Source organism: Silene latifolia, chromosome Y (genome assembly GCF_048544455.1).
Source record: "Silene latifolia isolate original U9 population chromosome Y, ASM4854445v1, whole genome shotgun sequence".
Taxonomy (NCBI): Eukaryota; Viridiplantae; Streptophyta; class Magnoliopsida; order Caryophyllales; family Caryophyllaceae; genus Silene; species Silene latifolia.
Genome location: NC_133538.1, coordinates 268782762 through 268854850, shown reverse-complemented (window position 1 = coordinate 268854850; position 72089 = coordinate 268782762). Strand labels below are relative to the sequence as shown.

Genomic DNA, 72089 nt, shown 5'->3' with positions numbered 1-72089 from the left:
AAAAAGCTCAAACATCTCAACACAACTCCAGTCACCATCGCCAATCTCCCACATCACTGACTACATACTAAAGTGTGTAGTCCTGCAAGAGTACCTATCGCAATAGTTACTTCTCGCCGCCAGTGGGGGACCGCAACCGTTCTCACCTAAGCCCCACTCATCTCTATTGAGCGATAAACCCATGTTCATTAATGTACACATCCCTCCTGTGGTGGGTTCCACAGAAGGCAAATCAACGGCTTGAAGCCACTCCAGCAAGTGACTCCACTCAGCCAGGGACGCACCCCGAAGATCACAGACAGTTATACAGTAATCACAATACTTCTATCAACAACCACCAAATCAGAAACCAACATGTTAATTACTCAACGACAAGAATACTAACAACACCAATATCAATCATCCATGTAATTATTACCGAGTAGGCAAACCCTACCGGGAAAGCAAACACCACAATAGAAGATCAAGCAGCTAACTCAGAATCTCTCCTCAACGAATCCTCCTCCTATACATACATGCATACATAAAATCATATAAACCACCAAAACCCCTAAATTACCCAATTAGGGTTTAACCAACCTTAACAAAACGATATAAAAATTATATGTAAAGCGTACCCTCGACGCAAGGATCACAAAGGTATAAAGAACGACAAAAACCGACACTCCTAGCTCCGACATTTGCTAATAATGCGATGAGATGAAGCAACGCGACTTAGATCTTTTCCTTTTTATGATTTTAGGTTTGCAAAAGTGTTTTAGGAAAAAGATGACGAAACATTATATATTAATCCGCATTATTAACAAACCAGTCGCAAATCACCCGTTAACCGACTTACTCGATTGAGTAAGTCACTTACTCGATCGAGTGACCCTTACTCGATCGAGTGCCAAGCTTACTCGATCGAGTACCCATCAGGCAGACTACTGTTTTGCGTAAAACCATACTTACTCGACAGAGTATGCCCCACTCGATAGAGTACCCTAAGACTCATAAAACCGTAGTATTACAGTCTTCCCTCCTTAAAAAGAACTTCGTCCCCGAAGTTCAAACCACAACACAACAAAAACACACTAACACCAACCCGACACAACAACATAAACAAAACTCGACACAAAACTCCAAAACACACCTCCAAAACAAAACTCAACCCGACTCGAAACAACCACTAACTATACCAAAACTAACATAAACATGCAAAAACACTATGCGACCATCTCCTACCCCCCCTAAAAGAAACAAGGTTACGTCCCCGTAACCACAAATACCTGATCAAACAGAGACGGGTACCACTCCCTCATAGCCTCTTCCGCTTCAAACGTATCCTCCTCAACCTCATGGTTAGACCAAAGAACCTTAAGCAACACTGTCTCACCATGTCTAGTTTTCCTAACCTTTCGATCAAGAATCTGTTTAGGCACCTCAAGATAAGACAAGGACTCATCCAACTCGACGTTCTCTATCTCTAACACATGTGATGGATCACTAACATACTTCCGCAGCTGAGATACATGAAACACATTATGCACTCTATCCAAGGTAGACGGTAAAGCTAACCGATAAGCAACCTCACCCACACGATCCAAGATCTCATATGGACCTATGAACTTTTGGCTCAGCTTACCTTTCTTACCAAATCTCATGACCCCATGCATAGGAGACACTTTCAAGAGAACCTTGTCCCCGACCTGAAACTCTAAGTCCCGACGATATAGATCTGCATAACTCTTTTGTCGATCCTGGGCCGCTTTCATTCTTTGCCTAATCAGCTTAACCTGTTCAACCATCTCCTGTACCATCTGTGGTCCCAAAACAACTGCCTCAGCACTAGCATCCCAACATATCAGACACCTACATCTCCTCCCATATAAAGCCTCAAATGGTGCCATGCTAATACTGGTGTGATAGTTGTTGTTGTAAGCAAACTCAATCAAATCCAACCTCTGCTCCCAGCTACCATGAAAATCCATAACACAAGCTCGTAACATATTCTCTAAAATCTTGATGGTCATCTCTGTCTGGCCATCTGTCGGGGGATGAAATGCAGTACTCATCTTTAAGGTAGTCCCCATCAACTCCTGCAACTCTTTCCAAAACCGTGATATGAACCTCGCATCTCTATCGGACACTATATCCTTAGGCACCGCATGCAAACGAACCACATGCTTCCTATAAGCCAAAGCCAACTGCATCTTGGTCCAATTATCTTTCATCGGCATAAAGTGAGCTGATTTCGTCAATCGGTCTACTATAACCCATATCATGTTATTACCCTGCTGACTTCCCGGCAACCCAACTATAAAATCCATAGAAATGGACTCCCACTTCCACTCAGGTACCTCAAGAGATTGAATCTTACCTTGTGGTCGTTGCTGCTCCCCTTTATCTCTGACAAGTTAAACAACGAGCCACGAACTCAGCTGTTTTTTTCTTCATCCCCGACCACCAGAAAGTTTTCTTCAGATCTTTGTATAGCTTCTCACCGCCTGGATGTACCGAGTATGGTGTGCAATGAGCCTCTGTCATGATTATCTTTTTCAATTCCTCATCACCAGGAACACATCATATCCCATCAAATCTCATACTACCATCTGTATGAATAGAGAATCTAAACACTGTCCCTTTCTCTACTCCAGCTCTGTACTCCTCAATCTTAGGATCCAAAGCTTGTTTTCTGCGAATCTCATCATAAAGGTCCGACTCCACTGTCAAATCACCTCTATCATCCCCTCTCTGGATCATATGTATCCCCATCTTCCCCAACTCATCTCTTAGTCTCATCAAGGACATAACTGTATATAAAGAATGCACACTCTTCCTACTCAAGGCATCTGCAAACACATTAGCTTTCCCTTCATGGTAGATGATATCCATGTCATAATCACCAATCAGCTCCATCCACCTCCTCTATCTCATGTTCAACTCCTTTTGAGTGAAGATGTACTTGAGACTCTTGTGATCTGAAAACACCTTAAAGGTCGCCCCATAAAGATAGTGCCTCCAAATCTTGAGAGCAAACACAACTGCACCCAACTCCAGATCATGTGTAGGGTAGTTCTCCTCATAAGGCTTCAATTGCCTAGAAGCATAGGCAATAACTTTCCCATTCTGCATCAACACACAACCCAACCCATTCTTTGAAGCATATATATATACTTCAAAGTTCTCACTCCCCTCAGGTAATGCTAAGATTGGAGCTGTGGTCAAATGCTCCTTTAATGTTTGGAATGCCGTCTCACAACTTTCACCCCAACGAAACCTGTTCTCTTTCCTCATCAAAGCTGTCATAGGTCTAGCTATCTTGGAAAAATCTTTCACGAACCGCCGATAGTACCCTGTTAAACACAAGAAACTTCTGATCTCTGGCACATTCTTTGGTGCTTCCCACTTGGTAACAACCTCAATCTTTGCAGCATCCACAGCTACCCCTTTCTTTGAAATCACATGCCCCAGAAAGGCAACCTCCTCCAACCAGAACTCACACTTAGACAACTTTGCATACAGCTGATGTTCTCGCAAATTCTGCAACACTATCCTCAAATGTTCTTCATGCTCCTCTTTAGTCTTAGAAAAGACTAAGATATCATCAATAAAGACCACCACAAACCGATCCAAGAACTGACTGAAGACCTGGTTCATCAAATCCATAAACACTGCAGGTGCATTAGATAACCCAAACGGCATCACCACATACTCATAATGACCATACCTCGATGTAAAAGCTGTCTTTGGTGTGTCCTCTTCTCTAATTTTAACCTGATGGTAACCCGACCTGAAATCAACCTTAGAAAAGACTGCTGCACCGCTCAACTGATCAAACAAATCATCTATCCTTAGCAAAGGATACTTTTCTTTACTGTCACTCTGTTTAGCTACCTATAGTCGATGCACAACATCAAGCTCCCATCTTTCTTCTTTACAAACAACACTGGTGCTCCCCACGGTGATACACTAGGTCTAATGTATCCCTTCTCAATCAGATCATCCAGCTCCTTCCTTAGCTCCTCCAGCTCTTTAGGACACATACGGTACGGTGCCTTAGAGATTAGCCCCGTTCCCGGTTTCAGTTCAACACTGAAATCTATCTCCCTCTTCGGTGGCAACCCCGGAATGTCCTCTGGAAAAACATCTGGAAACTCTCCCACCACTGGTATCTGCTCAACTGACGGACTCTTCACTCTATGATCTCTCACATGGCATAAGATAAACGGGCACCCCTTCCTCAGATAGGACTTCAAGGTCACTGCTGCAATCAACTTAACTTTGGGTTTGACAACAAACCCTCGATAAGACACACTAATCCCCTTAGGACCTCTCAAAGAAACCATCTTTTGATGGCAATCTATCTTAGCCTTGTACTTTCCCAACCAATCCATACCCACAATCATCTCAAAACCTTCCAAAGGAAAATTTAACAAGTCTACAGGTAGATCAACTAGCCCAACTATCATAGACACACCTCTATACATCCGCCCACAAGATACAGACTCACCCGAAGGTATAAAAACTTCATCTCTCATAGACTCATACTCACTCAAACCCAACCGTTTAGCATGACTCGATGATACAAACGACTGTGATGCTCCCAAATTAAACAAAATAAAAGTAAAAACTCCATTAATAAGAAAAGTGCCGGCGATAACATGAGCATCATCCTCATCTGCTTTCTTCTCCATGATAAACAGCTTGCCACTGGTCTTCTGCCCACCTCCCTGGACAGTACTAGCTGAGGTAGACGGCATAGCAGCCGACCCCTGGTTGTTATTTTTGGTCATCGCTGGTCTCTGGTATGAATTATCGATATTACGGTTAGCCCCACCGTTGTTGTTACTCTGACCTCCCATGTTGTTCCACGACCCAGCCGGCCTGTTACTAGCATAACTCTGCGAAGGACCCTGAGAGAAACTCCCCTGTGACGTTCTCTAGAAAGCCCCACTCACAGCACTGGTGCACTCATGCCTCTTGTAGCCCACACCGCCACAGTTAAAACAGGTCATACCCCAACTGCTACTACCACTCCCACGACCACGCCCAAAGGAAGCCCCAGCTTTGAATCCTGAACCCGATGAATAAGCCCTTTCCTGGTTATGGCCACCCTTCTTGTAACTCGGCTGGCCACCTCCCTCACTCTCAGAGGCTCTCTCCCGATTCTCCGTGACCATCTCAACTATCCTCTCAGCCCACCCAGCACGCTCATAAACCTCTTTCACATCAGTAAGAGCTCCCACCGGTAACTTCTGCATAATCTTGGGGGTTAACCCCTTCTCAAACCTCAATCCCAAGTTCTCTTGGTTCAGCCCCATGTCCTCAGCATACCTAGATTTCTCATTAAACTTATGGTAGTACTTAGCAACGGTCATCTTAGAGGTCATCTTAAAATCATCGAACTCCTCCCTCAGCTTACTACGCACATGTTCTGGCACAAACTCACGCCTCATCGCTATCTTGAACTCATCCCAAGGTATCGCCTGTAACCCGTGCTTCATATACAACTCCCGAGCACTCACTTTAACCTTATCCCACCACTCACCGGCTCCTTCCCTCAAGTAGAACGCAGCTTGTTCCACTCTCAACTCCTCCAGGCAATGGACTAAGTCGAGAATATTCTCCATCTCTCTATGCCAATTATCCAACATAATTGGTGCCCCCGTCCCCTTGTACTCCTTAGAAGTGAACCTCGCTATGTGAATACTGATCTTGGAGGGATCAACCTCTCTATTCTTTCCCACTCTTTTCAAGGCCTCAGTGAGAGCATCTTGGTGCTCCAATATCTTTACTATATCATTAACGGTCAGACTCTCAGCTCTAGCATAATAAGCGTTCCTCTTTAGCGGTATCTTGTAACTATATAAGAGAAAGGTAGATATAAACACACACCCCACATCTCAAAACACGCATATGACTTGTACAAAACCCACTTGATCGAGCCCCTTAACCCACTCGATCTAGTTGAGGTCACTCGATCGAGTGCCTCGACTCCAGAACTTGACCAGAAAGTTGCTAAAAACATACTCGATCGAGCTGCCTACCCACTCGATCGAGCTGACCTCACTCGATCGAGTGCCACCACCTACTCGATCGAGCGCCCAAAAACTTGCTTCTGCCCAGAAAACGTAAAAATACCTACCCGATCGAGTCAAACCCACTCGATCGAGCCTCTCACCTACTCAATCGAGTGCCCCTCACTCGATCGAGTCATGCAGACTCGTATACACTACCCGCATGTTCATCCCACATTCCCAACTTCTATACTATTAGCAAAACAACAACAACCACTCATGTACTTACGCATCAATATATATTCGCAAAATACTTATAAATCTAATATACCACACTTCACATCAAACATTATACTTTGATGCTTTATAATAAACCAACATACAATCCACATAACCATCATCCTCTATCTCACATTTCCCATCTTCCACATACATACACCCACCAATTCACACCACATATTACTATATAGATATGCAAACACAAGAATAGCACATAACGATCCCGACACGTACCCCAAGTGACCGGTTCAAAATTGTAGGGCGAGTTCGTGACTTTAGGACGTCTCCCAAGCCTTTGCATTAGCTCCTACAACTTCTACCCCTGGTTCATTTTAATTTGACTCCCTATGTTCATTAGGTTCATTGGTTACAGGTTTCAGGATCGTCGCTCTGATACCACTTTGTGACACCCCCATACTCCAAGTGCCTTACCAGGACCACTTAAAGTATGAGAACGTCACCATCTCGGTTACCCGAGGCAATGATAATCAAATGACAATGAAGAAACATATTTAAATAACAATACGGTTTAAAGTGATTACATGTTCAAATGCCCAAAACCGATAAAATACGATACAATGTTCTCAAATGCCAAAAGTGTCAAACAACTAAGATAAAACAGCGGAAGACTCTAAGACTGCCTCGTGGTGACTCATCCTAGCTAACCTAAGCGTATCTTCTCATACCTGCTCAACAACTGCTCACCATCCCCGAATGGATCACCACAGTTTTTAAAACAAATAACGGGGTTAGTACTAATTACACAATCAAGCCACAATGAAACAATTATACAAACAGCTCAAATATCTCAACACAACTCCAGTCACCATCTCCAATATCCACATCACTGACTACACACTAAAGTGTGTAGTCTTGCCAGAGTACCTATTGCAACAGTTACTCCTCGCCGCCAGTGGGGGACCGCAGCCGTTCCCACCTAAGCCCCGCTCATCTCCATTGAGCGATAAACCCATGTTCATTAATGTGCACATCCCTCCTGTGGCGAGTTCCACAGAAGGCGAATCAAGGGCATAAAGACACTCCCGCAAGTGATTCCACTCAGCCAGGGACGCACCCCGAAGATCACAGACAATTATACAGTAAACACAATACTTCTATCAACAACCACCAAATCAGAAACCAACATGATAATTACTCAACGATAAGAATACTAACAACACCAATATCAATCATCCATCTAATTAATACCGCGTAGGTAAAACCTACCTGGAAAGCAAACACCACAATAGACGATCAAACAACTAACTCAGAATCTCTCCTTAACGAATCCTCCTCCTATACATACATACATACAAACATACATACATACATACATACATACATACAATCATATAAACCACCAAAACCCCTAAATTACCCATTTAGGGTTTAACAAACCTTAACAAAATGATATAAAAATTATATGTAAAGCTTACCCTCAACGCAAGGATCACAAAGGTATAAAGATCAACGAAAAACGACACTCCTAGCTCTGGGATTTGCTAAATAATGCGATGAGATGAAGCGACGTAACTTAGATCTTCTCCTTTTTGTGATTTTAGGTTTGCAAAAGTGTTTTAGGAAAAAGATGACGAAACATTATATATTAATCCGCATTATTAACAAACCCGTCGCAAATCACCCGTTAACCGACTTACTCGATCGAGTGACCCTTACTCGATCGAGTGCCAAGATTACTCGATCGAGTACCCATCAGGAAGACTACTATTTTGCGTAAAACCATACTTACTCAACAGAGTAAGCCCCACTCGATAGAGTACCCTAAGACTCATAAAACCGTAGTATTACATTAGAATCCAAAGCAAACTGTCCCATGGATCGACCTCGACTTAACCACTAACTATTTGTTTGTTGAGAATATAAATCTGTTTGATGGAGTGAACAACGACTCGCTATCACCATCAGAACAGTTTCACGATAAAATTCATTTTACCAACAAATGTGGAGTACTTTACAAAGCTCCATTATTAGCTTTGCAAAACCACAGCTCGGAATATTATCCGATCCCTGAAACTCCTTCTAACATTTAAAGGCTATAAAAGTTTTAATGAGAGTCTATATGAAATCAGAAACATCTCTGCTTGTCTTTTCTTTTGCCTCGTATCTCTATAACACAAAGTTTACTGCATACTGAAATGAATGATATGTCTTGGCTTTTTTAATAATTGAACTTTTCAACAAGCAAATAATTGTACATTTGTACTAATATATTGCTCGTGCTGATTGAAGTTTGTTTCGGTAATATAGTTATAACACATTGCAAAAGTGTTTCGGCATGGGTTATATATTTTTCAAAGCATTTAAACTGCTCCCCTCGAAACAAGCTGTAATAAATCATAAAATTAACTCCACATTATACCCATTATCCAATATATCAAAGACTCTTGTCCATAATCTGCGTGGTCAGCCAAACCCGAATTCAGGGAATAATAGGGTCATGATTTAGCGGTGGTGGACTAGTAGGGGTGTTGGTGGTTGAAGGAATAGGCAAATAGCAAGCGCCAACAGAAAGGTAGGATTTTGAATTGATCGACCATCCAATTTATTGATGGCATAAACAGTTTCCATCTGAAACTCCACAGAGCGCGTATTATAGCGACTAGCTTTTACATAACCAAGATAGCATCTCGACCATTTGGCAGATTCGTGTCTGATCAAAGTGCCCAGCGTCAGAGGTAGTATCTCGGACCACCACAACAGCACCAACATTTGACTCACCTACAAAATCATAAATCTCCAAACACCACCAATGTTATCCAACTCGGAATCGCAAGCCGAGTCTAGAAGCCACAAAGACGAAATGTTGGCCATTTTGTCACTTTCACGTTGTTTACGTCTCTGGCCACTTCTTCGACTAACACCGACATACATCTGACACCAATCACTATTGCCTTTCAATTAACAATCATCCAAAACTTCAAATGAGAAATCCTAATTACCGATTTGCGCCTATCAATCGAATTCATCAACATTTATGATATCAAATCCTAATCGATTGATGAGAACTGATGTTTCATCCTTCACATACCTTTATCGCCCTCCTTTTCTACCATTAAATCGATCAGCCTGCCTCGACAAAACCACCAACTTCTTCAACTTTGACAATCGATCAGAAGAAGAAAAGAAAGACCGTCGGCGTCAGAGTTTCGTCTACGTGATCGGCGTCAGAATCCTGTCAAGTAGGTCACTGTCGGAGGGTGGTGGTCTGGGTAGGTGGAAGGAAGGTAGTGGGTGGTGGAAGAGGGCGGTCGCGTGATAATGGAGTAATAATGTCATCGGGGTTAATTTGTAAAAGTAAGAAAGCTTTTAATGTCAGGGGGCGGTCGCGTGTTTTATGCATTTAAGGTAGTTCGTAAGGTTCGTACCGTACTTTAGTACGCACCTGACCCCACCCCTATATATATATATATATATATATATATATATATATATATATATATATATATATATATATATATATATATTGTTTTACAATTAGTTTAATTATTTATAAAATTAGTTTAGTTCGTAATTGTAATTATTATATTTGCTAGGTGACGGTTTCGTTGAAAGATTCTTCAATTGGATTGCTTTGCTTTAATTTTAGTATTTGCTTATCGGGTAGGTTATCTACTCTGCTAGACCGTCTTAATGTGTTGCGTTTATGTTGTGAGTTTTATATGGTGGTTGAGAAATAGCATCTGACTGTATTGTCGTGTGATTTTGTTGATGTGGGGATTTGATCATAATTCACGGGTTGAAAATCGTTTGGAGTCGTCACCAAATTTAAGGAAATTTGGAACCATTTTTGAAAACGAGATTTGAGTTCGTCGTTGAAAGTACATGATGGGAAGTTCGTTAAAAAAAAACCTACCCCCACTCGTTGCAATAACGGCCTCTACTTGGGACTATGATTGTTGTATGAGAATGCAAAACACCATTTTGATCCTAACATGTGAGTTTAGTTTCTTATCGTTTAATGCATCTAATCTACTTTGTCCAATTGATTTAGCATGTTAGGTTGATTTGAACTATACTAACAAGCATTCACGTCGTGGCTTAGATGGGAGTGGGGGAGCCATTAGGGAGCTAAGCTATTACAACCCAGACGATTCTCGTCGACTCGATTCGCAAACAATTGAATGAAAGATATAACTCGATCTAAATACAATCGCTAAACATGGACACACGACTCACGCCTATCTAGGCGTCTTGAAAAACGTGCCAATGATGAGGCCACGGTTGACATAGGACTTCGTCCTTAGCCTCATCATCGTTTTGCGCACTCACTTTGATTTAATTGATTAAATACTTCAATTTAACCAACTAAAACGAAGGTTTTGCAAAATCATTTTGACTCAAAATAAAGGACTAATTTGACCCATATTTAAAGTACAAATTACATTGTTTGAAATAAATTACAATAATTACAACGATTAAATTACAATAACAATTGAAATAAACCGCAATAATTAAACAAACGGAAACAAAACCAAACCAAAGTGGCACGAAGGACGAGATAAATGGGCACAAAGGCTGAGGCATCACACGGCGAAAACGGGTGGTCGAAGTTGACTATTCTAGTCATCGAGTGTTATGAATCGGATGCTAAGCGCGCGCAATTCAACTAGCGAGAAATCATCATAAGAAGAGATGAATTCATTTAATGTTTTAAGGAAATCCATTTAAAATCCTATGTCGAGTTTTGTATGACCTATGAATGTCTAATTCATTTAACATGCTTTCTACATATTAATTTGGCCAAGTTACGATTTAATAATGATAAACGATACAAATAAACATGCATGTATCATAAATCAAATAAACAAATCTAACATGTGAATTAATCTTAACTATTTCATAATTAAATTTAAAACAAAATCATTAAAACATGTGAATACAATCTAATTACTTCGTAATTAAACAATTGTGACACATGTGAGAACGAATTAAACTAACTAAAGTTTTATTTTAATTAATTTAAAACATGTTATCGTCATACAATTAACAAATCGTTTCATTTTATAAATAAAACAAGATAATTATTCTAACTAACATGTTATCGTCATAAATTGAAAACAAACATGATTAACATACTATTATTCTAACAACAATAAACCATAATTAACGTCATAATTACAAAACATTAACTAATGAAACGATAATTAACGAACGACGCAAAAAAGAGACAAAAAAGCCATAAGGCCGTGACAAACACGACGGTATTTTGCGCACCCACAACTTACATGTAAACTTGGACACCACTCGGGATCCCATATGCAAGTGTTTCTTAGAAGGCACGTCTTCGACGATCATAAAAGAAATATCAAAATAATTTAAGAAAAATCAATTTCGAAAAACAAAAAAAAATTCGCGTAAAAGGCACTTCGTGCAGCGATTTTCAAACGAAGATTGTGACTTCGTTTCTTACTCAAATTTAAATCCGAAAGATATTCTGAAATCCTTAGACTCTAATGCTTCAAACTTTAGCGAAAAAACAGAGGTAAAAATGGTTAAATTATGACTCAAAACGAACAAGAACAAGTGCTGTCCACAACGCGAGAGAACACGAATAAGAGTGTAAATTGATGCTCTAATGTTCATCTAATCTCTTGTGTGAACTTTGTGCTTTGCTTCTGGGTATGAGAGGAGTTTAGGTTTTTAATATCTAGGGTTTCGAGAGCTCTCAAAACCGTGTTCTTTCGACCCTTTTTTCGGTGTTCATGTGTGTGTTTATATAGTAAACGTGAATGGGGTGCTAGGGTTAGGTTATTTGCCTGCTTAGGGTTCCAAAAACATTGCTTGAGGAAGGGGTAGACGAGTTTGGTTGAGATATGGAGTATCGAACGATATAGTTTCGATTTTGGAAAGAGATCTGGAAGGAGATTGTTTCGGTTTTTGGAGGGATTTCGTGAGCTGTTGGGATGAGGGAAAGATCTTCTCTTACTTGGGGAATAATTAATAAAAAATAGGGAAGGGAGTTTGTTGGATGGGGGCTCAAAAAGGGACTCGGGAAGTCCCTATATTGACGCGGTAAAACATGGCACAGGTGCGGGTTGTGGTTAATGGTTTGGGTGCGGGTTTTGGTGTGGGTTTGGGTTGAGATATATTTAGTGTTAGTGGGCTAGGTGGTGGCGTGGTCCAGGCTGCATTGGGTGGTGGTTTGGGTGTCGGGTTGGGCTCGAAAAACAGGGGAAGGGGAGTTGTTGGGTGTTAATGGGACGTGGGTTTGAGGGGGAAAAAGGAAGGGAAAGGGTGGTGTTATGGGGAGTCAAACCGGGGACCATGGGGATGGGTTTGCACCAAAGCAATGCCTCGAAACTCGAGCTCAAAACTGTTTAAAAATCGAGCTTAAAACCGTCTTAAAAGCCTCGTTTCAAACCGCTTGAAAAATCTAATTTTTCAAATTAAATAAAGCGATAAAAACGAAACCGTCACATATCTCATTTCAAATAAATTTAAAATAAAAAATTTGAATAATAGTTTATTTTTCGAATAAATTATAAAAACTTTAAATTTTAAATAAACTCAAAAATATGAAAACCGATGAAATAAATTTCATTTATTTCGAAATAATTTAAATTCCATTTAAATTATAAAACCGTCAAATAACGCTTGTCCCGCATCACAAAACGAAATTCGCTAACGAGCGATGTAAGTAAACATGTGTCCTATCATCATCGGGTGTTTTGTCGGGATTTCTGTAAATTCCAATATCGACGGATACCGGTATCTACAATGCCCCCACTTTGACTAAGGCCTTCACAAGGCAAAAGTCAAAGTAAACCCCAACTCCCTCTCGACCTGAGGATTCTGCGGGTCGTTTAGAGTCCAATAGACTTGCGTATGTAAGCTCGCCGACCATTAGAAGAGATCATACCTCAAACTTTGCTAAGGATTGACTCTTGCTTCCGTTGCATCAAATCATTATCATTGGTCGTCGACCCATTAACTTGCATATATGGTGGGTTGAGCCTTATCCTTAGGCGCCTACATATCCATTGTAACGGAATCAAACCCGCATCGTAGTTCGGCATACCTTAGCCTTGGCATTCTGCTGTCTCGGCCCAAAACGGAGCTTTCCAAGAGGAGGTTGCCATCATACTTTGGAGATACTTCTCCCATGATGTCTATACTCTTCGAGTTGCATGTGCGTTAGCCCACTTGAGCTGTGATTCTTCGTCATTGGTGACCAACATCTGAGCAACGTTGTTGTAATATCATTGGTTGCATTCCGCTGGGGAATACTTTACTTAGGGGAGACTTCTTCCTTCATCATTATGGCTGTCTCTGGAGCTTGAAAGCGACAGAGCCCCCAGTTGCATTGGGTCTAAAGTTTCTGACTTTAGGGCGCCTACCTGATGCGTACCTGCTAAAACTTGGACATATATCATAACAGAAATCACATAATGCTATCATGAACTTTGAGAAATCATAGCCAAAACTTGGATGGGCTCGAGGCCCATACTAAAACATTGAATTGGGTTTCTGAGCCGATTTGACTTATGAAGATGGGCTTCGCCCGAGATTGACATTTTGAAAATGGGCTTCGCCCAGGGCTAAAATTTCATTTTGAAAATGGGCTTCGCCCGGATTTAACATTTCATTTGAAGATGGGCCTCGCTCGGAACTAAAGTTTCACTTTGAAAACGGGCTTCGCCCGGAATCATTTCATTCGAATATGGACTTCGCCTGGAGCTAAAATTTCATCTTGAAAATGGGCTTCGCCCGGAATCATTTCATTCAAATATGGGCTTCACCCGGAGCTAAAATTTGAACATGGGCTTCGCCCAGATCATTTCATTTGAATTTTTGAAACTTCATAGAAAAAAACGATGAGTAGACATGTTTCGAGTTTATGACTCGGGATTGACCCGTAAATAATATGGGCAAGACATGACCCGTAAAAAAATCCATAAGTGTGTCCAGGTTTTTTAATTCAAGCATGGACTCGCTTGGGATAAAAAAATGTAGATTGGCCATTCTGGCCCGCGAAACACAAACAAAGCCCGCAACAACGAACTTTTGTGCAACAAGCGATAAAGGGTGATGAGGAAGCCTGGAGGCCCGCGCCCCAAGGCCCTCGGACGTGTTAATTGGGCGGTAAGCAAGGGTTTCTTAAAACCCTTGTTAAAACTCTTTCCTTATTTTTCCTATATAAGGAGATCATAATAAGAGGTAAACCATCACTTCATATTCTTTTCTTCAAAAAAACTTCTTGTTAAACATGAATTCTCTTCGAAAAACCATGTCATCTTGGGCCTATGATTTCAATGGATTGGAATCTCAACTAGTCTTGCTGAGGCAGGTCTTGCCAGAAATTGTTTTTCTTGATGAGTGCTTAAAATTCTGGGATCCTACCCATTATGTTTTTACCTTTCATGAAGGAGAGATGTGTCCCTTTTCGGAAGAAATTGCTATTCTAGGAGGTTGGAAGATTGAGCTAACTCCTGTTATTCTCGACTTTTAGAGGGGATGGGCTAACAAGTACCGTGATTACCTTGATTTGTCATGCGATGAGGCTCGTGCCTTTGTTGATGGTGAACGAGTAAACTAACTCGCCATTGCTGAAAAATTTGGGCGTGCTGACGACCCATTGATTCCTACGGCGTTCCGTCGCAGGGCTTTTGGATTGATCATGCTTCATCTTTATCCTTTTGAAGGACATATTGAGGTACCAACTTGTTACGGTAAATCGAAATTCATCCAAATTGTTGAACAGATGGAGCAACGCAGGAGCCCAGATTAGCTCATCCTTGCTGAAATCATTGCTAGGTTAGATGCTCGGATGGCCAACCCAAACCTTGCTTACACTAGATCAACCTGTCTTCTACAAGTATGTCTTTTCGCTGTTTCTCTTTTTTGTCCTTTGCAGCCTTTTTTCTTTTTTTTTTTCCCCTTTTTTTCATTTTTCTTTTTTTCTTTTTTTCGTCTTTTTTTTCGTTTTCTTTTTTTCGTCTTTTGCATTTTTTCTTTATTTTTTTTGCCCACCTCCTTTCTTTTCAGTGGGTTTGACATCATTTTCTATAGTCTAATTCATTTTCTCGTCCCTTTTTCACAGATCTGGCTATGTGAGAGACTCGAGTTAGTTGATCCACCGTCGGTTTGCTACTGGGAAGAAGAAGCCTTTCTGGCGACAGGGCTTTTTGCCAATGCTAGCTTAAATGTTAGATGGGCCTTACCTTGGCTCCGCCTTACCGCAGTTACTGGTTTGCCTTAAACTGATAGAACCAGACATCTTACTCTTTTGGGCTTGGAGTGGTGTACCTATATCTACCCAGACCGTGTTCTTCGACAGGTCGGTCGTCGGCTACGGATTCCCGTCACTGAGCCTGTTCGCGGCCAAGTCAAGGAAGTGACTCTCATGAGGTGCAACGCATGGTTGGAGTCTTGGACTCGGAGGACTATTTGGCATCTTTCTGAGCCGTTTACCTCTAGTTGGGTGTCACTCTCTTATTTGCAGTGGAGTATTGAGCCTTCTTTCAAGGCCCAAAGGGATCTTTCCAAGGATGAAGCTGTTGACTACAAATACCACAAGGAAGGGGAGAAGAACCGAGAATTCGTTACTAGGACGGCCCCGATTTCATCTAGGCTCGAAACTGTAACATTCCGTTTTGATGGTTGATCTTGTCCGGTGGATTGTCTTAGTAATTGAGTGTACTAGTGAGCGTTATGGAAGTAAGACAGAGTTGGCAACACATATGTTGTGGGTACCCGATAGTATTATGGAGTTAGTGTTAGGTGTCCATGTTTAATAGGTTGGGTTGGAACTTCGGGACGAAGTTCTTTTTAAGGGCGAAAGACTGTAATACTACGGTTTTCCTAGGTTGGTACTCGGCCGAGTATGGCCTACTCGGTCGAGTAAAGTCTGTCGTGTATCCTGTTTGGCTACTGCCAAGGAACACTCGGTCGAGCATGCGGAATACTCGACCGAGTAGAGGGTACTCGGTTGAGTATACTCTAAACTCGACCGAGTATCCGGTCTGACGAATATTATTTTCGCGGTTTGATTTGGAAAAGATTAGAGTTATTTATAAACGCAAAACAGTTTCTAATTACATTTTATAAAACCTAATCACTCAAACGACGCTCTAATCCTCTCCAAATATCTCCTTGTTTGTGTGTGTGATCATAACAAGTGCATTCATCTTTTGTTTCATCGTCGGTAAGTCCTTGTTTCTATGATTCATTGGGTTATATTTAGGGTTTGTCTTTAATTATGAATATGGAACAATGGGGTTTTGCATATAGTGATTGTTGTTATGTGATTATTGATTAGGCGGAGGCTTCGTAGAGGAGCGTTCTAGATCGATTGCTTGTCTTCCTTGCTGATTGTTCTAAGGTAGGGTTTCCCTACTCAGTTACTGTTAATTGTATTAAGATGTGATTGTATTGTGTTTTACTGTTCTTTGCTGATCATCGGAGTGTTGGTGTGATGGTGGTGGTTGTAATGGTATTGTGATGTTTGTGGTGGAGTCACTTGCGGGAGTGGCTTCACGCCCTAGTTCGACCTCCGTGGAACCCATCACGGGAGGGGATGTGCACATTAAGGGACAAGGTTATCGCTCGTTGATGAGCGGGATTTTGGTGGGGATTGGCTGCGGTCCCCCACTGGCGGCGTGGATTACCTATTGCGATGGGTAGTCTGGCAGGGCTACACACCTTGGTGTGTAGTCAGTTACTCTGTGAGATCGGGAGACCGGGGACGGAGGATGATCAGCTGGTTACTGTATGCACTTGTCTTATTTTAATTATGAAGAACTGACCCCGTTGTTGTTTTGTAAAATTTGTGGTGATCCATTCGGGGATGGTGAGCATATTGTGACAGGTGATGCATTTGGTGAGCTTGGGGCGATCATGGGAGAGTCACCACGCCGGATTAGTTATCACCGTCATGAGTCTTAGCTGTTGTTTTGTAGTAGCTAGCATTTGGGTATATCTTTTGTTGGATTTTGAGACAATGAAACTTTTATAATTCTCGTACTTAATAAATGTGTTTGGGACTGTTGCTAAGGTTATTTATTAACCTCGGGCAACCGAGATGGTAATAGCCTTTCATGCTGGGGTAGTCCTGGTAAGGTACCTTGGTTTGAGGGGGTGTTACAAAGTGGTATCAGAGCCGACGATTCCGGCACCTAAAACTAATGAACCCAAAGAACTTAGGGAGTCTAAATAAAATGAACCCGGGGAGAGTTGTTTGGAGCTACCGCAAGGACTTGGGAGACGTCCCGAATCGCATTAAGGCCCTTCTGATTTCGAGCCGGTCACATGAGGAAGTCTTGGTCAATGTTGTATGTTTGAGTCATGTGTGTGTAATACTTTTAGCTTGAGCCTTGTGAAGTGGTTGGATGAAATTGTGAAAGTGTTGGAACATGGTAGTATATGAAAGGTGGATTGTGAATTCGTATACGATAGATCTTGAGCATGAAATATGTTGAGCATGTTATGTGTTCAATACACGGCTTTCAAAATGTTAGTGGTACATGTGTATATGATCATGTTGATGTTAATGTTTGGTTTGTTGGTAGTAGCACGTGATTGAGTTCATGCGTCTACATATATATGAATGTCGTGTTTAATTTTCATGTGGGTATGATAAAACTTTATCTATGTATTGGTTTCTTGAAGTATTGGGTCGTTATTATTTGTTTGATTCATGTTTAAGTTGTTTTGTTAAGAAAAATTGATTTGTATGAAAACCGATTATGGAAGGGTTGTCTTAAAACTGTCATAAGTCGAGTTCTAGAAATGATATTTCTGAAATTTTAATTCGAGGTGATATTTTGTCTTCTTACGATTCTAACGATAGGTCACACGCCCAAAACGACCAAGTAATGAGTGAGATATGTTTGTTTTACGAAAACTGGACGGTGCTATACTCGACCGAGTAGGCCCTACTCGGCCGAGTATCTCTCATACTCGATCGAGTATTCCATATTCGGTGGAGTAATCTTTTTGTGATAAGTCTGTTCAGCTTCTGGAGTCGTGAACTCGGTCGAGTAGTCTCATTACTCGACCGAGTATCCTGTACTCGACCGCGTACGTCATGTACTCGACCGAGTACCTCAGTGGGCGGTCATTTTGAGTCGGTAACTATGTTCTTACATTTGTTTTGAGTCAGTTGCTATGTTCTTACATTTGTTTTGAGTCGTAGGGTATGTGCACACATATGTTTTGGTTCTTAAAGCATTCTTTTATATATATGACGGTCTTGATACGTAAGTTATCAGATGTTATGATAGGAAGAATGTCGGCTTATGAGGGATACGTGTTGGATAGGAAGGACATGAGTTATATGTGGTTATGAGGGATAGTAGAAAAAGAAAAGGGTAGACTGACGAGCTAATCGAGGCAAGGAACATGTTTTGTGAGATATGATTAGTGATATAGTCGTGTGTTGAGTAATATAAAAGTAAGTGTATATGGGCAAAAGTGATGTAAGTGTAAAGAAACGTGAGAATGAAAGATTGATATGAGGGATGCGAATAGTGGTAAATTGGGATGTATAAGGATTTATGGAGGGAGACGGTTAGGATTGTGTTGCTTAAGGATAAATGTAATGAAAGGTTGCTTTAGAGGGATGGAGAAGAGGGGTATATAGTGAACTTAGATGGAGTTATGTCGCGACGTGGATTTGTAGATAGTGACTGAGTTTGGGAGTTTGGATTATCAAGAGGTGAGTCTAATGTATAGTTCTTTGGGCAATTAGCAGTACGAGGTGAATTGCTGGCTTTCTAGGGATATGAAAGGGAGACACAACTAATTAAAGGGTAACCGTTAGTTGTGGGGACTTGATGGTGACAAGTGTGAGTAAGTAGTATGATGAGAGAGGATGAGTGATAAAGAAGACTGAGAGGATATTTATATGAATTAATGGAATTTGAGTTGTGGAGCAAAAAGAAGGTAATCGGATTACTAAAGAGTTAGGTAGAAGAAGGTAGGAGATGATTTATTAATTGGTATTATTGGATGAAAGTAAGTTGGGAGAACGTTGATCAAAGTTATGGGACATGAAAATAAGGAATCATGGAAAGGCACGATAGCATTATGAGAGGATGTGAGTTAATAGTTATATAAGAATTTAGGACGACATGTTAGCCGTCGGTTTTGAGGTATTAAGGGAGTAAGGAGCTGGCAGAGTGTTTATACGATATGAGATTTTGGTGGGGGTTAGGTTACGACGCGATAAAGGATAGAATTGGAAATAATGATGAAGTAGATTTTGTTGATGGATTTGATGTTCGTTATTTGGGATGATAACCAAAGAGAGAAAACAGATTGTTATATTAAGAAGTGATAGTAAGAGAGTTATCGCATGAAGGATGTTGGTGTCATAGTATTGTCAGTGGTGGTTGAGGATGATGTATTAGGGAAGTTAGTTGTTCTAATGGGGTTGATTTTGTGGAGAGACTCATTAGTATGTATGGTTGTGAGGGAGTATAAGATGTGGATATATGAGGTGTTCGCTGGAAGTTGAGTACTGATGATATAGCTACGTTCGCCGGGTGGTGATAATTGTGTGTTTGAGAGGATATGTTATGAAGGGCACCTGAGTTAAGTCCGGATGTGAGGTATTTATTATCAAGTGGTAACTTACGTAATCAGGATTGGCTAGTTACATTCGATTATGGGTCCACGATATGTATAAATGTTTGTGTGAGGTTCTGACCTCACGAGTCATGGTATGGATAATATTCATAAGGTTGGTATATGTGATTCAGTTTAATATGTTGTGTCGTGATCTAGTAGAGCAGTTTTTACAAAAGTCCTGTGGTCAAGGAAGTTGTGCTGAGTCGGTGTTATGAGATTGTAAAAGTGGCGATGACTATCGATGTGGTTGTTGTGCACTGTGCACGATAATTCGTGTTGTGATACCAGGATTTTTCGTGTTGTCATAGATTGTTGCTTGATTACTGCTGTCTGATGTCAGGGTCGGTCTGGGCATATAGAGTGTTGTTTTGTTTATTAATGTTTCTTATCAGTTTCGGCTTCGGTTTGAGGGTAGAGTAGGTTATGTAAGAATGTTGAGTATGTTTCCGTTGTTGTCATGGTATTGTGATATTATTTTTTGGGACATAGTGGTGGCAAGAGTTTTGTGGAATGGGTGTGTGCTGACTTAGAAGCGGCAAGTGGCTCGTGACCTTTATTTGGGACAGTGCGTGTAGGGTGTTGGGAACTAGTATTATGTTAAGTTATGGATGCGTTTTACAGCAATAAACATGAGACTTGGGGATCTAGTGTGAGTGTATGTAATAGTTGTGGATTGTGAGCTAAGATTGTGGAGGTGAGTGTATATGTATATAGAAGTATTTCGCTTTGTGGTAATGTGGAAGGGATGGAGTAGTGGTTATACTGAGGATTTTATGATATATGTTATATGAGTACAGAATAATTGGAGGCACGAGAACTATTAGAGAAAGAGAGCCCTGGATATATGAATGGTTGTAGATGTGAGGTTATAGTGGATTATCATTGACATGCGATGGTTATTAGGTTTATGGGAGGTATAGCAAAGGACCTAGTATTAGTGAGTTACGAAGACATAACTTTTATCTTAAAAGGAGTAGGAGGAGACAAGAGAGTTGATGGTCATACGGTTGCAATTAGAAGTTTGAGTGTTAGTGTAGAATAAGGATAGATTGTGTGATGGTCGATTTTATTACAAGTAATGGCAGTGCTCATAGTAGTATGATGTTTAGCAGTGTGAGTAAACTTCGATAGTGTTAACGGATCGTGTGATGATGTTTATGTGTGTGAGTAAACTTCGAGGACGAAGTTCGTTTTAAGGGTGGTAGAATGTAACATTCCGTTTTGATGGCTGATCTTGTACGGTAGATTGTCTTCATAATTGATTGTGCTAGTGAGCGTTATGGAAGTAAGACAGAGTTGGCAACACTTATGTTGTGGGTACCCATAGTATTATGGAGTTAGTATTGGGAGACTATACTGTAGTTGAGATGATATCGTGAGCCACGTTGTGGAAGGGAGCGTGGTTGGTGGAGTTAGTGTTAGGTGTCCATGTTTAATTGGTTGGGTTGGAACTTCGGGTCGAAGTTCTTTTTAAGGGGGGAAGACTGTAATACTACGATTTTCCTAGGTTGGTACTCGGCCGAGTATGGCCTACTCGGTCGAGTAAAGTGTGTCGTGTATCCTGTTTGGCTCCTGCCAAGGAACACTCGGCCGAGTATGCAGAATACTCGAGCGAGTAAAGAGTACTCAGCCGAGTATAATCTATACTCGACCGAGTATCCGGACTGACGAATATTATTTCCGCGGTTTGATTTGGAAAAGATTAGAGTTATTTATAAACGCAAAACAGTTTCTAATTACCTTTTATAAAACCTAATCACTCAAACGACGCTCTAATCCTCTCCAAATCTCTCCTTGTTTGTGTGTGATCATAACAAGTGCATTCATCTTTTGTTTCATCGTCGGTAAGTCCTTATTTCTATGATTCATTAGTTTATATTTAGGGTTTGTATTTAATTATGAATTTGGGACAATGGGGTTTTGCATATAGTGATTGTTGTTATGTGATTATTGATCAGGCGGAGACTTCGTAGAGGAGCCGATCTAGATTGATTGCTTGTTTTCCTTGCTGATTGTTCTAAGGTAGGGTTTCTCTTACTCAGTTACTGTTAATTGAATTAAGATGTAATTGTATTGTGTTTTACTGTTCTCTGCTGATCATCGGAGTGTTGGTGTGATGGTGGTGGTTGTGATGGTGTTGTGATGTTTGTGGTGGAGTCACTTGCGGGAGTGGCTTCACGTCCTAGTTCGCCCTCCGTGGAACCCGTCACGAGAGGGGATGTGCACATTAAGGGACAGGGTTATCGCTCGTTGATGAGCGGGATTTTGGTAGGGATTGGCCGCGGTCCCCCACTGGCGGCATGGGCTACCTCTTGCGATGAGTAGTCTGGCAGGGCTACACACCTTGGTGTGTAGTCGGTTACTGTGTGAGATCGGGAGACCGGGGGGGGGGGGGGAGGATGATCAGCTGGTTACTTTATGCACTTGTCTTATTTTAATTATGAAGAACTGACCCCGTTGTTGTTTTGTAAAATTTGTGGTGATCCATTCGGGGATGGTGAGCATGTTGTGACAGGTGATGCATTTGGTGAGTTTGGGGCGGTCATGGGAGAGTCATCACACCGGATTAGTTATCACCGTCATGAGTCTTAGCTGTTGTTTTGTAGTAGCTAGCATTTGGATATTTTTTTTGTTGGATTTTGAGACAATGTAAGTTTTATAATTCTCATACTTAATATATGTGTTTGGGACAGTTGCTATTTATCTTTACTAACCTCGGGCAACCGAGATGGTAACAGCCTTTCATGCTGGAGTAGTCCTGGTAAGGTACCTTGGTATGAGGGGGTGTTACAGAAACAGAGATTGACTCGACTCCTAGGACTGACTCTTTGGTTTTAGATGTGTGGAAGAGGTTAGGTCCAAGAAATGAAAGTGGGTTGACACTTGCAGAAAGACTTGGTTCTCGACCTAGTGTGAAAGACAGATTGGGCCATTGTGAAGAATTGATGATTCCTCTGAAGAAAAGAGCCCGAGTAATGATAGGTGAGACTTCGTCTCGTCATGATGGGGCGTGCGGCCCGGCTGAGGGTAGCAAAGAGTAGTCTTCGACATTACTATTTACTATTACTATTACTGTTTGTGTGCTTTCCTTTTTAGTTGTGTGTGATGGGCTTCGCCCAGAATAAAATATTGTAACGGGCTTCGCCCGGAATTTAGAATAAATAAAAACTTATTATTTATTAGAAATCCCCAGCTTCTGCATCAAAAATTTCATTTTTGTTTTACTTGTTTCAGTTGTACTCTTACCTAAGAGTTGCCTACGTATCTGCTTTGCAACAGAATCAAATCGAGTCCGTAGTTCTCACATAAAATATTTCATGCAATGTTGACAAACAACTCACAACTTAATCTAAAAACATTTGCAATTCAAAAAATTATTTCATAACATTTGAGAATGAGGTCATCAAGGATAGAATTTCTTCAGCTGGTCCGAATTCGGAGGATTTGTGAAGTCATTCCCATGAAAATCTGTTAACCGAATAGCGCCTCCTGACAAAATCTTCTTTACCAAATAAGGGCCAGCCCAGTTTAGTTTAAACTTACCCCTCGGGTCAATAGGTAACAGAGCTCTAACCGACTTGAGAACCAGATCACCCTCACTAATTCCCCTTGGTTTCACCTTTTTGTTAAAAGCTCTCTCTATCCTTTTCTGTTAGAGTTGAACGTGGTATAATGCATTCAAATGCCGCTCATCAAGCATGACTAGTAAATCATATCTTGCTTGAACTTAATCTGCTTCAGGAACCTGGCTTTCTAGTATGATTCTTAGGGATGGTACTTCCAGCTCAACTGGTTGAACCGCTTCCATTCCATATAGCAAGTAATACGGGGTTGCACCCGTGGCTGTTCTAATTGAAGTTCTATACCCCCATAATGCGAAGTGTATCTTCTCTGGCCATTCCCTATAGTTGTTAGACATCTTTCTCAAAATGGCTATAACTGTTTTATTAGCAGCCTCTACTGCACCATTCGTCTGTGGTCGGTATGGTGATGACTTGTGATGTTTCATTTTATTCTTTTCAAGTATAACTGTGGTCTCGACTTAGAAATGTGTTCCTTGATCGCTGATGAACTCATGTGGTACTCCGTACCGGCAAATGATGTCATTCTGAATGAACTGTGCTACTTGCTTCGCTTTTATCACCTTTTAAGACTTAGCCTCTACCTACTTCGTGAAGTAGTCAATTACAACAAGCATAAAACAATACCCTCCAGTTTCTGATGGGTTTACTTTTCCAATGATGTCGATTCCCCAGGTTGAAAATGGCCATGGTAACGTCATGGTGGGTAACATAGAAGGTGCCACATGCTGCACATTTGCGAATATCTGACAATTGTGACAGTGCCTGACATATTTGCAATAATCTATTTCCATCGTTGTCCAATAGTAACCAAGCCTTATGATCTTACAGACTAACATATGGGCATTCATGTGTGGCCGATATTCACCGTCATGGACTTCCTCCAAAACTTTTTAGCTGTCGGTTTATCGATGCATCGCAACAAAACACCTTGAGCCATCTTCTTGTACAATTGTCCGTCATCGGTCTTAATGAATTGGGCGAATAACATTCGCAGAGCACGTTTCCCACGCGTGTCAAGGTCGAGAGGGTACTCTTCTTTTTCCTTGAATTTCAAAATGGCTGTGAACCAGGGTTCGGTTTCACCTTCCTCGGCATTGTCGATTGTATTCACATAGGCAGGGGATGATCTTCGTTTGACACATATTGGCATACTGTCTATGTGGTCGGGAATGTTGACCAAGGCAGCTTGATTGGACAATGCATCTGCAAACTGATTTTCCTCTCTCGAGAGGTGAACATATCGAATATCCTCGATGTATTTTTCCAATTCTTATATTTTCATTTGATATAGGGCCAAAATTTGGCTCTTAATTTTCCATGATCCACCCACTTGATTGATCACAAAGGACGAGTCTCCATTTACTAATAATTTCTTCACACCCAAGTCTAGAGCACTGCGTAAACTAAGCAAACATGCTTCATATTCAGCAGCGTTGTTCGTGACATTGAAATCCAGCTTGATGGACACGGGCACGTGTTCACCTGTTGGCGAGATAAGAAGAATGCCCACTACATATCCCATATAGTTCGATGCTTCATCGAAATACAAATCCCATACGTTATTCTTGACATGTACCACGTCTTCGTCGGGAAATGGCAAAGTGTCGACGAATTCTGTTTCTTCGATTGGATTATCGGCGAGGAAATCGGCAACCGCCCTTCCTTTGATCACTTTCAAAGGTACATATTTGAGATCGAATGCTGATAACATGAGGGTCCATCTCGACATTCTTCCATTTAGCACCTGTTTTTTAAACAAGTACTTGATCGGATCCATTTTGGAGTAGACACTCATACTGTAGCTGAGCATGTACTGTCTTAATTTCTTCGTTGCCCAGACTAAAGCCAAACACGTCTTTTCAAGAGTTGTATACTTTACTTCATAGTCTAAGAACTTTTTACTAATGTAGTAACTAGCTCTTTCTTCTTTGTCAACTGTTTGGGCTAACATAGCCCCCATTGTTGTACCCGTGTCAGTTAGATATAGTGATAACGGCAGCCCGGCTACTGGTGGGCTTAAAAATGGCGGAGAAGATAATACTTCTTTTATTTTATCAAATGCGGCCTGACACTGGTCATCCCACATTTTATGTTCTCCGACCTTCAGTTTCTTAAAGATCGGCTCACAAATCATCGTAACTTCGCAACGAAACGGCTTATGTATTGAACTCTTCCCATGAAACCTCGAATTTCTTTCTCGGTCTTGGGATGGGGCATTTCCATGCCAGAGGTGGCCCCGAAAGCACACTTCTCCAGATTAAGTCTCATGTTGTACTTTCGCAATCTTTGAAAGTATTTTCATAGCGCCCCAAGATGACCACTACGTTCATTTGACTTGACATAAACTTCAACTTCTTTGTGCATCATATCGTGTGGCAACGTCGTTGTTGTTCTCTGGTACGTTGCCCCGACATTTATCAAACCGAAAGGCATTGCTGTGTAATAATAGGTTCCCCATTGTGACGTAAATGTTGTCTTATTTATGTCTTCCTCGGCCATCTTAATCTGATTGTAACCGGCATATCCATCCATGAAGGACAGTAATGCATGATTTGCAGTGTTGTCAACTAAGATATCGATGTGAGGTAATGGAAAGTCGTCCTTCGGAATAGCTTTGTTTAGGTCCCAAAAGTCCACGCACACGCGCACTTTACCATCTTTTTTCGGTAATGGCACTACATTGGCGACCCAATGTGAATACTCTGACACCTTGATGAACCCGACTTTGAGCTGTTTATCAATTTCTTCCTTAACCTTTAGGGACAACTCCGAACGCATTCTGCACAGCTTCTGCTTTACTGGTTTGAACCCTGGTTTGATCGGGATCCTGTGCTCTACAATTTCCCTATCAATTCCCGGCATTCCTTTATAAGACCATGCGAAAACATCTTTGAATTCAATCAAAAGGTCAATGAACCATTGTCACTCTACGGGATCTAAGGTAGTTCCTATCTTAAGCTCATGTGGTTCTAGGGTGGTTCCCACGTTGATAGTTTCGGTATCTTCGATCACCGAGTTTGTTTGGTCATATTCTTCTAACCCTTTAACCAATTGTGGAGGTGGTTCTACCTTCTCTTCTTCTTCTTCTTCTTCTTCTTCTTCTTCTTCTTCTTCTTCAACCTGTTTGCCTTCGGCCTCATTCTCAATGTCACTACTAAAACAATTATTTTCAAAAATTAAATTGCAATATAAATAAAACAAGTCGTAAGAAAACTGGTTCACCTTATTATTATTGATTTGAAACTGCGCGAAATGCGCTAACATTTGAGCCAGCTGATCGGAGGTCAGTGGCGAGACAACAGAGGTACCCGAGACAAGCCCCAGGATACCCGAATTAGAAAGGGTGCATTAAAAGGAAACACTTTGGAGGGGGTGACTTCGACACCTGACTTCTTAGACTCAAACTTAAGACACTTATCACACTCGGACTCAGACTTGGAACCGTCATCCAGCTTGAACATTTCTCCTTCTACTGTAGTCAACTTGAAGAGGAGTCCTCTATTATCGGTCCATTTAACAGTTTTCCGCCATAGAGAAATAGTCCTCTTAGGATCTACATCAGTGATGAGAGTAGATGGATCGAACCTGTCACTTCGAAGGATCATGTTAACTAAGTCTTCGCTTGGTGTTACGCCCTTTCTTTCTTCTCTGAAAAGGAGCACCAATGCCCTCCCATCTTTGATAGGGGTCGAATCGTTCTTTTCTGGTACTACGGCTTGTACGTCTTCAGGGATGTAGTAACAGTCTTGGAATATTTCAATTCTAGGAACCATCGTTTTATTCTTCCAATCGTAAATGGGTTCGGGAAAGTCCACACATGGTTCATCTTCTACGACCCTCACGAAATACCCATTTCTCGGCCTTCAACCGACATCTTCTTCTTTGTCAAAAGATCTTTTTCAACAAGCTCATATCTAAGCGCAGATGTTGTTCCTTTTGGGACTTCCAGTTTTAGCACAAACGTGTCCTCCCTTCGGGGGTACATAGAAAAACCGAAGTACTTTCCCCTCTTGAGAATTATCTCACAAACATGACTTCGTGTATAGATCCATGTTCCTAACTTTAGGTTAGGTTCGATCATACTTATGACTTCAAAACCACAAGTATCAATAGCGATTTCGAGACTTACTTCGGAGGTGAAATCCCCTCCGGCCACCACGATGGGTGTAGCGTCAATGGTGATGGTTCCATCTTTGAAAGGGATCTTGATCTTTCGGTGTAGGGTGGAGGACACGGCCCTTACTGCATGGATCCACGGCCTTCCCAATAACAGATTGAATGATGAGGCTACATTGATAATTTAGATACCCACCTTCCTTTCAATGGATACTGTTTGAATTACTAAGTCGATGATTCTGGATACCCGACGGATCGTCCCATCGAATGCCCGAAATGTTTGGGTAGTTGAGATGAAATCTTTCCTGTCTAGGCCCAACACGTGGGCAGTTCTTAATGGTAGGACTTTGACAGCTGACCCGTCGTTGACAAGGGTCATTGGGATGTATTTTTGGAGGCACACCACCGCAATATACATGAACAAACAGTGCTTTGGCCCAAATGGAGGTAAGTCTTCATCTGAAAAGGTCACGACATTAATGAGCTATGGTTGACTTTGGGCGACGTAGGTGACCATATCATCTGGAGTATTACTTGGGGATACGGTCATGTTCATTAGTGCTTGCAGTAAGGCTTGACGGTGTTCAAATGAGCTTAAGATTAGTTGCCAAATGGAGACATCGGCCTTAGTCTTTTGGAGCTGCTTAATGAGGGAAGCCTCTGAGGTCGACCCTTCGGTAAGTGCCTCGACTAAAGTAGGTTCTTTTGAGGATCCCTTATCTAGAAAATCCTTGGCGATAGAAGTATGGCTTTCCTTCGCAACTCGGTAGGGGCGCCCGGATCGATTCAAATGATTAGACTCAAGGACATATTTCCTTAGCCTCAAGATTTCATCTTGGGTTCATGGGACGATTGCTCCTCTGGTAAGGTAAATATCATCTTCATTATCGTCCCAAATTCCATGGACTTCATTCCCACTCCGGAGAATGTATGGTGTGTAGTCAATACCGAAATCCCCAAATCGAACATCGTTGTTTGGGCCTGGAAGGTACTCTGGGCAGCTCACAAGTAGTTTTCCTACAAAGAGATATTTGGACCGATGGTGGGTCTGGGCCGGAGGGTCATAGCGGATATTTTCCGAGAGTTTCAGTCGACTTTGCATGAGCTGGATTCGTTTCTCAAGTTCAGATATTTCCGATGAGGCAGTTATGGCTTTTTCCCCATTCATCTTTTCCGCAATAGCATCCAATCGAGCTATCATCAACTCCACAGTTCCACTCAGCTTAGTGATGGAGGCTTCCATTGCTTTTCTTCGGGTTTAAGGCGGCCTTTCTACAAGAAAACCCCAAACCAATCAATACTCGAATCAAAATCCCCTGCACAAATAAGGACTCGACTCACAGACTTGACCTTTCCTTAAAGACAGAACTAGACCCAGAAAATGGGCTAAGTGGCTCAATTATAAGGGGTCACATGGGATAGGGGTCTAGACCTAACCCGGGTTATGACTCATTTCAACTAACTTCTTGACTTGGACTTGTCATCGACTTGGTATGACTAACCCATGACTGAACCAAAGATGGTTCATGGGCTTATGGAAAACGCCATAGGTGGTCTACAATGGATGTTTCTGTGGTTTGACTTTGACCAAATGGTCGACACGCTTGACTTGGACCGAAGAGGTGGCTTGGGCGACCCACTAGGGTCGTGTACTTGACACTGTTCACTTGAACCCTTAACATGACTAGACTTGACTCGAAACACATTCTATGCTCGGGAAAGGTGAGAAATCATTTCAGAATTGATTTGAAAATGGATGATTTTAAAATGAGATTTTAAATGGGCAGCATGCCGGCTATAAAAAGCTCATTTTGGTTTAAAACCCTACATCTATTTCGGCAGCATTCCGAGTATGAAAACATGCTTGATCTGAAGACGGTTTTCGAAAAAGCGATTTGACAAAACAACTTGAAAATTTCGAAAAAGCATGGAGGATGATCACATAGCACATAAGCATTCACATATTAATTGTGCATGAACCTAGACTCTTCTAAGTCTCGGTCGGTCCTCTAATCGGGTCTATGCCACTGATCCACCTTATCAAAGAAAGTCAAGCCTCCCATAAGCAGAAGTGTGCAATATGGTAAGAGCAAGTACTTAAAGATCTCGGCGGCACCATCTTGATTTTTAAATCAGCATAGTGGACATCACCTCCTAACCATTGAAATCGACCTAATGGGTGAGGTGTTCCTCCTAAAGTCTCAAATGGGTGATGCATGTATGCAAAACAAATTATATTGTTAGTCCTATTAGTCATCATTTTCCTCTTCAAGTTACAACTCCCCAGCGGAGTCGCCAAAATGTGGATGTGGGGATTTGATCGTAATTCACGGGTTGAAAATCATTTGGAGTCGTCACTAAACTTAAGGAAATTTGGGAACCATTTTTGAAAACGAGATTTGAGTTCGTTGTGAAGAGTACGTGATGGGAATTTCGTTAATAAAACACCCACCCCCCGCCCATTGCAATATCGGCCTCTACTTGGGACTATGATGGCTAATTGGACAAGACTATGATTGTTGTATGAGAATGCAAAACACCATTTTGATCCTAACATGTGAGCTTGGTTTCTAATCGTTTAATGCATCTAGTCTACTTTGTCCAAGTGATTTAGCATGTGAGGTTGATTTGAACTATACTAACAAGCATTCACAACATGTCTTAGATGGGAGTGGGGGAGCCATTGGGGAGCTAAGCTATTACAACCCAGACGATTCTCGTTTACTCGATTCGCAAACAATTGAATTAAACATACAACTCGATCTAAATACAATCGCTAAACATGGACACACAACTCACGCTTGAGACGCCTATCTAGGCGTCTTGAGAAACGTGCCAATGATGAGGCCACGGCTCACATAGGACTTCGTCCTTAGCCTCATCATCGTTTTGCGCACCCACTTCGATTTAATTGATTAAATACTTCAATTTAACCAACTGAAACAAAGGTTTTGTAATATCATTTTGACTCAAAATAAAGGAGTAATTTGACCCATATTTAATACAAATTACATTGTTTGAAATAAATTACAATAATTACAATGATTAAATTAAAATAACAATTGAAATAAACAGCAATAATTAAACAAATGGAAAGAAAAACGAACCAAAGCGGCACGAAGGCCAAGACAAATGGCCACGAAGGCCGAGGCATCAAACGGCGAAAACGGGTGGTCGAAGTTGACTATTCTAGTCATCGAGTATCATGAATCGGATGCTAAACACGCGCAATTCAACTAGCGAGAAATCGTCATAAAAAGAGATGAATTCATTTAAACTTTTGACAGAAATCCATTTAAAATCCTATGTCGAGTTTTGTATGACCTATGAATGTCTAATTCATTTAACATGCTTTCTACATATTAATTTGGCCATGTTAAGATTTAACAACAATAAACGATACAAATAAACATGCATGTATCATAAATAAAATAAACAAATCTAACATGTGAATTAATCTTAACTATTTCGTAATTAAAATTAAAACAAAATCTTTAAAACATGCGAATACGATCTAATTACTTCGTAATTAAACAAGTGTGACACATGTGAGAACGAATTAAGCTAACTAAAATTTCATTTTAATTAATTTAAAACATGTTATCGTCATACAATTAACAAATCGTTTCATTTTATAAATTAAACATGATAATTATTCTAACTAACATGTTATCGTCATAAATTGAAAATAAACATGATTAACATACTATTATTCCAACAACAATTAAACCATCATTAACATCATAAATACGAAAACTAATGAAACGATACTTAACGAACGATGCAAAAAACGAGACAAAAAGGCCATAAGGCCGTGACAAACACTAGCAAAAGGAGAAGGAAAGAGACGGGATTTTGTGCACCCTAACCTTACATGTAAACTTGGATATCACTCGGGATCCCATATGCAAGTATTGCTTAGAAGCCGTGTATTCGACGATCGTAAAACAAATATCGAAAAAATTTAACAAAAATCAATTTCGAAAAACAAAAACAATTTCTCGCGTAAAAGGCACTTCGTGCAGCGATTTTCAAACGAAGATTGTGACTTTGTTTCTTACTCAAATTTAAATTCGAAAGATGTTCTGAAATCCTTAGACTCCAAATATTCAAACTTTAGCAAAAAATAGAGGTAAAATTGGTTAGAACACGACTCAAAACGAATGAGAACAAGTGATGTCCCAAACGTGAGAAAACACGAATAAGAGAGCAAATCGATGTTCTAATGTTCGTCTAATCTCTTGTGTGAACTTTGTGATTTGCTTCTGGGTATGAGTAGAGTTTAGGGTTGCTTTTTTACATGATAAAGGAAGGCAATGGCTAGGGTTTAGAGAGCTCTCAAAACCGTGTTCTTTCGTCCCTTTTTTCGGTGTTCATGTGTGTGTTTATAGAGAAAACCAGAGTGGGGTGCTAGGGTTAGGTTATTTGGCTTCTTAGGGTTCCAAAAACATTGCTTGAGGAAGGGGTAGACGAGTTTGGGTGAGATATGGAGTATGGAAGGATATAGTTTCTGTTTTGGAAAGAGATATGGAAGTAGATTGTTTCAGTTTTTGGAGGGATTTCGTGAGCTGTTGGGATGAGGGAAAGATCTTATCTTACTTGGGGAATAAATAATAAAAGATAGGGAAGGGAGTTGGTTGGATGGGGGCTCGAAAAGGGACTCAAGAAGTCCCTGTTTTGACCCGGCAAAACAGGGCACGGGTGCGGGTTGTGGTTGCGGGTTTGAGTGCGGGTTTTGGTGTGGGTTTAGGTTGGGATAGATGTTGGGTTAGTGGGCTAGCTGGTGGCTTGGTCCAGGCTGGGTTGGGTGGTGGTTTGGGTGTCGGGTTAGGCTCGAAAAACAGGGGAAGGGGAGTTGTTGGGTGTTTATAGGACGCGAGTTTGAGGTGGGAAAAACGAAGGGAAAGGTTAGTGTTATGTGGAATCGAATCCGGGACCATGGGGATAGGTTTGCACCAAAGCAATGCCTCGAAACTCGTGCTCAAAACCATTCAAAAATCGAGCTTAAAACCAGCTCAAAAACTTCGTTTAAAACCGCTTGAAAAATCTAATTTTTCAAATTAACTAAAGCGATAAAAACGAAACCGTCACATATCTCAGTTAAAATAAATTTAAAATCAAAACTTTGAATAATAATTTATTTTTCGAATAAATTATAAAAGCTTTAAATTTTAAATAAACTCAAAAATATGAAAACCGATGAAATAATTTTCATTTATTACGAAATAATTTAAATTTCATTTAAATTATAAAACCGTCAAATAACGCTTGTCCCGCATCACAGAACGAAATCCGCTAACGAGTGATGTAAGTAAATATGTGTCCTATCATCATCGGGTGTATTGTCGGTATTTCTGTAAATTCCAATATCGACGGATACGGGTATCTAAAGATTTATATGCTGTGTTCAATTATATTGATTCATAAGTATTTATCAAGTTTTATTATCGAATGTGATTGAGTATTGTTGGAAGGCCCTAGGCTTAGTCTTTGGCGGAAAATGTGAGTATTGTTGGAAGGCCTCAGGCAAAGTCTCTGGTGGGTAATGTGGGAATTGAATTGGCCCCGAGCTTAGTCTCTGGTGGATAATGTGAGTATTGGAAAGCCCCAGGCTATGAGTTTCTGGTGGATAATGTGATTATTGGAAGGCCCCAGGCTGTGAGTCTCTGGTGGATAATGTGATTGAGCTCAGTAGTTGTGGCGTTTGCATTTTGATATATATATATATATATTATATATATATATATATATATACATATTGTGCTTGTCTATTTCTACTATTTATTTATGCTACTCGACCTTTTGGTTGACGTGTTTTTTGTGTCATGTCAAATAAAATTGATGCCTGCTTTAATTGATGGCGTCCTTTGGTGAACCAATTAATATTTCCGGTTAATTGGGGAGTGGATTAAGAGAACATGTACTTACGTTTAGCTGACTTGGGAGCATGGGATGCGTGGGAACGGATGCGGAGTCTATCTAGTTGTCTAGCTCACTTAGTTCTGACAATTGTTATTTATTTAGTGCACTTAATTAATTTCCGTTGCGAGTTTATAATTTAACATTCTTATTCAAACATTTTGTTTGATTAATTAATTAAGACTAGTAAACATTTATTTTATCTAAAGTACTGTGGTTTGTTTTACTTTGTTATTCACTACCGCGGGCAGTCCGAGATGGTAACATCTCCTTTCATCTGTGAAGGCCTAGTTAAGGCTCACTGATAAATGGGGGTGTTACAAAGTGGTATCAGAGAGAATGTTTCTCAGGCCTAAACTAATGAACCCAATGAATGTAGGAGTGTCTAATATAATGAACCCGGATAAAAGCTGTTAGGAGCCCCCTAGGCTTAGGATGAGAAAGGGGCCCCCTCACACCAAACTTCTGGCCCTTTCAGTTTTGAACCGGTTACGTTGCGAGAAAATTTAAGAGTGAGATAATTAAAATGGAGCCATATTAATTCTTAAGGGTCATTTGCTTGCCTTAGAATGAGAATTTCTAACTTTTTTGTAGGATGCGGATTGAGGTAAGTATTGTGAGGTGGTTTGAATGGCCTTGGGCCGCGTGATATGAATTATTGTGGTGTTGAAATTTTCGTGATTTGAGTATCAAATGAATTATTCTGTGAATTTATTTTTTGATTGAATCTATATATGAGTAGGGATATATGTTGGAGTTTTTGTCCTCCACAATAGTGCATGAGAATATTATTAAATCTCATTAAGGAATACGCATGGGATATTCATTGGCAATACTAGTCAACTGATCAACGTATATCGGTAATGGTTGGCCAACTAGGGTTTGACGTTACTGTCGTGAGACGGCGGTGTTTAGCTGATCCCTTTCTATCACACCTAAAGGAACAAACCCCAACATGAAATTTAATTAATTGTATCAGATACAGTTTAATTAGTCCCTTGATAAATTGAGTAAGAGTTAGTTGATTAATTTATTTAGAGAGATATTGAGTTGTGAACTCGAGGCACGGAAATTATTATTTAATTATGCGATAATTAAATAATAAATTATTTGAGACGGGAATTAATGATTAAGTAGTTAATTGTTAAATTAGTACTAATTGATTAATGTGATTAGTATTGGTATGTAAAATATATGTGTAGCTGTACACGTATATTTACGGCGTGTTTTAGACGATATTAATCGGGAAGTATTTAAACATAAATCGATGTTTAAAGTAAAATTTACACATATTTGTGCGACAAATATAAGAACCAAAATGGACCCATAAATGGGACATTGGACCGTGTAAAAGGAGTGTAGTGGATGATTATAAACATAATCATTTCAATTTGCTTGTTTTTCTTCCATAAGTCATCTTATGATTATTTGCATGTGATATAAGATTGGACCCAAAAAAAATAAAACAAGTACACTCCCTCACTCCACCTACCCCCACCGATTTTCCTCCTTCATATAGACCAATAATTGCTCATTTTTACACACTACTTCATTTTTGTGTATTTTGAATGTGAATGAAGTTGTTGGTCTTATCTCTATTAAATTAATATAAACATTGTTACTAAGTTGTTAGTAAACAAAAATTGTTACTAAAATTGTTAGTAATATTTACATATTATCAAGGGTAATCTTACTAATATCTAGTTAATGTTAGTAAGGTTGTTGGGTAAGTTCTTGGGTGCTTTTGAGAGGAGGCTTTCTCTTTGGAAGCTTGGGTTATGGAGGATCTTGCCATTGATAAATAGCTCAAGAACAACCAAGATGGTGATCTTGGTTGTGCCCAAATACTATCATTTTTCAATGTCAGGAATATTATTTTCCTCATCTTTTATATTAATATGCTTTTATATTGCATGCATGTTACATAGATCACATAAACACAAATTATGAGATAATTTGATTTTTAATTAGAGAGTGTAATTAGGATCTATGGTCTTTCAAGTGGTATCAGAGCTTAAGCTTGTAATTTGCATGTTGATTTTAAGCATATTAATAAATTATGAGATAATTTATAAAAACTCAAAAATTGTATTAGAAGAGGTTTTAGCACGAAAATTTTTGGGCATGCATACCTACTGATCTCAAAAGCTTTGTGGTAAAATTTGGTGACTTATGAAGTTATTTTGCTATTTTTTAATGATTTTTGGTAGAAAACCGAGTCAAAAATGCCGTATTTTAGTTATGAGTTAACTAAAAATAGTTAAAAGTTGATAAGGGTTTCAAAATTTTTATGGAGTTTCATGCATATTTTCTACAGATTGTATGTAAAATTTCGAAGGTTGGTTTGAAGTTTTGCATGTTTATTGATTTTATGAGATAAAAGTCGATAAAAGTGAATTTAATTAATCATATACTCGAAACATTTGTTCCTGCCCTTGATAAATTTATGTACATTTAAAAATATGATTTAAAAGTTAAAAATGAAATTTAAAATGTGATTTTACCTTGTTTTGATGTTTATTGGTTTTTTTGGTTAAAAACCGATAAATATCGATCTTTTTCTTCATAAACTTTTATCCGAATTTTTGGGCAATTTTTCTGACATTTTGGTGTTCTTGGGAGTGTTCTAGAATAGTCAAAATTTTTGTTTCAATTTTTGGTAATATTTACAATTATTTTGGATTTATTACTTAAAAGTTATGATTTTACCGATTAAATTAGCAAAATATCACCAAATCAATCTAATTATTCATCATCAAATTAGTGAGGACTAATTTTGAGGTCCAAAACAGTTTGGAAAATTATTTTGGACTTAAATGAGATTTAAGAGTTGATTATTGATTTTTACAAGTTAAAAATCGATTAAATCCACAAAACCGAGATGCATACCAACGATTGATCGATAGGGCGATTTTGGCATCATTTTACAGCATTTTTAAGCATATTTATTTAATTTGAATGAATGATTGTCATTTATTTAAAGTATTTATTTTGTTGTACCTAGTATGGCCTAGTTTATTTAAATCGTTATTACCCGAAATGAATGGGAATAACGATTTGTTTGTAATTAAATACGATCTTGTATCGTCCGTTTGTAATTAATTAATAGTTTTATTTATTTTTCGACGGGGAGATTATCAGATTTGTTTCGTGGATGAATACATCAAGACGGCTACACTGTTTCCCTCCATCAAGAAGGATGCAAAGACATCGATTATTCATAGATTCAAGAAATTTATGATTTTGGAGCGGCAGCGCCATTACCAGTATTTAGATAGTTATTTTGAATGTATTTGTTACGTTAGCAATCTTGATTTTCCTTTGTCTATTTGTTATCTTCATTGTAACCTACGCTTAGTTGATTATTAATGAGATGACAATTTCAAAAAAAATAGTTTTATTTATTTTATTAATTAATATATAATAGGAATAGCTATGTAATTCAATTTTAATAGTTATTCTTACCGGCGTTTCTAAAAGACGGTTTTACATCGAGACGGAGTCTATTTTTGGAAGGTGTTCCAAATCCCATAAGAAGAAGCCACTTTTGGAATGAAGAGGCAAGGGACCAAGGAGTTGGTTTGCGATATGTAATAGTCTAGTTTATTTTAACTAGGTGGCCATACTAGGATTATTCATATGCTTGCTTGTTTTTATTTTCGCGCATGCCAAAATCGCCATTCACATGCATTTTATTTTCGCGATTGTCAATTCACATCATTTACATTCACCGACTTAGTTCACTTATAGGGAATTTATGACTAAATTGAAAAGATCTATCACATAACTAAAATTGAGATTAGCCTTACCAATTAGTAACACCTATGAATCCCTTGTTCATTAGAGCCACGCTCGCCCAAGCGAGGTGTTCTCTTTTTACCTTGGGTAAGTAGGGTGATAAACGTTTATCACGCACCAAAGTTGGTTGGACTCAACGGGGTATAAAACGGTCTTGTATTCCGGGGTTAGTAGATGGGTTTGTTGAAATCCGTCGGCCAAGAGTTCTCATGGTAAAATTAGTCAAGCGTTGACTTACCGAATTTACACAATTATGGGATGTTTCGCCCAAGCGATGCTTATTTTTGTTTAATATTTGGGTCCAACTAGGGTTTGACGTTACTGTCGTGAGACGGCGGTGTTCAGCTGATCTCTTTCTGTCACACCTAAAGGAACGAACCCCAACACGAAAGCTAATTAATTGTATCAGATACAGTTTAATTAGTCCCTTGATAAAGTGACTAAGAGTTAGTTGAATAATTTATTTAGAGAGATATTTAGTTGTGAACTCGAGGCACGCAAATTATTATTTAATTATGCGATAATTAAATAATAAATTATTTGAGACGGGAATTAATGATTAAGTAGTTAATTGTTAAATTAGTACTAATTGACTAATGTGATTAGTATTGGTACGTAAAATAAATGGGTAGCTGTACACGTATATTTATGGAGTGTTTTAGACGATATTAATCGGGAAGTATTTAAACATAAATCGATGTTTAAAGTAAAATTTACGCGTATTTGTGCGATAAATATAAGAACCAAAATGGAGCCGTAAATGGGACATTGGACCTTGTATATGGAGTGTAGTGGATGATTATATACATAATCATTTCACATTGCTTGTTTTTCTTCCATAAGTCATCTTATGATCATTTGCATGTGATATAAGATTGGACAAAAAAAAATAAAACAAGTACACTCCCTCCCTCCACCTACTCCCACCGGTTTTCCTCCTCCATATAGACCAACAATTGCTTACGAAAAATAAGATTCATTTTTGCTTGTTGAAGCAAAGAGGAATGTGAAAGTGAGTGGGAGTTAAGAAGAAGCAACCCTAGATGTATGCGATAAGAGAAAGTTGAAGGAGACATCTACTCAAAGGATAGGCTAGTTCCACTATCTTCGTATGAGATACCAAGTACGGGTCATTTCTTTGTAAAGAAGTTTACATGAATTGATAAAACCTAAGACGTCTAGCATAGGACATTTTTTGTATCGAAATGCTGCTAGAGTAGCAACGATTTCGATAGGGACAAATGTACCTAAATTTGGTTTTCAAAGAATGTAATCATATATCTTTAAACATAGAAGGCATCACTCATATGATTTAAAACAAAAGGTTGTACCTACTCCTATGATAACTTGGTGGTTGGCTTAAACCACTCAAGTTGGAGGAATTTTACACTCTTCACGAAAACTAAATGTTATACTATCTTGTAGATTTTAAAGTCTCTAATACGGTGAACCCAATTGATCAAACCTCAAGTAAATTCATTTAAAACGAGTAAACGATAAGCACATCGAACAACCATTTTATTGAGAATCTTATTGTATGTGTGCATGCATTATGTTTTCTTTTACTGAAAAGAAACACAATAGTGTGATGATTGACCATATACATACGGATGTTTAAGGCCGATAGTTGGTTATATATATATATATATATATATATATATAAATATATATATATATATATATATATATATATATATATATATATATATATATATATATATATATATATATATATATATATATATACTTCGTTACTTTTACCGTAATGTTAAGTAGATATGAAAACCTCGTATCTATTTAATAAGACATAAAAATGATTTTTGAAACGTGGAATATTTTCAAAATGAAGTAGTAAACCAAAAGCACGACAAGATCAAAATGTTGATCGGAAGTTTCAAAGTAATGACTTTGAAGGTCACATGGGTAATATCAAGTAATGACCTTGATGATCACTAAGAAGATTGTGAACCATAGAGTATGGTGTAGTCAAGAAGATAAACCAAACTTTATGAGATATGGTTTGAGGTTTTCGCAATTTTGTAAGCTATTTTCTCACTAAAGGTTTAAAACCCGACTATAATAGCCTAAATGACTCCATATGAGATATGAATAGGGAGAGTCCCTAACTTGTCATTTTTATACATTTGGGACCATAAATGTTTATGTTCAGAACCAATTTATGTATTTGTGAGGGTTATCCAAAATTGAACCACATGGTTTTTACTCCTAAAAAACGAGAACAAAGAGTTTGTGGCTCTTAATGCTGTCTTTCTAGAAAGATTTTTATTTTCTAGAGGACAGAGTGGGAGAAAGTTTGAACTTACGGAAGTCCAAGACCCACAAACTGAGTAAAATACAAGAAGACGTTCTTTATTGAGGTTAAGTGGTTATAAGGAGATAATTTTGCGATAAGATTGCGTTACATTTCGGAAGTGATGAATCATCAACACTCATCAAAGGCTTTTATGTAGTGTGAACTCTATGTGATGGCGTGTCACCACGCAATTCGAATTGGTCTCCTTGCACAAGATGTGATAAGGAGGGAAACATGAGATATTTCCGAGACTTGATTTGGGGCGAATACTTTGGTAGGTTACGTTGATCTTGTCATAAAGGTTACATAAGATGTTTAAATTTTGGGTTGGTTATAGAGAATTTGTGACAACCCAAATGCCTTTATCAATTCGTATGTTCTTAGCAATATAGCCTCTCATGAGGTTGAGATTCGGCAAAAGAATAACGAAACTTTCCCCTTGGGAGAAGTTTTGTTGATCTTGTCAATGCTAAGAAGCCTAGCATGCTTGTCATATCCCTTTTATGATCTTATATACGTCAAAGAGTTGGAACTTTGGGTTCAATCATGTAGTCTATCAGAATGGTATTACTCGAGTTGTCGAGGTACCATGATGATACATGGAGTTTAGTGGGAGCTAAAGTGAGTTTATTAGTCTAAATATGTGCTTGACATATTAGTCACTAGAAATGTAGCTAAGGTGATGTTTCTTAGTCTAAATATGTGTTTGACATATTAGTGACTTGAAATATTATCGGGTGAATATTTGAGAGTAGCATGGAGCATCTTAAATATCTGGATCTAATGAGATATATCTCCATGGATATTAGCATTATAGTCAAGAGACTTATGTGATAAGATTCTTGACTCATTCAAATTGTTGAACTATTAATATGATCTCTTGTGCTTCCGCTGCAGGATCTATTAAATATGCTAAAAGCTGCTCTCGTCGGGACTTATCATATTGAGAATATGAGAAGTCATTACCAATCATTTCCTAGTGAGTGTCACTAGATGATTATCAAGAGCATTCTCGAGTACTTGAGAAGCACTGAGAATTTACTCTTGTAATTTGGAGGAATCTATGAATTTAGTGTAAAAGGATTACACGGAAACATTCCTAGGCTTATAAGATGTTATGGGCCTAGTTAAGGAATGATTAGCATGTAAAAGGATTATGTGCATAAAGAATAACATGTATAAGTAGTTATACATGTATGTATAAGAAGTTATACATAAAAAATGTCATATGAAGGATTTGTATAAGAGTTATACGTATAAATCATGAACGAAAGCTAAGTACATTACAACATCCTATGTTTTAAAAGAGACAGTAGATATCCAGAATTTAATGGAACTAGAGTAGTTCCGTTAGCCAATATCGTCTCCCGAGAGACTGTGAAAACAGTGGGAGTGTTTGTCTGGCTTTAGAACTAGAGTCTAAAAACTTGTTTAGACATGTACTTAGAAAGGCTCTGTATGATCAAAAGATTGCATAAAACAAAGGAAAATAGCAATGGAAATTAGAGTGATGCAACTGTTGGTAATCCTCTAACCAAAGCCGTTGGCATAAGGTAGACATGATGGTTATGTCATCTCAATGTGATTGAGGAGTATACCTTAATTGCTAAAGATCCTTATGCAAATATTGGATAGCGTATTAATATTTACGTAAGTCATGATCGCATTCATTGTTTGAGTCTCTTTAAGAACTCAATTATTCAGTTTGACTTAAAACGAGAATACCTTGTTTATCCGAATTAGTTGTGAAGAAAATGTTGAACCCCAATTCAAGTGAATTGGATGAACATTGTATTAACCCCTAGTCACTTAATGAGCTGACGTCTCGGAGTGACTAGATTGTAAGACGATTGATGGTAGGTTTAGCACCATAAGGTCATAAGGATGACTAGTCGTTTACATAGGCAGACTGTTGGACACTTTGCTAGGCAATGATATTTATAGAGTCCCTTAGATCTATTACAGACGCCTGGTCGTGGCAGGGACTTCTATGATATTCCTATGAGTCGATTCTTTAAATTGGACACTATTATCTGAGCAAGTGCAGTTTCCGAGTGACTTTGGTTTTTGTCCTAGGTCGAGCCGTTAAAGGAGGCCAAAGGACATCTACTGGGTCATGGTGATCTGTATTGTGCAAAAGGATAGATAGGGCAGACAGGAATTGTCCACCCACGTTGGGTTTAAGCATCTCTAGGCCACTCGAGGAGTAATGATTACAAATGCGTGGCCACGCTCGGAAGTAATCTGTGGGAGATTTTTCCGGTCAGGTAGTCACACTCCCGATCGATAAAACCACTCACGATATGTTCATGTGCAAGTGCGACCTGAAAGACACCTTGCATTGAGTGGCAAATTGTTGTTAAAATGGACAAGAGAATCGGTAACACACCCTTGTAGAGTACAAGCAGGATATTGATGGGATAAGGAGATTATCCACAATTGTGTGTTATAATCATCGGACAACTTGTCTCGGACAAGTGGGAGATTGTTGGAGTTTTTGTCCTCCACAATAGTGCATGAGAATATTATTAAATCTCATTAAGGAATATGCATGGGATATTCATTGGCAATACTTGTCAGCTGATCAACATATATCGGTAACGGTTGGCCAACTAGGGTTTGACGTTACTGTCGTGAGACGGTGGTGTTCAGCTGATCCCTTTATGTCACACCTAAAGGAACGAACCCCAACACGAAAGCTAATTAATTGTGTCAGATAAAGTTTAATTAGTCCCTTGATAAATTGACTAAGAGTTAGTTTATTAATTTATTTAGAGAGATATTGATAGACTCCAGAAAATGGGCATAACTGATCAAGATATCTGTTTTGTGTGTGGTTTGGAACCTGAGAGTCATACTCACTTATTTGTTGAGTGTACTTATGCAACTAGGTGCTTCCAGCTCCTAGCAGATTGGTTGCACCTTCCAGTTGGGAATCTCATGGATATGAATTTGTTACTGAAAGTGAGAAGCCATTCACTCTTGAGAAAGAAAATCATTCAAGCTGCGGTGGCAGGGGTAATTTATGGAATTTGGCAAAACAGAAATCATTGCAGGGTTGATGGTTATGTGCAGCTTCCCGAAAAGTTGCTGCAACAGGTCAAATTGGACTGCAAGCGAAGATTTTTGGGTGCTTATCAAGGGGTCATGAAGTCAGTAGATTGGCAGTGGTGTAATGTCCTAGGCCTAAGTGTTTAATGTCTGTATGCATCTTTCTTAGCCTCGTTAACTCTTGAAGTCACAAACTTTGCTTTGCAGCAATTGATGTAATGGTTTGTCCATTTGCACCGTGCTTATAATATTACTAACATTCGACCCAAAAAAAAAATATATTGAGTTGTGAACTCGAGGCACAGAAATTATAATTTAATTATGCGATAATAAAATAATAAATTATTTGAGACGGGAATTAATGATTAAGTAGTTAATTGTTAAATTAGTACTAATTGAGTAATGTGATTAGTATTGGTACGTAAAATATATGTCTAGCTGTACAAGTATATTTACGGAGTGTTTTAGACGATATTAATCAGGAAGTATTTAAACATAAATCGATGTTTAAATTAAAATTTACACGTATTTGTGCGACAAATTTAAGAACCAAAATGGACACGTAAATGGGATATTGGACCGTGTAAATGGAGTATAGTGGATGATTATAAACTTTATCATTTCACTTTGCTTGTTTTTCTTCCATAAGTCATTTTATGATCATTTACATGTGATATAATATTGGAAAAAAATAAAATAAAACAAGTACACTCCCTCACTCCACCTACTCCCACCGGTTTTCCTCCTCCATATAGACCAACAATTGCTCATTTTTACACACTACTTCATTTTTGTGTATTTTGCATGTGAATGAAGTTGTTGGTCTTTTCTCTCTAAAATTAATATAAACATTTTTACTAAGTTGTTAGTAAACAAAAATTGTTACTAAGATTGTTAGTAATATTTACATATTATCAAGGGTAATCTTACTAATATCTAGTTAATATTTGTAAGGTTGTTGCGTAAGTTCTTGGGTGCTTTTGAGAGGAGGCTTTCTCTTTGGAAGCTTGGGTTATGGAGGATCTTGCCATTGATAAATAGCTCAAGAACAACCAAGATGGTGATCTTGGTTGTGCCCAAATACTATCATTTTTTAATGTAAGGAATATTATTTTCCTCATCTTTTATATTAATATGCTTTTATATTGCATGCATGTTACATAGATCACATAAACACAAATTATGAGATAATTTGATTTTTAATTAGAGAGTCTAATTAGGATCTATGATCTTTCAATATATTTCTATACTCAATTGATTGTTTTAAATGTGTGGATGAGCATGTTATGTGAATTAGAATTTTTATGTCTAGCGATATGCGGAACGTGTTGCCCTAAGCCAAAATATGATTCTATGGTTACAAGTATACTTAATTTTCTCTTGAATAACAAATGCTAATTAACATAGTTGTGATACGTTTGTAATTTATCTTAGGAGATAGGATATGATGATAGGTTTTAGTAGTGGAAAAATTTAGTAGGAATGATACTTGAATGTATGTGATTACATCTACTATTTAATATTTAGGAATTATTAATGGGACTGTGGTTATTATCATACAGTTATAGTAAGCTTAGTTAGCATAAGTTATGTGAGTACAACTGTTTTGGTGCGTAGTTTGAGTATTCGAGTGATAATAAGTGTTGGGCCCAGAATTATCCTGCCTGACCTGACAGAGGCCAGGCAATGATCAAAACCAAGACTCAAGCAAAGGATACCTGAAACCAGGCACTAACAACATATGGACAGGCACCAAGCAAGAGAAAATACAAGACACGCAATAACTAATCCTAACCTGAAAGGAGATCACGTCCGGCACAAGAAAAACGTTGCACAAGCTAAGTAGGCAACAACCAGGTTGTTTAAATATAATCCCTACAAACAAGGAAGACTAATTCAGAAGGAAAAGATAGAGGAAAGAGTCAAAGACAACGGCTAAAATGCTATCAACTACCTCCGGGTAAATAGGGCACAAGCCCTATTCACCAGGAAACCCTAAACGAAAGAAAAGGAGGACTTTGGAAGCTAGTATAAATTGAAGAGAAGATAAAAACAAAAGGGACATTAATCACACACTCATTCTCACTTCCACTATTGTATTCTTAAACAATATTCTTGCCTGTCACGCCTGATATATAAATACTCTGTCAGGCTATCTGAAATCATAGTAACAATCACTCCTGGCTTGGTGCCCGTGGGTTTTTCCACGTATAAAATCTTTGTGTCTTTACTTTTTACTTATCTATTTATTTACTTATATTGGCCAGGCAAGTTATTTGAGTTAGATCACCCCTCCTTAAATCCCCTGGCAGGGCGTTCTCATTTAGTAAAATCCCTGCCAAAACAATTGGCGCCCACCGTGGGGCATCTAGCTCAAAAAGAATCAAAAACCATAACCAAATAACACAAAAACTTGAGAAATGGCAGGAGATAGCATTGAACAACAACTGGCTGCCGCCCAACAACAATTGTTTGAAATAGAACAGCTGAAACAGAAAATGGCCCAGGCTAAAGCAGAAGTTGCAAAATTAAAAGAATTAGAATCTAGCCTGAAACTAAGGCTAGGAGAAAAAACTTCAGGATCAAAGTTGAAAGTTCAGCCTGGCACACCATTCTCTTCAATCATCAGGAACATTGATTTCTCCAACTTTGGCACTCCTACTCCACCAAAGTCCAAAGTAGGAGAAGAAACAGACTCAGAGGAAATCCAAAATGAAGAAACCTCACCAGATCAAACCAACACAGCAATCATGATGGCTATGCTCTAGGAAATCCAAAAACTCCATGAAAGATTTGAAAAGATTCCTGGTGTCCCTACCCCAATTGAGGAAGCAAATCCAGAAAGTTATGCTGATTCACCCTTTGTGGATGAAATAGCAAGAATAGACCTGCCAAAGAAATTTGCGGTTCCCTCAATGAGAATCTATGATGGGACCACAGATCAACAAAACCATGTAGCCTATTACAAGCAAAGGATGTTGGCAACATCTATTCCCAGTGAACTACGACAAGTCTGCATGTGCAAGGGGTTTGGGACAACCCTGAATGGGCCTGCCCTACAGTGGTACATAAACCTGCCAAACGGAAGCATCAAGTCCTTTGCTGACTTGGTCAACTCCTTTAACCATCAGTTTTCCAGCAGCAGGGAACTAGAAAGAGATCCAGTGACTTATACAAGATCATGCAAAAGCCTGGAGAATCAATTAGATCTTACATGACAAGATTCAACAAAGAAAAGGTGTCAATCCCCAGATGTGATGTTGGAACAGCCGTGGAAGCTTTCAGGCAAGGGCTACCCTTGGATAGTGACTTCTACGATGGAATGACCATGAAGCCCTGTCATACCTTTGAAGATGTCCAGGCATTAGCGATAGGCTATATTCGGCTGGAAGAAGATAAAGGCTACAAGGCAGACAACACTGACAATAATTCAGGATATGACAAAGTCAACAGAAAAAGTTCCAACCACAGAGGAGCGCTTTGAGCCATTCCCTTACACAAGACCCGATGGTCGAAGTCAACTACACACATGAACAATGAGGTAACTCCTATACTTATCCCCCTATCCATGAATATAACTTCTCTGTTGACATTGCAGGACTAATCAAGAGACTTGACAATATGGGAGACATTGTCAAATGGCCAAAGAAGTCAGACAACCCCAACTCAAGGAAGGATACTACAAGATGGTGTGAATTCCACATCGATATAGGGCACACAACAGAAGAATGCCTGGGATTGCGCAGACAAGTGGCCTACCTGCTAAAGAAGGGATATCTGAAAGACCTGATGCCAGCAAAGAACAGGGAAGATGATGGAACAAGAAAGAACCCAGAAAGGCAACAACGTGACCTACCCCCAGCACCACCCATCTATGAGGTCAAATTCATCAATGGAGGATCTGAGATTTGTGGCCTGACTAGTTCAACTGCAAAGAAAATTGCCAGGGAGTCAAAAATGAAATCTCCTTTTAAACCTAGAAATTTACCTCAAATTACTTTTGACGACACTGATATGCAGAGTATTCCTGATCTACTCCATGATAGCCTGGTTATCACCATGCAAATAGGAACTGCACGTGTCCTGAGAATCCTGGTAGATGGAGGCAGCTCAGTGAACCCGATCATGCTTGATGTCCTTAAAGCAATGAAGATTGATGAAAGCCAAATCATAAAGAAGTCTAATGTCCTGGTAGGATTCAGTGGAGAAACAAGGAATACACTGGGAGAAATACACTTGCCCACATATGTGGAAGGAGTCTTCTCATACAAAAGATTTGGAGTCCTGGACTGCCTGTCATCCTACAATGCCATCCTAGGCACACCATGGATCTACAATTTGAGGGCCATACCCTCCACCTACCACCAATGCATCAAGATACCAACAGAATGGAAAGTAGCAACTATAAAAGGTGAACAAAAATCTGCTCAGGAATGTTATACTGAGTCATTGAAACCCTCCAAGGAAGGCAAGTCTCTCGCCTAGCAATTACAGTACCCTGTCAGGACAACTTACGTGGCAGAAACCAAAATGGAGACATATCAAGTAATTTTAGACCCTGAGTATCCTGACAGGCATGTACTAATAGTATCTGATGTCCCTGACAACATCAGACCAGAATTAGTAAGCTTTATTAATAAATCTTCATGTTTTGCCTGGTCACATTTTGATATGACTGGTATAGATGCAAATAACGTTACATATAAACTAAATATTGACAAATCTTATAAGCCTGTGCAACAGAAAACAAGAAGGTTTGCCTCTGAACGAAATGCTATTATTAATGAAGAAGTGGACAAACTATTGGATATGGGGATGATAAGAGAAGTCATGTACCCTGACTGGCTAGCCAATGTGGTAGTAGTACAAAAAAAGAATGGTAAATGGAGAGTTTGTTTAGACTACACAGACCTCAACAAAGCCTGCCCAAAAGATCCATTTCCACTCCCTCATATAGATACAATGGTAGATGCTACAGCAGGACATGAACTCCTAACATTTATGGACGCCTCAAGTGGATTCAACCAGATTAAGATGCACCCATCTGACCAGGAACATACTGCATTCATCACGGAAAGAGGCATATACTGCTAAACAACAATGCCCGTTGGCCTGAAGAATGCAGGGGCAACATACCAACGCCTGGTCAATATGATGTTCAAAGATCAAATAAGGGATACAATGGAAGTTTATATTGATGATATGGTGGTCAAATAAAAAAAGGCTGAAGACCATGTCAGGGATTGGAAATAACTTTCAAGATCCTGGAAGAGTTCAACATGAAGCTTAATCCTTCTAAATGCCACTTTGGAGTTTCTTCAGGCAAATTTCTAGGTTACATGGTGACCAAAAGAGGAATAGAAGCCAACCCAGAACAAATAAAGGCTATACTGGAATTAGAATCTCCCAAGTCAGTTAAAGACATTCAAAAGCTGACAGGAGGAGTTACAGCCTTGAACAGATTAATATCCAGATCATCAGAAAGATGCAGGTCTTTCTATGACCTTCTCAGGAAAAACAAGTCATTCAAATGGTTGCCTGAACATGAGACAGCCTTCCAATATCTTAAAGCATACCTGACTACACCTCCACTACTTGCCAAACCAGACAAAGGAGAACCCTTGACGGTCTACCTATCTGTCACAGAGACATCAATAAGTGGAGTCCTGACTAAGGAAATTAACGGCGAACAGCATCCAGTCTACTATGTAAGTAAGAGTCTCCTAGATGCATAAACCAGGTATGGCTTACTTGAAAAGTATGTACTTGCTTTAGTCATGTCCTGCACCAAACTTCAACCTTATTTTGAAAGCCACCCAATCATTGTAAGAACTAACCTGCCTATCAAATCTGTCCTGAGAAAGCCTGAGTTATCAGGCAGAATGGCAAAATGGTCAGTACAAATCAGCACCTATAACATAACCTTTGAATCCAGAATAGCAATTAAGTCTCAGGCATTAGCAGACTTCATGGCTGAATTTAGTCCTACCCTAGAACCAGACTTCATAAAAGAGGTCAATCACCTGGACACCCATAAATCAGACCAGGAATGGACCCTACATGTAGATGGAGCAATAAATATGAAAGGAACTGGTCTAGGACTAGTATTCAAATCACCACAGGGAGACCTAATTGCACATGCTATTAGTTGTGAATTCAAAGCCACAAACAATGAAGCTGAGTATGAAGCCCTGATAGCTGGACTTAAGGTATGTATAGAACTTGGTGTAGCAAACCTCAAGGTAAAAACTGACTCTCTCTTAATTTCCAATCAAGTAAAAAGAATATATGCAGCAAAGGATTCAAAAATGATGCTTTATTTAGAATACGTCAAAAACCTTTGCAAAAAATTCAAATCCTTTGACATCGACCAAATACCAAGGGACCTAAATACCCAGGCTGACGCCCTAGCCAGCTTGGGATCAAACTTCAGCCCTGCTGTGTTTGATAAGATACCCATTATCTACCTGTTGGAACCAACCATAGAAAGGCCTGACCAAAACTGTCCCATAAATGAGGACACAACTTCTTGGACCAAACCATACTATGATTGGTTCTTACAGGGGATACTCCCTAATGATAAAAATGAAGCGAGGGCCCTAAGAATCAAAGCCTCTACCTACACCATTATCAATAACACATTGTTTAAAAAGTCATAGGCTGGACCTTACCTACGTTGCCTGGAACCACACGAAGCTAAACAAGTTATAGAAGATATACATGATGGATACTGTGGAAATCACAAAGGTGGCAGAAGCCTGGCAAGTAAAATTCTCAGTTCAGGCTACTTTTGGCCAACCCTGAGAGCTGACTGCATATCATATAGCTCTAAATGCGAAGCCTGTCAAATTCACTCCCCTTATATCCACCAACCATCAGAGCTACTACATTCCATCTCAGCCCCCTGGCCATTCATGAAATGGGGTATGGATATAGTAGGCCAGGCAAATTACCTCAAGCACGAGGACAAAACGTTTTTATGCTGGCAATGACTGACTACTTTTCCAAGTGGATAGAGGCAGATTCATACAGGCAAGTCAAAGAGAAGGATGTCATATCATTCATCAAACGAAATATCATATGCAGATATAGAATACTTTCAGAAATAGTCTGTGACAACGGTACACAATTTGTGGGAAAGAGGACAGCAAATTTCTGTGCACAATGGAATATCAACCTAGTCACATCCACACTAGGCTACCCAAGAGCCAACGTCCAGCCAGAATCAAGCAACAAAATAGTAATTAGCTGCCTGAAGAAAAAGTTGAAAAGGAGAAAAGGAAGATGGGCTGAAGAACTCCCCTTAGTCCTATGGGCCGGTGGGCTACACCCAAAACAACCCACAAAGCCGACACCCTATTCCCTGGTCTATGGCTATGAAGCAGTAATCCCAGCAAAAATTCATATACCAACCACCAGAAGCAGCCTGAATACCATAGAGGAGAACATACCACTATAGCAAGATAATCTGATCCTAACCAAAGAACTAAGGGATGCAGCCAAGGTCAGGACAGCCTCCTAATAACAAACAGTAGCCAGAAGCTACAACAAGAATGTCAACATCAGAGTATTCAAGGAAGGAGACCTGGTCCAAGAAAAGTCTTCCCGAACACCAGAGAGAAAATTGCAGGCAAGCTAGCTCCCACATGGGAAGGATAATACCTAATTGATTTAATAGTAGGACAAGGAGCTTACAGGCTGCAAAATTTGGAAGGAGAAATGATCCCCAGATCCTGGAACATTTCCCACTTAAAGTTATTTCATGTTTAAACTAGAAACAGGTAAAACTATCAACTCCTTATACGTTTCAATAGAATCTTATAGCAAATACCCTACAAAATATGCCTTCCTGCTACTTGCCAATTTGCCTGAAAACATGCCTGTTATTTTCAACTCTGCTTAGTCAGCTTTTTTAAATCATTTTATACCAAATCCTGAAAACTTGTTTCACACCTTCTTTTTATTTGTTATATATTTAGGCTTAAACAAATATTCAGGATTGAGGGCCACTCCACCCAACCTGAAAAGCATTCCTGAAATGCTCTACAAATAAATTTGCCACCTGCCTGCCTGACCTAAAAACTAAACTGAGCTCAGTACATAAAAGACAAGTACAATGGTGGAATAGACTAGACTACTTATCCAAATAAGCCCTCCTGACAGGCTGAGGGCCATAAGCCCCCCTGACCGGCAACCACCCTCCTCTCAGAAAAAGCCCTCCTGACAAGCAACAGAGCCATCATTTCCCAAAAACGGAATGAGGGCCTTAAGCCCTCCTGACAGGCGTTATTCTAACAGAAAAACATCAAATGAATTATTTACAGGTACAAATCTAGCCAGTCAAGGAAATCGAGGGAAAAAGATATATTTATACCAAAACAAAATATTTACCCAGGGATACATCCCTCATGGGGTAAGATAAAACAAACCTCCAAAAACAAACCAAAAACTAACTGTTTGTCCAGGGAACATCCCTCCCTGGATAGGCCAAAACCACACAAACTAAAACATCACAAAAATAGCAAAAACAAATAAAATCAGCCCGCCTTGGAAGCAGTAGCAGAACTAATTCCCTCATCAGCAGCCTCCACATCCTCTTCGTCCTCACCCCCTTCCTCTTCAGCATCACCACTTTTTTCCTTGGATGGTGGAGAGACAACTTCCTCATCAGCATGTAGCTTGCAAAGCTCAGGATAAGTAGTGTTGCGATTAGCCAATTCCTGGTCAGGATTCCAAAAAGGCCTGACTTCAGCAGGCTCCTTCATGGCATCCACACGACCCAAAGAAGTAAAGTGTAGCATCCTTATACCTAGCCAATACCAGATCCCTCTCCACAACCAATTCCTCATTCACCTTCAACTGCTCCTGCATAGCCTGCTTCTCGGCCTTCAACTCTTCCTGAACAATATCAAACTTGGCCTGAAGAGCCTGAAGAGCATCCTGAGCAGATTTCAGCTTAGAAGACTCCACCACCAACCGAGCCTTCCCTGCCTCATTATCCTCCTTTAACGAATGATTCTTAGCTTTTGACACTTCCAATTCAAATTAAACTTTGCAAAAGATCTTTCTTCAAAATCTGTACCTCCCAATCCAGGGTATTATTTAGGCTATGGACAGAATCCAGTTGACAGGCACCCCTCAGCATATCATTGACATTATAGCAAAGAAAACATACCCATCTAAGCTACTGATGTGACCATAATTAGAGCATATTTAGTCCTCGAATTAGCCTTGTTCCCATGCTTTTTAGTGCATATTTAGGTCATTTATTGTCTTTAGTCCTTTGTTTTGCATATTCTTTGAGGTTTTGTGTCCTTGGTAGGAAAGGAGTGCAAACCTTGCATTTTCATGGCAAAATGAAGCTCAATTTATTGAATTTAATGACCAAGCATCAAAGAGAAGACAAGATAAGAAGGCTTTTGTACATACTATAGTAGATGGGCAATGATGATAAAAGATCCTTGCATCCCCGAGAAAATCCCCAATGATTTTATGAAGAAAATGGAAGAAAAGAAGAAGGAAAGAAGCTGTAAGACAATCCGGGCGGATTGTCCTTAAGACTCCCGTCCAGCACCCACAATCCGAGCGTCTTCCTCCACAAGACGCTCGTCCAAAACTCCCAGAATCCGCCCGTCTTCCCCTTCTGGACGCTCGTCCAGAAACACCCAAATCCGCCTGTCCCGTGCCTAAGATGCCCGGATTCCCTTACAACCATTTCGTCTTCTACAAGCTTCAAGGAAGGATGCACATCTTTTTCTAAGACCGGCGAAAAGGAGACCGGAGTCTCCCTAGAGACCGGCGATTCCTCACGGACTTAATCGTCATTTAAGCCCTTAGTAAACCCTAATTTATGTAACTAATCCCCACTATAAATACCCCATTAGTCTAATTAGAAGAGCATGTTCTTCTTAGCAATCTTTAGTGTAGTTAATATCAATCAAATCTCTCTTTAATCTTGTAATCAACATTTAATCAAGTTTTAATACAAGTTTCATTTCCTTAATCTCTCTCTTGTTCATCCTTTGTTTTGGGTAATTGAAGACTATTTGGGTTATTATTGGGAGATTGACAACCTTCCAATCTATCATCAAGTACTTCTATTATTCTTTGCTTTATTATTGGAATCATTAGTAGGTATAATTCTCTTAATCCGTTTTTAATTATTGTTAATCACTTTCATTTATTCATCATGTTTCACTTTGTTGGTATGATTGACAACCTTGCTAGCATGTTCAACATGATAATGAGTGAGTAGTTTCCTTAGCTAGGGTTAATGGGTAATTAGGGGAAACCAACATGGGGGATGATTCATGCTTAAATTAATATGTTTTCATAGTTTATTTGCTTGCTTGTTGTGATCTCAACTTATGCACATGTTATGTTTGAGGAAATGCGAGCCTATGAGTCCTTGCATTTTTTACCCATCATCTATCTTTTCAATGAGACTTGTAAGACATAAACCAACTCGAGTCTCATTAGACCATGCATATAGTTGAGTAGGGAAGATTAAGTCGACTTGTAGGTGTTGTATAATCTAATCGATTCGGCTCTGGGACCCAAACTTTCCTAGGATTGTAAGATATAAACCAACTCGATCCATCACAACAATAATTGCTTGCTTATAATTTGAGAATATATTTGTATGATCAATTCCCATGAATCCCCTATGACCCCATGACACCCTAGTGCCTTTTATCAATTGTTTACATCCCTTTCAATCCATTTTGCTTGTTTACTTTTATTGCTATTTAGTTTAGTGATCTTCTACTTCAAACCCCAATTTGTGACACCCTTAGACACCGCTAGTTGCAATAGAAAATCTCATCTCAATTCCCGTCCCTTGGGATCCGACCTTTACTTGCCTCTTTGCTAACTGTAGAGTTGTTTGTGAAGTTATAAATTGTGTTTTGGTCTAGGTGCTCCTAACGACAAGTACCGAAAACTAAACCCCATCGAGGGAACACGACCAAAAATGGCGCCGTTGCCGGGGACGGTGTTAACTTGATTTAGATTTTCTTGTATTGTTATTAGTTGTGTCTTTCTTTGCCTTGGGGAAGTAAAACTCCTCAAGGTTTGTTCTAATTATTTTCGAGTTGTTTGATATTTTGCATGTCTAGAAGATCACAAGGTAACTTGTTACCCTTTGATCACGAAATTGAAAGGACTTTGACAAACAATAGAAGACTTCCTAGGAGAACTTTGAGAGGTATTGGTGAGGTTGTAGATATTGAACCAAATACTATTGAGTTCATCAACCCTTTTGCAAGAGAAGGTGAGGAGAACCCAACACAAAACCCAACACAAAATCAACCCACATTGCCTAAATTTTCATCACATGCCGTACCAACCGAGGAGAACCTACCCAATGGTACTCCCACACCACAACACTTAATCGGAAATTTTATTGCCAAATCCGCATTTATCCAATTAGTCGAAAGAAGCCAATTTGGGGGGATGCCTAGTGAAGACCCTCACTCTCATATGGAGACTTTTTGTGACTATTGTGATGCGATATCTCAAACCGGTGTAACTCAAGACCAAATTCGATGGGTCTTATTTCTTTTTTCTCTAATTGGCACCGCGAAACAATGGTTGAAAGGCCTTGATAGGGCTACTCTCGGAATTGATTCTTGGAAGAAGTTGGCTCTAGCATTCTACAAAAAGTTCTATCCACCGGAAAAGACTAACATGCTAAGAGCTCAAATTACGGGCTTTAAGCAAAGAGATGAAGAATCTTTGTATAAAGCTTGGGAGCGATTCAAGGGAATTTGTCGCTCATGTCCTCATCATGGACTTAGCGAGTGGTTCTTGGTACAACAATTTTGGAACGGTCTTTATGAAGACTCAAGGAACATTCTCAACATGGGATCAAATGGAATGTTCACCGAAGTTGATGACAATCAAACTTGGAACAAAATTGAGGAAATGGCGGTCTATAACTCACAATATAGTAGATCTCGCAAGGCTACTAGAGGAGGAAAACACGAAGTAGACTCTATTACTCAATTGGGTGCTCAACTTAGTGCACACATTGATACCATCAATTTGAAGTTTGAAAAAGCAATGGCTAGACTTGAAGAAGCCTCAAAATCACCAAAGCATCATGTTAATGCCATGACGGCATCTTCATCAATCCCAAGTGGGATATGTGAGAATTGTGGAACTTTGGGACATGACCAAAGTGAATGTAGGGGAACAAATGAACAAGTGAATGCTTTTAAAGCATACAAGAGTGGTACCCCTTATTCAAACTATTACAATGAAAACACCAAATTCCATCCAAATCTCTCATACAAAAGCCAAAATGTTCAAAACCCTCAACCAACATACACCCTACCTCCCATGAGAAACCAAAATCAAAGACCCTTTTACAACCAAAACCAAGGTTACCAAAATCAAACTCCATACAATCAACAAAATGACCAAGGTTTTGATGTTCAAAAAGCGGTCCTCCAAATGCAAAAGAATCAACAAGAGTTTTTCACTCAAATGTAAAAGGATAGTCACGCAAAGGAAATCACCATCAACAACATCCTAGCCCACACCAAAATGTTGGAAACCCAATTGACTCAACTAGCATCTTCAAACTCACAAACACAAAAGGGGCAATTACCACCTCAAAGTAATCCCCCAAGACATGAAACGGTTAGTGCCATTCACTTGAGGAGTGGTACAAGGTATGAAGCACTAAAGAAGCAAGTTGAGGATGAAGTTGTGGAAGCCAGTGACAATGAAGAAATTGTGCAAAACTCCAAGGATGGAGAACCATCAAAAGAATAAGTTTCGAAGAAAAATGAAGACAAGGTCAAGGAGAAGGAGCCCATTGTGATTAGACTTCCTTTTCCGAGTCGTCAAGCCAAGCCCAAATTTGATGACCAACTTGGAAAGTTTATGGAGATTGTGAAGAATTTAGAAGTCTCGATTCCTTTCACGGAATTAATCAATCACGTGCCGGCCTATGTGTGGACAAGGCCCTCGGGAACTGCGTCCGAGGGATCCACACCCGGCATAATCGACTCGAGGTTCTTTCGAATCGAATTAAGACAAATTAGAGTTGCCACCAAGTTTTTTGGGAACTTGGAACCGTTCAAGTCAACTTTACACCTTTCATCGAAAAGCATAAAGCCCATCGACTACGAGTGATTAAAGATAAAGACTTGTACCCTATATCACTCGATTTGAATGACTCTCGTAATCCAATGGTATTTAGACGGATCCACAAACCATAGATCTTGAGTAAGGGGTGAGGGTACGTGTTGGGAAGCCCATAAGGACACCCAACCCCGCCCGTCAATAACGGCCTCTACTAAGTCAAGTGTCGGAGTTCAAACAAGGTCATAGCTACGTACGATGTATGATATGCAAACGTTGTTTTAACCCTATCATGTGACAACAATTTCTATGTCGTTTTAGATGCAACTAAACTAACTTTGTCAAAGTTGTAATTTAGCATGTGGGTTGATTGATCTAACAACATGTAAAGCAAACAAACAAGGCTTAAGGGGGAATGGGGGAGCCGTTGGGATCTACCTATTACAAACCAGGCATTTCATGCCGACACAACGATAAATAAATTACAACTCGATCTAATTACAATTGCTACATACAACTCAAAACACGACACAAAACACACGGCCATTGGGCCTTGAAAACCGTGCACATGAGGGTGGCCCACGGCTCACATGACCCACGGTCCTTGGGTCACTTCTCGTAATGCGTGCTCGCGCTTAATCTCATCGAATTAGACATAGGGCTACGCACCAAAGCATGCATTAGCATAAACCGGGCCACGTTGCTTTCGACAACATGCGGTTTACTACGCTCCTACAAGCATTGGGGAACAACCGTCTAACCAAACAAGACCAAGGTTTTTGAAAAGGTTTTGACTCAATAAAAGAAAGCTAACTTGAAAAAAAAATACAACTCGATAACAAACGATAAATTACAAACAATGAAACAACGAGGAAACAAACGGTATAAAAACAAAACGAGAAAGGTAAATAAAACGGCCACCCCACGGCCCAAACCAACGGCCACCCTCACGGCCAAGACAAGGCCAACCTAGTTCCTAAGTTAGATTCATTGATTAGATCGGGTGATTGCGAAAGGGGATAAGAAACAAGTTAGACAACGAGTAAAAAAACGATGTTGATTGATTGTCGCACGAGGGTGCATCCACACGGCCTAAAGGATCTAATTAGGTCAAATTCGCTAATTAATTTAACTCATCGAGTGTCAATAAGAAGGTGCTAATCACGCACTCTTATACTAGCGAGAAATTAGGTGAAAGAGAGAGATGCATTCAATTAATTACAGAATCGTCGATTGATTTTATAACTTACGTCGAAGCCACCTATCGTGTCTAATTAGGTTATTAAATTAAATTAAAGTCATCTAAATACGTCATAGGTTAACAACCAGAGGTTAAACTAACATGCAACGGGTCCTAGGGTCTGTCGATTTGGCCGAAACAAAAGGGGGTCGAAAACGAAGAACAAAGTTAGATAATTGTTTTATTTATGCCCTACCTTGAACACGAGGATATGTAAATGAGACGGGGGTGTACGACCGACAGATGTAGCGGTTTCTTTTCCCATCTCAAGTCAACGCGGGTGTTCATAGTGGTACTTTAACTCATACTCGGACTAACTAGTTTCATAGTTAATTTAAAACAATCGATAAACAAGCGAAAAAACAAACAAAAAAGGACAATAAAAAGGCATAAAAAAACGAAATAAAAAGAGAAAAGAGAAGGGGATTTGATGCACCCTCAACCTACATGTATCGTTGACACCGTCTTGGGTCGTAATCGATGGTAGATTTTATCTCGAGAGGCCGTCGTGGACGAAGAATAAAGCAAACGCGGGTTTTGGAAAGTTTTCTGGACAGCGATTTTAAAACAGTGATATCTCCCTCGTTTCACGACGAAAATTCGATTCGAAAGATGTTTTGGAAACTAGAAAGAGAGGAGAACAAGGATCTTAAAGCAACCCTGGCTCGTTTTGGGTTATTGGGCACGAAAAACGAGCACAAACAGAACTGGACAGACAAGAGTAAACCGCGAAAACAGAGTGTTATTTCACTCTGTTTTTCGAGGGATCTCGTGTACTCTCAAGGGCAATTTGGCTCGTAAATCTTTGTCTAATGTGTAGATGGATGTTATGTGGTTAATTAGGAACAAGAAACTCGAATTTTTATGGAGTTTTGATGGAGGAACGAAAGGGTTTTCGAAGGAGACACACAAACAGTTTCAGTTTGTGTGTCGGTTTTGTTTAGGGTTTTTGAAGGATGTTTAGGGTTTGTTTCTGAGGTTTAAAGCTTGTATGTGATGCTTGGATGTATGGAGGACTTAGAGGAATGAATGTATGGCGAAGGGGTGGTATTTATAAGGAGTTAAAATAGGTTAAAAGAGAGGGGAGGCAAATCGGGCTAGCTGAACATAGCTGCTGTCCAGCAGCTTTGGGGGGGGTTTCTAGGGTTCGTTTTGGGGGTATTCTTGGTGATTAAGCTAGGATAATATGGGTAGGATACTAGGGTATGGGTTAGGGTTAATGGGTACGGGTCTTGGTAGTGTTTGGAGCGGGTTTGGGCTTGCGAATTGAGCTGCAAAACAGGGCATACGGGATTGGGTTGCGGGCTGCTTGTGAGGGGTTTGGGACGAGAATTTGGGCTGTTTGTGAGGGGGTTCGAACATGGGTTGATGGGTATTGGTCTAGGTGGGTTAATGTACTCGAGATTCGTGCCAATTCGCAAAGGAAACGGGCTCAAAAACCGAGCTAAAATCGAGCTCAAAAACAAGTGTTCAAAACGAGTTTTCTTCGCTTTTCAAATCGATTTTTCAAATCAATTAATAAATTGAAATAAATGACTTTTCAAATAAATATACTCATAAAATGATTTTTCAAATCAAATATTTATTTTATTTTCAATAAAATAAACTTAAGAAAATAAATTCAAAATAAAGCTTTAATTTAAATATCATTTAAACTAAATAAAAAATGAATTCACTTAAAAAACATATTAATTTTAAATATCATTTAAAATAACAAAATGAACTCACTAAAAACATTAAAATAAATATCATTTAAATTAACAGAATGAATTCACTTAAAAAAAAACACTAATTTAAATATCATTTAAATTAATAAAATACTTTATCGACGACGCCCATTCTACCTCGTAAAACGAGCTCCAAACAATGACAATGACAACTAAAGAATACATGTGTCCTATCATCATCGGGTGTTTGTCGGGTTCTCTATAAATTCCAATATCGACGGATACGGGTATCTACAGAGCCCCCACTTTGACTGAGGCTTGGACAAGGCGAAAGTCAAAGTATACCCCAGGTCCCTCTCGACCTGAGGATTCTGCGGGTCGTTTATAGTCCATTAGACTTGCGTATATAAGCTCGCCAGCCATAAGAAGAGACCATACCTGAAACTTCGTTGGAGATTGACTCTTGCTTCTGTTGCGTCGAAATGTCATCGTTGGTCATCGACCCATAAATTCATATATGGTGGATTGAGCCTTATCCTTAGGCGCCTACGTATCCGTTTCTGACGGAATCAAATCCGCGTCGTAGTTCGGCAACTGCTGACACATGCCCAAAGTTTATCATCTGCTGGCATTTGTCCAAAATTCATCATCTGTTGACATTTGCCCAAAGTTTATCATCCGCTGGCAGGTGTCCAAATGGGACGGGACTTTCCGAGGAGGTTGTCGCCGCTTTCATCATTTGCTTTCAGCTACAGAATTCTTCCATTTCATACTCTTGTATTGAATTGAATTCTTGGTGGATGTCATCCTTTACATCTTGATAATGGTCTCGAAGCCAACGGCTTCAGAGTCCCTGATTTGCAATGGCTCTAAAGTCGAAGACTTTAGAGCCCCCAGTTGAAGCATATCCTGCTACATTTGAAACACAAAAACGTACTAGCAATAATCATCACATAAGCACATTTGGATCATCGATCCTAAAATTAGATCATTTGAAAGATTGGGTCATCGACCCGAAAATTGAATTTGAAAATTTTTGAATAATTGGGTCATCGACCCGAATTTTGAATTTGACATCACAAGGAATGTTGGGTCATCGATCCGAAATTTGAGTTTGAAAGACTGGGTCATCGACCCGAAATTTGAACATGTTGAAAATTTTGAATAATTGGGCTATCGACCCAAATTTTGAATTTGAAATGAATCACTTGGATCTCTCGTCGACCCAAAAAGTTTTTGAAATTTCGAAATTCTGAAATCTTTGGCATTTTGAAATCGAACCTTGACGGGTGAGCAGGAAATACGACTCAGACACTCCGTATGACCCGTAAACAACGTGGGCGTAGCCCGCTACCGCAAAACAAAAAAAGAAAATAAAACCGTAAGTGTGCACGGGCTTTAATTCAAATATGGACTTGTCGAGGGTAGAAATGTAAATCGGCCGTTCCGGCGCCAAAAGATGGCAAATGGGAATCACAAGGTCGTCGAACTTGGGACGGAGATATCGTATGGCATGGGCGTGCTCCCGAGGGCACATGGGAATCAAGATCACTTGGCATCGACAAGGTGGATTAAACTCACGAGAGGAACAACGTTGGCTTCGCCCGGCACACTAAACACAGGTTAATTTTATGAGAACACTTAGGCATCACATATCACTCTTGTTGGGAACATTCTGTCACTCTTCTCCTCGCCTCCTTTCTTTTCAGCGAGTATTCATCATTTCTTGCCACCGCCTTCTTTCTTTTCAGCGGGCTTTTAATATTTTTCTTCCACGCCTTCTTTCTTTTCAGCGGGTTTTTACTATTTTTCTTCCACGCCTTCTTTCTTTTCAGCGGGTTTTTCATATTTTATGTTCCCAACGCAAACCTACATCTATATGACTCGGCATCTTTGCCTAAACCGTTAGATAAAGCTCATTCCGAGACTTGACACTACTCATCTGAACCTATATCCTCATCCTAGCCTACGTCGAGTGCTAAGACTGAGAAGACTCCTAAGACCGACTCACACGCGACGGTGTGTGGAAACGGTTGGGTTCAAAGGCACACTCGGGCTCAGCCTTAGAAGGGAGGCTTGGTCCTCGCTTGAGTGTAAAAGATAGGCTGGGCCCTCGGGAGGAAATGACGATTCCTCCTAAGAAGCGCGCTAGACAGAACACAACTACCCCTCCCCCACAGGAGCCTCGGTCACGTGACCCAAAAGGCAAAGGGAAAAGGAAGATGTAGGAGCCTTCGACTCCAATCTATTATTTAATACTACTACTTATTATTTGTTGCTAGCTGTTTTCTTTTTTCCTTTTGAAGGATGTAATGGGCATCGCCCGATCTTTAATAAGACTTACTATCTATTAAAAATTCCAGCTTTACGCATAAAATTTCATTTTATTCAAGGAAGGGTCGGTTGTACTCTTTTAAAGAGTCGCCTACGTATCTCGTTATCAACGAGAATCAAACCGAGCTCGTAGTTCCACAAAACAAACGCGCTACAATCATCGATTTATAACGCGCAAAAAGCAAATAAGCAAAGTGCCGCGGCCTAGACTCGCTCACGAGCACTGCAATTCAAAATTTTATTTTACGACATTGAGAATGAGTTCTACGGATAGTATTTCTTCAGTTGATCCAAATTCGTCGGATTCGCAAAGTCATTTCCATCTAGATCTCATCAGTCATCTGCGCCTCCCGATAATATCTTCTTTACTGTAAGGACCGACCCAATTTGGCTTGAATTTTCCCCTCGGGTCGATCGGTAGTAAAGCGCGCACAGACTTTAGGACCAAATCCCCATCCTTTATTCCTCGAGGTTTCACCTTTTTGTTAAATGCCCTTTGTATCCTTTTCTGATAGAGTTGAACATGGTGTAATGCATTTAACCGTCGCTCGTCGAGCATGACCAAGGAATCGTACCGGCTTGTAGCCGGTCGCCTTCTTCAGGGACCTCGACTTTCTAACAGGATCCTTAAAGAAGGTACCTCTAATTCGATAGGTCCGAACCGCTTCCATCCCATATGTTAAGTAGAACGGAGTTGCTCCGGTGGTCGTGCGAATAGACGTCCTATATCCCCATAGTGCGAATGGTATCTTCTCCGGCCATTCGCGATAATTGTCGATCATCTTTCCGAGAATCACAGTGATTGTCTTGTTGGCGGCTTCTACTGCACCATTTGTTTGAGGTCGATACGGTGACGACTTGTGGTGTTTGATTTTATACTTTTCAAGTATTACGGCAGTTTCGGCCTGGAAGTGAGTGCCATGATCGCTAATGAGCTCATGCGGCACCCCATATCTGCAAATGATTTCATTCTGAATGAACTTTGCTACCTGCTTCGCTTGTAGGACTTTGTATGATTTCACTTCTACCCACTTCGTGAAGTAATCGATGGCGACTAACATGAAACAATGCCCACCTGTTCCAGATGGGTTGACCTTTCCGATAATGTCGATTCCCCATGTTGAGAAAGGCCATGGTGATGTCAGAGTATATAAAAGTGATGGTGGCACGTGCTGTACGTTTGCGAAGATTTGGCAATTATGGCAATGTTTGACATATTGGCGACAATCTGTCTCCATCGTGGTCCAATAATACCCTAATCTCATGATTTTACGAACCAGCATATGGGCATTCATGTGTGGGCCACACTCTCCGTCATGGACTTCTTCCATGACCCTTTTCGCAGTTGGTGAGTCTATGCATCGCAGAAGGATATTTTGCGCGGTCTTCTTGTACAATTGTCCGTCATTGGTTCTAACGAACTGAGCGGCTAGCATTCGAATAGCGCGCTTTTCGCGGTTATCCATGTCGGGTGGATACTCTCCTGATTCTTTAAATTTCAGAATAGCATGATACCAAGGTTCGGCCTCGGTTTCTTCTGTGTCTCCGATTACATTAACATAAGCAGGTGATGATCTTCGTTCGACACATATCGGCATAGTATCCATATGATCGGTATGTTGATCGAGCACTAGCTTTGATAGTGCATCGAAAAACTGGTTTTCATCTCTGGGGAGGTGCACGTACTTGACATCGGCGAACAACTTTTCTAGTTCCTCGATTTTTGCTTGGTACGGAGCCAAGCTATCACTTCGGGTTTTCCACGTCCCGGCCACTTGATTGATCACTAATGACGAGTCCCCATGTACTACAAGCTTTTTGATACCTAACTCGAGAGCACTGTGCAAACCGAGTAGGCATGCTTCATATTCAACCGCGTTATTAGTGACGTTAAAGTCCAACTTGATCGAAATAGGAACATGTTCACCTTCCGGCGAAATGAGTAGAACTCCTATCCCGTATCCCCTATAGTTCGATGCTCCATCGAAATAGAGGTCCCACGTATCATTGTCTATGTGAACGATATCTTCGTCGGAAACGACCATGTATCCACAACCTCGCTTTCTTCTATCGGGTTATCCGCCAGAAATCCGCAACCGCCTTCCCTTTATCACTTTTAGCGGTACATATTTCGTGTCGAACTCGGAAAGCATCAAAGTCCATCTTGACACCCCCGCCGTTCGAATCGGTTTTTCAAACAAGTATTTGATTGGGTCCATCTTCGAGTGGATGCAGACACTATGACTGAGCATGTAGTGCCGTAACTTCTTCGTCGCCCATACTAAAGCCAAACATGTCTTTTCGAGTTGAGTATACTTGATTTCATACTCCAAGAACTTTTTACTAATGTAGTAAATTGCTCTTTCCTCTTTATCGACTGTTTGTTGACAAAGATTGCCCCCATTGCGGATCCGTGAATCGTAAGATACAACAAAAGTGGTAACCCAGCCGTTGGTGGGCTGAGCACGGGAGGGGAAGATAGTATTTCTTTGATCTTATCGAACGCAGCTTGACAGTGATCATCCCATACGACGTGTTCCCCGACCTTCAATTTCTTGAAAATTGGTTCGCATATCATAGTTAGCCTTGCCACGAACCGACTTATATTTTGGATTCTTCCCAGGAAACCTCGAATTTCCTTCTCGGTTTTCGGGTGAGGCATTTACATTATAGCCTTTATTTTTGATGGGTCCACCTCGATGCCACGGTGGCTAACGATGTGACCCAACAGTTTGCCGGATGTGACTCCGAATGCGCATTTTTGTGGATTCAACCTCATGTTATACTTGCGCAGTCGCTCGAAGAATTTGCGTAACGTACCAAGGTGGCCATCACGCTCCTTTGACTTGACAATCATGTCGTCGACATAAACCTCGACTTCCTTGTGCATCAAATCATGTAACAATGTTGTCGCGGTCCTCTCCGTATGTAGCCCCGCGTTTATCAACCCAAAAGGCATTACGTGTAGCAATAGGTTCCCCATTGCGTTCGAACGCAGATCTTATGCATATCTTCTACCGCCATCTTGATCTGATTATAACCGGCGTATCCATCCATAAAGGATAGTAACGCGTGTTTTGCCGTGTTGTCCACCAGGATGTCGATGTGAGGTAATGGGAAATCGCCCTTCGGACTTGCCTTGTTTAAATCCCTAAGTCAACACAAACCCGAACTTTACCATCTTTCTTTGGTACTGAACGACGTTAGCCACCCAAATCCGAGTATTCGACACTTTGATGAACCCAGCTTTGAGTTGCTTGTCGATTTCTTCTTTGACCTTCAAAGACCAATCACTGTGCATTTTGCGTAGCTTCGCTGATCGGCTTATACCCCGGCTTGATTGGGATCCTGTGCTCTGCAATTTCCCTATCAATGCCCGGCATGTCTTTGTAGGACCATGCGAAAACATCTTTGAACTCATGCAACAAATCAATGAACCCCTGTCTTTCGGTGGAACTTAAAGTAGTTCCTATTTTAAGCTCCCGTGGTTCTAAGGTTGTACCTACATTGATAGTTTCGGTATCTTCGATGATCGAAGTTTTCTGCTCGTACTCTTCCAACCCTTTTATCAACTGTAGAGGTGGTTCCATTTCTTCTTCTTCTTCTTCTTCGACCAACTGTTCATCCTCGACCTCGCCTCAATGTCATTATTAAAACAATCATTTTCAAAATTTGAATTGCAATGTAAGTAAGACAAGTCGTAAGCAAACTGGTTCATATTATTATTGATTTGAAATTGCGCGAAATGCGCTAACATTTGAGCCAACTGGTCAGAGCTCAGTGGCGAGATAGGGGTATTCGGGACAGGCCCCGAATACCACCATTAGGAAAAGGCATAGGAAGGAAAGCTAGGGGAGGGGTATTTTCAACACCCGACTCCTTAGACTCGATCTTAGGACCTATCTCGGACTCGGACTCCGACTCGGACTCGGACTCGGAATCGGTAACATCATTTGGCTTGAACATCTCTCCTTCTCCCGTTGTCAACTTGAAAAGAAGTCCTTTGTTGTCAGTCCACTTGATTGTTTTCCGCCATCCCGTGTTGGTCCTAAGAGGATCCACATCGGTGATGAGGGTAGATGGGTCGAACCGTTCGCTTCTCAGGATCATGCTTACCAAATCTTCGTTTGGTGTTGGTGATTTCTTTTCTTCACCGAAAAGGAGACCCAAGGCTTTCTCGTCATTCATTGGATCCACTTGGTTTCTACCGGCATCACGGTCGAGAATGTCTTCGGGATGTAGTAGCAATCTTGGAATACTTCGATTCCCGGGACCATAAGGTTCTTCTTTGGGTCAAAGATGGGTTCGGGGAAGTCCATGCAAGGGAGTTCTTCCCCAGCTCTCACGAAGTGACCGTTTAGAGTTAGGTGATACGGTCCCATTTTAATATCTCGATCTTCGATCGTTCTTCCCCTCTTTTCCCGTAGATCTTTCTCAGTGGGCTCATATCCAAGCCCGAAAGTTACTCCTTTGGCTACGGGTGGTTTCAACTTGAAAACCTCCTCCTTTCTAGGATATAAAGAGAAACCGAAATACTTCCCGCTTTTGAGAAACACTTCGCAGACATGACTTCCCGTATATAGATCCATATTTTCGGAGTTCAAATGATCATGTTGACAATCTCGAAACCACATGCGTCATTGGTAGCTTCGACCCTTACTTCGGAAGTAATGTCTCCTCCTGCTACAGATGATTGGCGTGGCGTCAATGGTGACGGTTTTGCCATTGAGTGGGACCTTGATTTTTCGATGCGGCGTTGATGTTACGGCCTTCGCAGCGTGGATCCAAGGCCTTCCCAAAGAATAAGTTGAAGGATGAACATATGTCAATCACTTGGCAACTTATTTTCTTTTCCACTTGCCCAGTCTGTACTACTAGATCGACAAGTCCACTCACTCGACGCACAGTGCCATCGAATGCCCGAACTGTCTGCGTAGTGGGGATGAAGTCATTCTTCTCCAAGCCCAGAATATGCGCCGTTTTCAGAGGGAGTACGTTGACAGCCGATCCGTCGTCAACCAAGGTCATAGGGATATGCTTGTTGAGACACACGGTAGCAATATAGAGGGCCAGGTTATGTCGAGGCCCGAACGGCGGCAGATCTTCGTCGGAAAATGTCACACCGTTGGTAATCTGAGGCCGATTCTGGGCGATGTGGGTGACCATATCCGCAGGAGTAGTATTTGACGACACGGTCATGTTCATCAAAGCTTGCAACAAAGCTTGACGATGCTCGAAAGAGCTCAAGATAAGTTGCCAGATAGATACGTCGGCCTTAGTCTTTTGGATTTGCTTGATGAGGGAAGCCTCGAAGGTCGACCCTTCACCAAGAACTTCGACCACTGCCGGCTCCTTTTGAGGTGCCTTACTCGGGATATCCTTAGCTTTCTCCACACGATATGGGCGCCCGGATCTAGTCAAATGATTTGACTCTAGGGCATCTTGCCTCACCTTTAAGATTTCTTCTTGGGTGTGAGGAATTGTCGCACCTTTGACGAGGTAAACATCATCCTCGTCATCGGCCCAAACGCCATTGATTTCATTGCCGCTTCGGAGTATGTAAGGAGTACAATCGACAATAAAATCCCCGAATGTGATCTCGTTTCTCGAGCTTGGTAGGAATTCGGAGCAATCCACGAATATTCTTCCGACGAAAACCCCTTTTAGACGACATGGGCGAATCAAGTGAGAGTAATCGACACTATCTTCGGTAGAGACAAAGTTAGTGTGGTCGCCAAATGGATTGGTGACGTTGTTGGGCTTTATGGCCGGGATTGGGAGCGTTTCGTTCTCAATCATATCTTGAATTTCGTGCTTTAGTCTAAAGCACCTTTCGATGATCGTGTCCCTTCCCTTGATGAAAGGCACACGTAGGCATTCGGTTTATACCATTTGCCTTGTTGATCGATCGCCAGGAGGGTCCGGAGTTGGACCAATGGGCTTCAATTTTCCTTGGGCCATGAGCCTTTGGAGAGCATAGGCGTAAGTGCATCCGATATCGGTGAATACCCTCGGAGCTTGGCGCGGAGGCCTTTTTGACTGTCCATCTAAGAGATTGACGGTGTCAACAAAATGGGCCGCTGCGGGTGCTTTTGCTTTTGATGATGAAGCCCCTTGGTATCCCTTTGGCTTCTCAGCTTCAGCAATTCGGACATCGTCCTCTACCTTTATCCCGATCCTTATCAATTCTTTGAAAGAACCAAAATTTTGGTATTTCAGAGCATTACGGTAAACAGGTCGTAAATTCTTCACGAACTTATCTACCATTTCAACTTCATCAGGCTTTTTAGCTAACTTCACGCTTTCAGCGCGCCATCTTGCGAGGAATTCAGTAAAGCCCTCTTTCTCCTTTTGTGTCATAACCTCCAAAGTTCTTATGTTGGTTTGAATCTCAACATTGTCAGCATAGTGCTTACAGAACTCCACCGTAATATCTTCGAAAGTGGGGAAGTTCTTGAGGTCAAGATTATAGAACCAAGCCTTTGGGTGTTCACCCAGAGATTGGGCGAAACTTTCAGAGAGCATATCAGCAGGTACTCCCTTTAGTGCTAAGTACCCTTTATAGGCCTTAACATGGTGGACTGGATCTTCAGTGCCCTTGAACTTTGGGATGTCAGTGAGTACCATGTTTGTGGGCAACTTGTCCTGAACTGGGGCATAGGCCCTAGCGTTCTCATAGTGGATATTCTTCCCTTGGGAGAGCTTCAAATGGTCCTCGATGAACTTGAACCGTTTCTCCAAATCAGTCAGAGGTGGAGTAGATGAAGAGGAATCTTCAACCAACTTAGACTCGATCACATCCATTCGGGTCATCATGAGGTTCACGGCCTCCGTGAGCTTGTTGATAGCGTCTTCCATTGCTTGACGTCGGGTTTTGGGCGGCCTTTCTACAAGAAAACCCCGTACTGAGTCAATATTTAAAGTAAGAGCCCCTGCACACTTAAGGACACGACCCTAACTTGACTTGAACAAAGACTCGACTTGAGATTGACTAACCAAAGGTACGACTCACGGTTTGATTTAGATATCGGTTCATTTTAGACTTGACAAAACGGCATGACTCAAACTGTCATAACTCGATTCTAAACTGGACTCGGTGTGACTAAACCCGTGATTGGGCTAACATAGCCCAGGGTTCGAGTGAAACGTCCATAAGGCCTAGCTTGGACGTTTTTTTTTATGGACTATTCTAGACCAAAAGGTCGACCAACATGACTCAAAGCCCAAGAGGTGAGTTTGGGTGACCCAACAAGGTCGTGTTCTAGACTCTTGAAACAAACCCGGCCTAACACGGCCATGACCCGGACACGACTCGACGCATTTCATGCTTGGTTGAGGTTCGAGAAACATTTTGGATTGATTTTGAAAAACGAATGATCGATTTGAAAAAATGAGATTTGAAATGGGCAGCATGCCGGCTATAAAAGCTTAGTTTTGGGCCGAAAATCCTAGTCCTATTTGGGCAGCATTCCGCGTTTTTAAAACCATGTTATTTTGAAAGTAAGTTGTTCAAAAGTTCGGTTTTGAAAGGGACATGGGAATTTTCGAAAAACAAGACTCGGGAAAACACATTGCACATTGTCATTCTCATGTTATAAGGATGTATGCTCCTAGACATCTCTAGGTCTCGGCAAGTCTTCTATAAGAAGGTCTATGCCCTCCATCCTTTTGCGGTCTAATAGAGCGAGGTGTCTTAAGGTAAAGTACCTAGAAGATCGTCCCCACCCTCAAGAACCACGCGAGGCGAAGTGGAAGCGAGCAATGTGCAGCTTCCTGACATAGTGGGACGTCGCCCCCCACGCATCCCGAAGAAACGCTGGGACGGCCCGGGCAAGTCCTTAAGGGTTTATGCATGAATCGTAGCACTATGAGTAATGTTTTACTTTCCAACACTTTCTTTTCAAGTTTCACCTCGGAGGAAAAGACCCTAGAAACACAGTGTAACTAGTCCTCTATCCCCAGTGAGTCGCCAAATCGTGGACAAGGCCCTCGGAACTGCGTCCGAGGGATCCACACCGGCATAATCGACTCGAGGTTCTTTCGAATCGAATTAAGACAAATTAGAGTCGCCACCAAGTTTTTTGGGAACTTGGAACCGTTCAAGTCAACTTTACACCTTTCATCGAAAAGCATAAAGCCCATCGACTACGAGTGATTAAAGATAAAGACTTGTACCCTATATCACTCGATTTGAATGACTCTCGTAATCCAATGGTATTTAGACGGATCCACAAACCATAGATCTTGAGTAACGGGTGAGGGTACGTGTTGGGAAGCCCATAAGGACACCCAACCCCGCCCGTCAATAACGGCCTCTACTAAGTCAAGTGTCGGAGTTCAAACAAGGTCATAGCTACGTACGATATATGATATGCAAACGTTGTTTTAACCCTATCATGTGACAACAATTTCTATGTCGTTTTAGATGCAACTAAACTAACTTTGTCAAAGTTGTAATTTAGCATGTGGGTTGATTGATCTAACAACATGTAAAGCAAACAAACAAGGCTTAAGGGGGAATGGGGGAGCCGTTGGGATCTACCTATTACAAACCAGGCATTTCATGCCGACACAACGATAAATAAATTACAACTCGATCTAATTACAATTGCTACATACAACTCAAAACACGACACAAAACACACGGCCATTGGGCCTTGAAAACCGTGCACATGAGGGTGGCCCACGGCTCACATGACCCACGGTCCTTGGGTCACTCCTCGTAATGCGTGCTCGCGCTTAATCTCATCGAATTAGACATAGGGCTACGCACCAAAGCATGCATTAGCATAAACCGGGCCACGTTGCTTTCGACAACATGCGGTTTACTACGCTCCTACAAGCATTGGGGAACAACCGTCTAACCAAACAAGACCAAGGTTTTTGAAAAGGTTTTGACTCAATAAAAGAAAGCTAACTTGAAAAAAAATACAACTCGATAACAAACGATAAATTACAAACAATGAAACAACGAGGAAACAAACGGTATAAAAACAAAACGAGAAAGGTAAATAAAACGGCCACCCCACGGCCCAAACCAACGGCCACCCTCACGGCCAAGACAAGGCCAACCTAGTTCCTAAGTTAGATTCATTGATTAGATCGGGTGATTGCGAAAGGGGATAAGAAACAAGTTAGACAACGAGTAAAAAAACGATGTTGATTGATTGTCGCACGAGGGTGCATCCACACGGCCTAAAGGATCTAATTAGGTCAAATTCGCTAATTAATTTAACTCATCGAGTGTCAATAAGAAGGTGCTAATCACGCACTCTTATACTAGCGAGAAATTAGGTGAAAGAGAGAGATGCATTCAATTAATTACGTAATCGTCGATTGATTTTATAACTTACGTCGAAGCCACCTATCGTGTCTAATTAGGTTATTAAATTAAATTAAAGTCATCTAAATACGTCATAGGTTAACAACCAGAGGTTAAACTAACATGCAACGGGTCCTAGGGTCTGTCGATTTGGCCGAAACAAAAGGGGGTCGAAAACGAAGAACAAAGTTAGATAATTGTTTTATTTATGCCCTACCTTGAACACGAGGATATGTAAATGAGACGGGGGTGTACGACCGACAGATGTAGCGGTTTCTTTTCCCATCTCAAGTCAACGCGGGTGTTCATAGTGGTACTTTAACTCATACTCGGACTAACTAGTTTCATAGTTAATTTAAAACAATCGATAAACAAGCGAAAAAACAAACAAAAAAGGACAATAAAAAGGCATAAAAAAACGAAATAAAAAGAGAAAAGATAAGGGGATTTGATGCACCCTCAACCTACATGTATCGTTGACACCGTCTTGGGTCGTAATCGATGGTAGATTTTATCTCGAGAGGCCGTCGTCGACGAAGAATAAAGCAAACGCGGGTTTTGGAAAGTTTCTGGACAGCGATTTTAAAACAGTGATATCTCCCTCGTTTCACGACGAAAATTCGATTCGAAAGATGTTTTGGAAACTAGAAAGAGAGGAGAACAAGGATCTTAAAGCAACCCCTGCTCGTTTTGGGTTAATAAGCACGAAAAACGAGCACAAACAGAACTGGACAGACAAGAGTAAACCGCGAAAACAGAGTGTTATTTCACTCTGTTTTTCGAGGGATCTCGTGTACTCTCAAGGGCAATTTGGCTCGTAAATCTTTGTCTAATGTGTAGATGGATGTTATGTGGTTAATTAGGAACAAGAAACTCGAATTTTTATGGAGTTTTGATGGAGGAACGAAAGGGTTTTCGAAGGAGACACACAAACAGTTTCAGTTTGTGTGTCGGTTTTGTTTAGGGTTTTTGAAGGATGTTTAGGGTTTGTTTCTGAGGTTTAAAGCTTGTATGTGATGCTTGGATGTATGGAGGACTTAGAGGAATGAATGTATGGCGAAGGGGTGGTATTTATAAGGAGTTAAAATAGGTTAAAAGAGAGGGGAGGCAAATCGGGCTAGCTGAACATAGCTGCTGTCCAGCAGCTTTGGGGGGGTTTCTAGGGTTCGTTTTGGGGTTTTCTTGGTGATTAAGCTAGGATAATATGGGTAGGATACTAGGGTATGGGTTAGGGTTAATGGGTACGGGTCTTGGTAGTGTTTGGAGCGGGTTTGGGCTTGCGAATTGAGCTGCAAAACAGGGCATACGGGATTGGGTTGCGGGCTGCTTGTGAGGGGTTTGGGACGAGAATTTGGGCTGTTTGTGAGGGGGTTCGAACATGGGTTGATGGGTATTGGTCTAGGTGGGTTAATGTACTCGAGATTCGTGCCAATTCGCAAAGGAAACGGGCTCAAAAACCGAGCTAAAATCGAGCTCAAAAACAAGTGTTCAAAACGAGTTTTCTTCGCTTTTCAAATCGATTTTTCAAATCAATTAATAAATTGAAATAAATGACTTTTCAAATCAAATATACTCATAAAATGATTTTTCAAATCAAATATTTATTTTATTTTCAATAAAATAAACTTAAGAAAATAAATTCAAAATAAAGCTTTAATTTAAATATCATTTAAACTAAATAAAAAATGAATTCACTTAAAAAACATATTAATTTTAAATATCATTTAAAATAACAAAATGAACTCACTAAAAACATTAAAATAAATATCATTTAAATTAACAGA

At 40.2% G+C, this 72089-nt stretch overlaps 1 protein-coding gene and 1 non-coding gene across 2 annotated transcripts; both read right to left on the bottom strand.

Annotated features, from left to right (window-relative positions):
- Positions 1 to 23271: 23271 nt before the first annotated feature.
- On the bottom strand, positions 23272 to 27225 carry LOC141630637 (uncharacterized). Its single transcript, XM_074443418.1, has 7 exons — positions 26838 to 27225; positions 26107 to 26340; positions 24783 to 25291; positions 24318 to 24701; positions 24077 to 24214; positions 23614 to 23841; positions 23272 to 23517 (listed from the first exon to the last, which is right to left on the bottom strand). Exons 1-7 carry the CDS (start codon positions 27223 to 27225, stop codon positions 23272 to 23274), a joined length of 2127 nt encoding a protein of 708 aa, XP_074299519.1.
- Positions 27226 to 54338: 27113 nt separating this feature from the next.
- On the bottom strand, positions 54339 to 54445 carry LOC141634654 (small nucleolar RNA R71). Its single transcript, XR_012539380.1, has one exon. It is a non-coding gene; the product is annotated as a small nucleolar RNA R71 (small nucleolar RNA).
- Between the last annotated feature and the right edge of the window lie 17644 nt (positions 54446 to 72089).

What these genes read in the sequence shown, in the direction of transcription:
- LOC141630637 (XM_074443418.1), bottom strand. Translation starts at nt 27,225, where the DNA reads ATGGTTCCTAGAATTGAAATATTCCAAGACTGTTACTACATCCCTGAA. An exon ending in GTTTGAGTCTAAGAAGTCAG is followed by an intron (nt 26,341 to 26,837) that starts GTGTCGAAGTCA and finishes TTGAATTCAAAG; the next exon opens with ATGTTTTCGCATGGTCTTAT. An exon ending in CGTCCTTTGTGATCAATCAA is followed by an intron (nt 24,702 to 24,782) that starts GTGGGTGGATCA and finishes AAATACATCGAG; the next exon opens with GATATTCGATATGTTCACCT.